This window comes from Electrona antarctica, assembly GCF_951216825.1.
Source record: "Electrona antarctica genome assembly, chromosome: 12".
NCBI classification, from domain to species: Eukaryota; Metazoa; Chordata; class Actinopteri; order Myctophiformes; family Myctophidae; genus Electrona; species Electrona antarctica.
The window spans coordinates 7,525,567-7,597,655 of record NC_136793.1 but is presented as its reverse complement, the minus strand read 5'-3'; the positions used below and the strand labels follow the sequence as shown (position 1 = coordinate 7,597,655).

Genomic DNA, 72,089 nt, shown 5'->3' with positions numbered 1-72,089 from the left:
TTGCATAGTTGTGATGTCACGCATGACGATGGAAAAAAGGAAGATAAGAGCCGAGTGATTAGAAAACGATAAAGGGCACGACAGGATTTAAAGGAATTAATGCAATGTCACAACTAGTTTAACGCAAGGGCTCCTAACTTTGATCAGAGGTGAACAAACTTCTAAGTGGAGATTGTGGACCCCCAAACTGAGGAGGGTCAAGGGTTTCCACGGATTACAATTGTGGAGTGTTATTATAGTTATTGATACATTTTAAGCACTTTAACTCTCAACGGTGAAAACCTTTTTCAGCAAGCTTTACTTGTCCAGTTCTGCCCTCCTTTGCTTTTGTAGCAAATATAGGCCTATCGTTCTCAACAGAATTGTATTTTTATCATTTCCTGCACCATTGTCCACTGTAAATAATAAATACAATGGACCAAAGGTACGGACATGTTGATGACCCCTGGTTACACATCATACATGTCATTATTAATCACAACCTGAAATATTGTATAACTATCGGGTGGCAGCCAGAGCCATCTTGAAGAAATGGTTGCCATCTTGAATGTTTGTGTGGCCAATATCTTTTTCCATAAGAGTGGCCCTTACAGAGAAGTTGTGCCAAATTTCATCCTTGAATCACAACCTGAAAGATTATGTCATTATCTGCTCCGCTATGGTCGGTGCCATGGTCGCCATCTTTGAATTTTTGAGTGGCCAGCGCCTTTATCCATAAGAGTTGCCCTCATGTATTTGTGCCAAATTTCATCCTTGTATCAAACCCGAAAGATTATGTCACCATCTGCTCCGCTAAGGTGGCAGCCAAGTTGAACAAAATTGTCGACATCTTGGAATTTTGAGTGGCCAGCGGCTATTTCCATAACCGTGGCCTATTTGTGCCAAATGTCATGCTTGCATCATAAAGTGAACGATTCTTATGAAATGTGTCATTAATCTGCTCCGCCAAAACACATACTTGTTGCCACAACTGTTGATGCATCCACAGGAAGGGAGAAGTTGCTGTTTGTCGTAGCCGCCACTAACATGCTCTCCACAGCAGTGGTTGATGGTGTTGAGCTGGCGTTGTTAAATATCAGGTTCCCATTTACCACAACTGATCCTGGGCTGTGAAGACACAATATTGTTGTTGTTGTTGTTGCCCACATGTCAGACCAAAACCCAAAATACAATATTGGTGGGGTTGTATTTCAATAGAGGTATTTCCTGAAATTCCAACTTTTTAGACAACCATCAATAAATAGGTTTAGGTCAATTTTTTTAGTGGTGAAATCAAGACGATAGGCTACCTGAAGTTGTTGATCACAGTTCGATTAAAGTTTGAAAATGCCTTGTGACAGAGAGTGTCCAGCTTTAAAAGGAACACAAAAAAATTGCACATGTATTAGAATTATTACCACATTTTAACTATAGTCAAATGTATACTCTGGTCCAAATGAGAGTTTGTACAGTAAGGACTTACGGCTATGGTTACTTGATTTGCTAAGGCTTGGAATTCTGCTGAGTGTGAGTTTGCAAGAGCTGCTGTGAAATTTAGCATGAGTTTGAATTCCAACCCGAATGACACTGATCCTGGAGCACCAAAGAGGACAAAATTAGTTGAAGTCAGATTAATTTGCAATAAACATGTTTGTAGTCGTGGTTACATTTGTTTTTTTACCTGCTGATGCAACTGTGGCGGGAGCGACTGTAACGGTGGTGGTAGAAACAGCTGTGGTGGGAGCCATATTTCCAACCGTAATATTTGCAACCGTGGTGGGAATGGATGTAATATTTACAACTGCAGTGGGGGCAGATGTAATATTTACAACTGCAGTGGGGGCAGATGTAATATTTACAACTGCAGTGGGGGCAGATGTAATATTTATTGCAGCTGCAGTGGGGGTAGATGTAATATTTACAACTGCAGTGGGGGCAGATGTAATATTTATTGCAGCTGCAGTGGGGGTAGATGTAATATTTACAACTGCAGTGGGGGCAGATGTAATATTTATTGCAGCTGCAGTGGGGGTAGATGTAATATTTACAACTGCAGTGGGGGCAGATGTAATATTTATTGCAGCTGCAGTGGGGGTAGATGTAATATTTACAACTGCAGTGGGGGCAGATGTAATATTTATTGCAGCTGCAGTGGGAGCAGATGTAATATTTGCAACTGTGGTCAGAGCAGTTGTAACGATGGTGGTGGGAGCAGTCATAACAATGGCAGTAGTGGTGGGAGCAGCTGTAGTTGTTCCTGTACCTAAAAAAAACAGTGTAAATAATGAGTGCATGAGCTTGAGTAGCAATGACAAGATGGTTGCTGGAAGAGAAAAAAAATACATTTATATAGTGGCTTTAGCCAAGGTGCTTTACATAAATTGTGCATCAATTCACCCATTCACTCATACATTCATACACCGATGGTGGACGAAACCATGCAAGGCACCAACCTGCACATCAGGAGCAATTAGGGGTTCAGAGTCTTGCTCAAGGACACTTCGACACTAACTCTGGGGGAGCCCGGGTTCGAACTGGGAACCTTGTGGTTACCATCCACCGCCACCGCCGCCCCAAGTATCATGTCTGCTTATAATAAGCAGACATGGCAACACTGCTGAGGAGGCACGCAGATACCACATTGCGCCCTTAACAGCCAGCGGAACACTCCCCTGTGTTCTGCTGGCATTATGTGTGTGCACTCAGCACGACTTGCATAATATGAATTACGCATAAGATGGTGGTGTTATGGCTTAATTATGGTATACCACCTGGACTTACAATGCACATAATTGGGGCCTTGAGTCTTTTCAGGACATTATTTGGAAATATATGGGATACCTCATGATAATGCATTATTTATATATGTTTCGCATTGGAATATTGCTTGAGCTCCACATTCAATAGCCTACAATATATTTATTATTAATAAATAATTTATATTTTACGCCATTTCAGCACCACAGAGAGCGCTCATTGACATTGTCTGTTCAGTTAACCTTCGGACTATACTCACAGGGAAGACACTTACTTTTACTTTATCTGCAAAACTAAGTTGTTTGCATTTGGCATAAAAATAGTGGTGCACTGCAAGAGGCATTCGTTACTAGGAGGTGTGGGTTGGGAGTCTAAGGATTAGCGAGGAAAGCCATTGAGGCCGGTGCTAAGATGGGGCATTCGGTCTTTAATATGACCACACCCAACTCCTTTAAAAAGAAGATACCCTGCCAGAAGCTCCGCCCAGTAGGAGAGGGGAAAGGCTGGGGGGAGATCATAAAGATACAGATTTTATTTTTAGCCTTCTCACATCAGATTATCATCACTGATGGAATGTGATATAAAGAGGTGTTGCTTCACGTACCGTTTGAGACACTGACAATGACGCAGCGAAGCTCCGAGTCATACTTGGCTGCACTGAGAAAACAAACGTGTTTGGCTATGACTTTTCTTCTTCCAGTGGCCGTTGATTAAAGTTATTAAGGGGCACTAGCCCCTCCTATATACAGCTTTTAATGTTTGTCTAGACAAATGTTTGTTAATGTTTGTCTAGACAAACATTAAAAACGCCATTGACAATGAACAGAGTTTAATGTTTGTGTCATACTGTGAACTGTGTACTGTATGTACCTTTATTTTGTAGTGATGTCTTTGGGTTTCCTGTTTTAGAATTGTTTAATATACTATACTGTATGGACTTGACCTGCCTGCTTGTCCTGCTTCTGGGTCCTCACCGGACACATGCCGTGACAGTTTGTCAGCTAACACAAACATTAAATGCCATTGACAATGAACAGAGTTTAATGTTTGTTTTGTCTGTCCCCATGTTGCGTCATAATGATGTACGTCAGTTACAGTTAGTAACTGACCATGATGATATAGTAATAGTCAGTGATGGTAATAATAAATACCGGTACTAAGTAATACAATGTAAAAGAGCTAAGACAATAGGTTACAATAGGTAAGAGAGACAGATAATGTAAGTGAATGCCCACCTCAAGGTAGCCTGAGCGACAAAGCAGACAGGGTGATGCTCTCCAACCTCTGACTGCGATGGCGTCCATCTCAGGGTGAACGGTCCCAGTCCCGACCCAGTCAGGTCCATGTTGTGGGGTCCACTGAACCACAGATTAGACACCCTACAAAACCACCAAAGACGGCTTGAAAAGCTTCAGATCTTCAATGTCAACCAAAGTACTTAATTTGACATGTCATGTTCAGAAACCATGTATTCATTTTATTTCATTATGCTCCAGTCCAATCTGACAACACAAATGATTTAATTTGGTGCATGGACTTAATTTGATGACTTAATTTGGTTAATTAATTTAATTTGGTTAACTAATTTGGCTATATGAATGACTTAATTTGATGATGGAGTGTCATGGTTTTGTACTTTTTTGTTTTGTAGGCTATGTGTATTCAAATATGTCTTCTTCCCTGAAGCTGAAAGCTTTGAGTCAAAAGGCCCAATCGAAATATACACCACTTTAGTGACAAAATCATCGTCATTGTCACTGTTGTCACATGACTCAGGATGAGACCATTATGCTCTCATGGCACAGAAGGCACCTTCTTTGGTTTGGCACAATAAAATGGGGGTCCGCTGCCAAATATTTGGGCGTTGTTGACATGAAAAAGATTGAGAACCACTGCTTTAAACCAGAGGCCTCAGTCTTGTTGTGTTTTTACTGACCTGGAGAGCGTTGCTGTTGTGTTAATGGTGATTTGTACTGACCTGGAGAGCGTTGCTGTTGTGTTGATGGTGATTTGTACTGACCTGGAGAGCGTTGCTGTTGTGTTGATGGTGATTTGTACTGACCTGGAGAGCGTTGCTGTTGTGTTGATGGTGATTTGTACTGACCTGGAGAGAGTTGCTGTTGTGTTGATGGTGATTTGTACTGACCTGGAGAGCGTTGCTGTTGTGTTGATGGTGATTTGTACTGACCTGGAGAGTGTTGCTGTTGTGTTAATGGTGATTTGTACTGACCTGGAGAGAGTTGCTGTTGTGTTAATGGTGATTTGTACTGACCTGGAGAGTGTTGCTGTTGTGTTGATGGTGATTTGTACTGACCTGGAGAGTGTTGCTGTTGTGTTAATGGTGATTTGTACTGACCTGGAGAGAGTTGCTGTTGTGTTAATGGTGATTTGTACTGACCTGGAGAGCGTTGCTGTTGTGTTGATGGTGATTTCCAGAGTCTGACCAACAGGGGCGTAGAGCTGTGCTCTGTTAGCCGGGGTCGGAGGCAGGAACCTGGGTAGATACTGTCCCTCTGTACAGCTGGCTACTGCTCCATCCACTGGGGCACAAAGGGTAAAATAACTCTCTCTATGCTATTTCAGTTATAACTGTATGTCATATTATTTGCTTTATTATTCATATATTTAATTTATGAATGGTTCAGGTGCCAGGACCCCTTGTGAAAAGGAAAATGAAAACTATTGGATTTACTTTTGTACCTCTGACAGCAAACTGTAGCGGTATTTTGCTGAGAGCGTTGCTTGTAGTTCTGCTGCTCTGAGATCCATCAGTGTGTGTGAGGGTGATAGACTGGCTGGGAAAGTCCTCCATGTACAACTGGACGGCGTAGGCGCCATTACTGCTGGCGGTGTGGGCAGCATACGACAAGGTGCAAGACTGAAAACATAGAAAAGGAAATAAATAATCCCTGGGAAAACAAATGTGTCGTCACAGTCTCACACTACTAAGAAAAGGGCAAAGAAGACAAAAACGGGGCTGTTACTCTGTTCATGTCCGTTAAAGGAGCATTCAGTGATTTGGGTGATTTGGAAAACCACCCAGTCCGCCCCGTATAACAAAATGTGCACATGCACGGTCTACAGTGGGGGGAAGTGCAACAGGCCAACAGCATGTGCACCAAGGCCCGCCCCCACTCGATCATGATTGGAGGAAGGCCCCTCTCATCCTGATTGGATGAAGGCTTTGCCACCCGCCACCAAAACTGAAACTAGGGTTTTTTGACCCCAGGGGCTCACTGGGGACAGGGAGGAACTCCTTATATAGTCAGCACACTCTATAGTAGGGAGGATTATCCAGAAAAAAAAGAAAAAATAAGTGATATTTGAATTAAGTCAAATCACTGTATATACCTTTAATAGTAGGCCTAATAATAAATGACATGATGGTTAAAAAGGTATTCTCACAGTTGAGGTGCTGAGAACAGAAGCTGGTGTGCAGGGTAAACACTCATTTTCTGTCATGTCACCAACCCTGCATTCAACCCGGTCTCCATCCGGGTCAAATGCTAACAGGTCGAAGTTCCTCGCACAGTTTGAAGGGACTCTGAGAGATGGAGACAGTGGGAAATAAAAGAGGGAAGGAAAGAGAAAGAAAATTAGTTTGACAGTTTTTTGAAAAACCCATGTTTCTATGTCAGTCATTCTGAAACATTTTCATGTCAAGGACCCCCAAAAATATATGTAATTGCCCGTTGAGCCCCATCTGAAAATATGTTGTTCCAGGGACCCCCCAGAAGCAAAAGATTTGAGTTAAAAACGTTCGCTCCTTAAAGGGGAAAACCACCCATTTTCAACATTTTACTATGTCATTAATATACCTTAGAGCTGTTGTGTGGAAATAATAATAAAAAGTCCCCCCATTCTGTGTTTCCTAGAACTGTAATTATGAAAAGAAAATCATTTTTTTCAGACCTCCAATTCTAGGAAACACAGAATGGGGGGACTTTTTTTTTAATTTCCACACAACAGCTCTAAGGTATATTAATGACATAGTAAAATGAGTGGAATGCCCCTTTAAGTCACTAGAGGATACCTAAATATTATCACTGAGTATAGAAACAAGACATTACCGTAGTGATGGTATGATGGTGGTCTGAGGAGACCTGTTGGCTCTCCCAGTGTCAGATCTGGTCCTGAGGTCCACCAGCGTTACAGCTTTCCAAAACAGAATGTTATTTCTAACATTTATCCAGTAAGCACCGGCTAAACTGAGGAAGATGATGGGGGGGGGGGGGTTATTGTGGTGTTATATTGGCGAGTGGCAGCCGCAGTGACTTCATTGGCCTACTGGCTGTGTGCCAAAAAATACTTTGGTACTGATTGGTCCAGCCTTTTGATACTTTGGTACTGATTGGTCCAGCCTTTTAAATACTTTGGTACTGATTGGTCCAGCCTTTTGATACTTTGGTACTGATTGGTCCAGCCTTTTAAATACTTTGGTACTGATTGGTCCAGCCTTTTCCCAAATTAGCTCCACAAGCGCAGAGAGAAAGACGCACACGCACCACACGCACAAATGCACGCAATCTCCATCACCAGCCTTCGACCTAGATGAACCTTTTTGCCGTTTTCAAATTTGATGCTTTTATGGTCCTGTTAATGCGAAACTTATTATACATATATATATATATATATATATATATATATATATATTTCAAAAAGGGGGAAAAAACCTTCTAAGGAAGGGACTACAGTCACTACACACTCCAGGGAACAGAGACGGACAACTTACTGCATCAACTTATTTATTAGCACCACCATCTATGGCAGGGGTGGGCAACTGGCGGCCCGGGGGCTACATGTGGCCCCCACCTTCACTTAATGTGGCCCTCAGGTTCATGTCAGAATACTGATATAATATTGGTTTCAGCTGTTACTATTCCACAACATGAAAACATGACCCGCTGTTATTACTTCAGTCTAAATTAGTAGCTCATTGCTTCAACACAAGTATAATTAAAGGCATTTGAAATTACATAAAACATTTCAATTTGAATATAGCAAAAAATAGCCGATCTACAAGCTCAAAACGTGTCGCGACGCGTTTTGAGCTTGTAGATCGGCTATTTTTGCGACGACAGTAATATATGGCCCTAGGGAGTGAGTGTGGAAATATAGCGGCCCTCTCCATCGTCAAAGTTGCCCACCCCTGATCTATGGTTATAGAATACATTATTTTCTATCTATAGATAGAGCTGTTCTCCCAACATCTCTGAGTACATGTTGACCATCTTATCCCCAAACTAAATTTCCCGGTGCCCCAGCAGAATTCTGTTTGTTGACGCGTCAGTGTGTCCCTATAGTCTTCACTCACACCATCCCGAAGGGAGCGTTGCTGGGAAGCGTTCGACTCATGACTCCTTCTCGTTGACACCAGTCTGTGTTGCTCTGCACCGTGTTCACCTCCAGCGCTGTCTGAACACCACATGGCGACCCGATACTGCATTCCCATAAGTCCGAATGTGAGCATGATGTAAAGCCTGTCTTATACCGTAGGACCACCTGAAAGTAGGATAGTGACGTAGAAGGTACACATTTGCATGTCAAGGACGTACTGAGTGAAATAGTGATGTTGGTTAGTGGTGTTAATAGTCCTGCAGTAATGAATCGTTGGAGGAGGGATTGTGGAATGATTGGTGGTGATCACATATTATTTTGGGACTGTCCAAAAATACTTAAATATATACTTAAAATACTATAAATATAAATGTGGAAATTGATCTACCATTAAACCCGATCCATTTTTCTCACCTGATGCGGTCCCTGATGTAATTGAAATCAGAAGCATATTTTAGTTTACACAACTGTACGCAAAATGATAACAATGAATAGGAGGAAACAGCGTCACAGCAACGTCACAGCTAAAATACTGAATGAGCACGGAGTGTGTTTGTAGCATGCAATGTGGGTCAACTTAACCCTTGACTTTGATCAATGACGATACAGGGTTAAGATATGCATGACCATTTTTTAATAAGTCATATATTTATGGCCCTATGTCATAGATGCTTAGTCATAATTTCAAATGAGAGAAGACATGGCCTTGCTTTCAGGACTACTTAAGCGAAAAAGTGTCTCATCTTACACCCTACTCTACCCTACTGGTTGAGTTTTTCTTATTTTTTTAATGGTCCATTTTTATCACTGGGTATACCTTCTCTGTTAGATTGAATATGTTGATGTTCTCATGGAACCAAGTTATCTTGAAAATGGAGGAGAAAGGGGAAGAAAAGAAAAGAAAAAAGCTGCTGAAAATGTACCTACCGACACAGATCCATCTGCGTTCGTATCCTTCTGGTCAAAGGTCATGATGGTTCCATAAAAGACGTTTCTTGCCTGTAGGGGCAATATAATAATTATGTATACAAATAACAATGAAATAAATACATTTAAAGTAATTGATAGCAGCTGCAGCAGCGCTACACTTGCCTGAGCTCCACAGAGCAACAGCAACAGGAGAGTTGATGAAGAGAGACACATGCTTTACCGAGTGCATGTAAACCCCTGTATATAAGGTTCTGCTTATATAGAGTGCACACACGCACACGCACACACGCACACGCGCACACACAAAAACGTAGAATTTGACAGTGGAACAAGATAATAATGTTATGAGGAAATGATTGTTAACAACCCAGAACAGCATGCAGGCAATGTGAACATGAATGAAAGGAATCCAAATAGGCAAACTTCAAGCACATTCCGGGCGAGCAAGGACACAAATATATTTGATGTCTCAGGGCAAAATACAAACCGTAAAAACACAAACATGCGTAAGCTAAGAACGTAACAGTGGAATATCTATATAATGAAACTATACTATACTATACTATACTATACTATACTATACTATACAGTATATACTAAGTGCTATGACTACATAAGATGTAACGTAACATGCTGTCATAAGTCTGTATAAAATGCTATCTAAGTCTAAATAAAGTGCTATCTAAGGGGCTAGGGCGAGTGCTACGGGCCATGATGGAGTCTGAAAAGGAAAAGTAGGTTCCATCATGGCCCGTAGCACTCGCCCTATAGCCTAGTGGGAAGAGGATGAGGTGGAGTTTGATGATGAGATGGATGATACTGATCAGTGCAATTGTGTTTTGATTACGTATACTTAAGTTATGTCAGCATGCAACTAATTCTAAAATGACTTATAGTGGATCTCTTGTCCAATATATTTAGTCTCAGTTTTAGTCACCATAGCTTTATAGTTTTCATTCAGTTTCCATTTAGTTTTCGTCAGAGAAAACATTCCTTGTCATAGTATTTGTCGACAAAATCAACACTGGCGTCACAGCTCAGATCATTTGCATGTGGGACTTTCCCCTGGAGCTCAACATTCTTCCTAGCCTGATTATCAGATCACTCAGTGGAGTGGGTGGGGTCTGTAGACCTGAGGACGATTCTAAAAAAATAGCTTCTAAATCCTGACACATTTCTGAAAAACCTATGTTTCTGTCAGTGGTTCTCAAAGACCCCCAGAATTGTATGTACTAGTCCTTACCCATTCTGATATATGAACACCAAATGATGTACAGTGTGGGTAATGTGATTAAATAGATCATGTTATTGATGTATGAATTTTGAGGAAAGATTGCTTTAATGTAGTTGTGAATGTACTTGATCACCGGAAATAATCATTAATCAATAATCAATAATCATTATTGAAGAAGACAGTTGCATCTGCCGAAACGTTGGTTTCTCATTCTCTGCGTCCTAATAAATAATCAGCACTTTTTGTTTCTGCCGTGAGCTGCATGGCACCACTATTAAGACTGGTGTGCGTATAATATCCTCCTACTATACACGATAATCATCATTATCATTTATCGTGATAAAAAAAATGCTCACAATAATCATATCGTGGAGATTATAATTTATCATGAAATTGTCCTCCGTCATATTAAGATGAATTAGCTTTTGTTGAGCTGCAAATTCAGTACCACTTGGCTCCCATAGGGTCAGTTTACTTGCCTCAAGTTCTGGGTGCCTGACGCAGTGCCCTGCCAGCCTCATCCTTCTCTCTCTGACTTTGTCCGTGACGCGTGGTAGGTCCCCATAGAGGTCCACATTTCTGATGCGGTCCGTCCATGTGACACCTAGTGCCATTCGTAGCATTCTTGTGTAGACTCCATCCAGGGCTTTTTCCTGTTGTACTGTGAGGGTCCATGTCTCGGCCTCATACAGCAGTACTGACTCCACAGTAGCTATGAACAGCCGCCTCTTAAGGTCTTCTCCCATGTCTGATTTCCACACTCTCCTCATCCCGTGCAAGGCTTTCCAGGCAAGTGCTCTCCGAACCTTCAGATCCTGTTCAGTTGAGGCAGTCCAGGCCCCGAGGTACTTGAAGTCCTCGACTTGCTCGAGCACCGTCCCGTCTGCAGTGGCAATGGTTTTGTCCTCGGTGTTGAATGTCATTACCTTTGTTTTCTTGGCATTGAGCTTGAGGCCGATCTTCCTGCACTCCTTTTCTACTGCCAGTAGTAGCTCCGTTCCTTTCTCGACTGTATCCGAGATTAGGGCGATGTCTAACTAACTAACTAACTAACTAACTAACTAACTAACTAACTAACTAGGACCCTGAGTTAGTTAACTAACTAACTAACTAACTAACTAACTAGGACCCTGAGAACATAGATATGATCCTTCTGTCAGTAGGCCTACAGTATGTTGGTTCACTGACCAAACTCTCTTCATTTCCTTTTCCCATTTCCATTCTTATATAGAAATGTAAATGCAGCCCTAAATATCAACAATTATAACAGTGAAACAATTCATTTTGCTTTACGAATACAAATTTGAAAAAAGTTCGATCCCATTAATATATAGGTGTATAATTAAGTAATGTTGAATGTAGGCTATTAAACATAATTGAATACAGTAGTATGTTTAAATGTTTTAACAGCTGTTTTATTTTGTGTATATGATCATTGATCAATAATAGTCTCATACCATTGACATACCAAAAACTAAATACATTTTAACATTAGCCTATCTACTGTAGAAACAACCAAACTAAAATTGATTTAAATATTTATTAACAGAATTAGCAGAATTACAGTACATTTCAAGTACAACTCAATACAAAGACTGTTAACTCTGAGTGGACGATCGACCCAATAAAGCATTATATTACACTCCTTTACAAGAGGGTCCAGTTACAGAGGCACAAGTGACCAGAAGGGGGTGCTGTAGCTTTACTCGTCACTTCTGTCTTGAACCTTTGTCAGCTTTAGTATGATGTCTGGTGGAATGCCCCGTCTGACCAGTTCCTCTTTAATCTGTAAGTGAAAAAGAAAAAAATATTTCTTTGATATGTAACGGCTATTAAAGGCATACTTTGCTTTATGTGGTTGTGAGATGGTATAGCCTGAAGGAAGGGGCTAGTGGCTCAGAGGTAGAGTGACTGGATATAGGAACCGCAAAGGTTCCCAGTTCAAACAGGTTCAAACATGGGTTCCCCCAGAGTCCTGTAACATTTAATGAACTAGAAAAAGTGCCCTTCTGGGCAGTGCCAGCCCTCCCATCAGGCAGAACAGGCAGTTGCCTAGGGCATCATGAGGGGAGGGGGGGCATCCACCAAGCAAAAAAAAACAAACAGTGCTTTAGAACACAAGGGGGTCATTTTTCAAGGTGGCATCACGAAAAATCCTGAATAGGGCACCAAATTGCTCAGGGCCGGCACTGCTTCTGGGCACAGGTCTCCACCAGGAGGATAGGAGTGTGTGTTTGGCAAAATGTTTAACACCTTAAGTGCTATAGCGCCGGGAATCCACAAGATGGGGCCGTTGCCCGTGCCAGACGTTCTTTAAAATAGTCCCCTAAAAGCCCCCAGATGTTTTGGTTGGTTTGAACTGGTAGTGAAAGTCGGCCATTTCATTATACTGACCTGGGATCAGTTCGGCCCTGCGATCGCTTTTGAGTGGTGCAAACCACTCCAACAACCAGCTTTGTCTGTTTGTGTCTATGTATGTGTGTACCTGTACATGTGTGTACCTGTACGTGGGACCCAAAGAAATGAGCATGGTTACTATGGTCACTGACATTACGTCAGACCACAGCTGATCAGGCTATATAAGACCTTGCACCACTCAGTTCACACGGGTGTGATTTTTTATATCATAACTCAATCTAAGCTCAAATCAAGCGCCGAATATCATTTTTTTTGCAGATTATGATCCATAATGCATATAAAGACGGCTTGTGTGCGTGCATGCTGGAATTTTGTTTTTTACGTGGACTCGGCCCGGAGCGACTTAAAAATGCCACAACATGCTAACGTGATGCTAATCAAACGGCGATTAACACGGATTAAACAAAACTCGCCTTTACGGCTCTGGCACGCTGGACAGAGTAAAGGTAAGCTCGTCTTAACGTCTAGGGCACTTATCCTGTTTAAAGAGTAAGTTTTTAGTTTGTTTGTTTTTTGCATACATTTTCTTCATTTTGTTGAGGAAATGCAGAACCAGATCACTCATAGCATCTCTGAGGATAGAATTCTGGATGAGCAGGACATGTGCAGCATTTTGTACAAAACGGAAAACTTTGGAAAGCAATTTTAGCCAATGAGTGTAGAATCTGAGAAATCCAACAGACTCGTCTTGATCACATGACTACAGAGATCATGTGTACCGATTTGCGTGAGATTTGGATGAAATCTGTGCAACTAACATAAACAATGTGTTTTGCAGAAATCGGCCTCATGGTGGCGCTATAACTGGCAGATGTGGAGGGATGCAGGGAAAATGTTTTTCCATGGCCTCTAGGGAGTGCGCATACAGTTGTATACAGATCGATGCAGTTATAGGTAAAAACAGGAATTGCCCTATTATAGCACCACCGTGAGGCTGATTTGGAAAATAAAAAATAGTGGCATGTCGTCCTCGGCCTAGTGGAAATGTGCGTGTATGATTTGTGGCATTTCGTTCGAAACGGACCAATCATGTGAGCTTTGGAAGCCAATCTTAGCCAATCAGGATGGAATATGGGAAATGTGCAGATCCATGTTGATCACATGACTATGGAGATAGTGTATACCGAATTGTGTGATGTACAAAATGTGTATGAGTAATCTGCAGAAATGTGTTTTGCCTAAATCGGCCTCATGGTGGCGCTATAACAGGCCGTTGAGGAATATTTGGGGCAGAGGTTCGGGGCAAAGTTTGGCATGGATTGGGCCAACAGTGCCGGAGATTAGCTGGTAACGGACGGAAGGACGCGCACACACACACACACACACACACACACACACACACACACACACACACACTGACAGAGTGCAAAACATACTCTCTCCCCATGCCTTCGGCCTGGTGAAGACAATTCATTGATTAAATGGTACAGGACAAGTCACACCCGCATGTGCGGATGGTTAAAATGATCATGTAGTTAGTTTGATTACAGTACCTGCGGCAACACAATATTCTCGATGTCTTCATCGGTTAAAGGCGTCTCTGAGGAGAGCGCCATCCTCAGGCCGAGGATGACGTGACCTACAGGTACAATATCTGTTGGCCGAGGCGTGCTGCTGCCTGACGTCGTCGACGATGCCTCTGAAATGTTGGGAAATGGGAGAAAAAAAGGTGAGAAATGTAAATGTACCTATACTACAGTATACGTGCAGGTAAAAATGGAATTAGTTATCACCATGAAACGTCCCCAGTTGATTACTTACACAAAGACAATGATTTGTTTTATTGTCTCCACCAGGCCGAAGGCATGGGGAGAGAGTATGTTTTGCACTCCATCCGTGTGTCCGTGTGTGTGTGTGTGTGTGTGTGTGTGTGTCCGTCTGTCTGTTACCAGCTAATCTCCGGCACCGTTAACCCGGTGGATGACACATTTTGCACACACACTCCCTGGATGCCAACGATGAACCTCTGCCCCAAATGTTCCAGAACGGCCTGTTATAGCGCCACCAGGAGGCCGACTTTTGTAAAACACATTTTTATTACTGATAAAACACATTGATATTACTCCTCCATATTTTGTCCAAGACAATTGGCTATCATTGGCTTTCAAAATATGCAGGATTTGAACAAAATGCCTCAATTCATGAACGCAGCCTGCAATTTACGTGAAATCTTTCACAGACTACTAGGCTGAGGAATATATCCCACCCTTTTCACATTGGCCTGTTAAAGTGCCACCTGTTATAGTGACACCAACAAAACACATTTTTGGAACAAAATGCCTCAAATCATCCAATTGCCAACCAAGGCATAAGAAGAAATGGCACCCTTTTCACATTGGCTTATTATAGCGCCACCAGGAGGCCACTGGTGGAGACCTGTGCCCCGTGTGTTGCAACACATTCAAATGTTCTGAAATTTGTACATGTAAATATGCAAATTAGGCATTATTACGGAGCCTCTAAGGGGACATGTTTGACACAAAAAATAGAAAATATGAAAAAGCTACTATACTGTGGAAAGGTTATCATATATTAATTTACTTATATTGATCCTATAAACAATTTAACATAGGTATGGTTGTGCCCACTCAATTAACGTTCCAATTTTGAAGCTCTGGCTCATGGACTAAGACCCCAAAATAACTTAACGGGTTCAATCCCGGTGGAAAAAGGGCCTTTCTTGTGTACTTGGTACGTTCCTTTTTTCACTCTACATAAAATGTTTTCAGCGACAATAACCGATCTACAAGCTCACAATGCGTGGCATTTGGGGGCCTGGGCTTTGTGCTCAGCTGGCCTTCTCCTCGGCTGTGGAATGGCCTGCCCGACCACCTGAGAGCACTCCAGTCCCTTCTGATGCTTTTAAATGGCGACCAAAGACCTTTCTTTTTCAAAAAGCTTTTGCCTATAGATGGACTGTGTTTTAGACTTTTTTTTTTGCTGGCGCATTTGACCATTGATCTGAATTTAGAATTTCATAGTTTTAATTATCATTATTAATAATAATAATAATAATAATAATAAGTCCCCTATATAATATGTATGCTCGAGGCTTCCATTTTACATTTTATACCTTCTATTGGAATTCCCTATTTGCTATTAGTATTCCTTACACATCTCAGCTAAACCTCAGCTTTTTGGATGCGGTGCACCACAATTTTGTATCTACTTTTTTATTTTATTGTTTCCTTTTAAGTCATATTTGGTAAGTAATTAATGACAGATATTATATAAACCTTTGTACAAGTCGAGGCAAGTTTCCAGAGGCTTTAAAACCCATCATATTATTATAGACTTATCATTTAACCCTTTCCGTATAATTCTAACAACTGACAGATGTTCACATTCCAGTATTGAGCTCCATACAGTATATCGCTGCTATAGGGCAGAAACCTTTCTCCATATTTCAAACGAGTGTCGCATAAAGGTAGTGAAAATAGGAGATCTTCAAGCTCACAATGCCTCGCAATGTGAGGCGTAGTGAGCTTGTAGAGCTTGTAGATCTAACCCTAACCCAAAAAGAACAGTATACACCCGAGAGCAACGATAAATATGATATGACATTTCAGCGATTAAATTAAATTGTAATTATGTATTCATGTTTATTTAAAGTGTCTATTAGATCTGCTCGTATATATAGTATCAAGTTGGTGTTTAGCAGACAGTGCTAGTGCTCTTTCAGCAGTATATTTCTCAAAAATGGCATTTATGGTGTGAAATACAACATGTAGGCTTCTCACCATCAACAAGGTCAGAATAGAGGGGATAAAATAAATAATGAACTAACGTGCACTGGTGGCAGGAACAGGTTCTGCAGTGGTGAGAGCCTCCGTAGTAGCTGCAGCAGTGGTGAGAGCCTCCGTAGTAGCTGCAGCAGTGGTGGGAGCCTCCGTAGTAGCTGCAGCAGTGGTGGCAGCCTCCGTAGTAGCGGCAGCAGTGGTGAGAGCCTCCGTAGAAGGTGCAGCAGTGGTGAGAGCCTCCGTAGTAGCTGCAGCAGTGGTGAGAGCCTCCGTAGTAGCTGCAGCAGTGGTGAGAGCCTCCGTAGAAGGTGCAGCAGTGGTGAGAGCCTCCGTAGTAGCTGCAGCAGTGGTGAGAGCCTCCGTAGTAGCTGCAGCAGTGGTGAGAGCCTCCGTAGTAGCTGCAGCAGTGGTGAGAGCCTCCGTGGAAGGTGCAGCAGTGGTGGGAGCCTCCGTAGTAGCGGCAGCAGTGTTGGCAGCCTCCGTAGTAGCTGCAGCAGTGGTGAGAGCCTCCGTAGTAGCTGCAGCAGTGGTGAGAGCCTCCGTGGAAGGTGCAGCAGTGGTGGGAGCCTCCGTAGTAGCTACAGCAGTGGTGGCAGCCTCCGTAGTAGCTGCAGCTATGGTGACAGCAGCCGTAGAAGGTGCAGCAGTGGTGGCAGCCGCCGTAGAAGGTGCAGCAGTGGTGGCAGCGGCCGTAGAAGGTGCAGCAGTGGTGGCAGCGGCCGTAGAAGGTGCAGCAGTGGTGGCAGCCTCCGTAGAAGATGCAGCAGTGGTGGCAGCCTCCGTAGAAGGTGCAGCAGTGGTGGCAGCGGCCGTTGTAGCTACAGCAGTGGTGGTAGCGGCCGTAGAAGGTGCAGCAGTGGTGGCAGCCTCCGTAGTAGCTGCAGCTGTGGTGGCAGCAGCCGTAGAAGGTGCAGCAGTGGTGACAGCCGCCGTAGAAGGTGCAGCAGTGGTGGCAGCGGCCGTAGAAGGTGCAGCAGTGGTGGCAGCAGCCGTAGAAGGTGCAGCAGTGGTGGCAGCGGCCGTTGTAGCTACAGCAGTGGTGGCAGCGGCCGTAGAAGGTGCAGCAGTGGTGGCAGCCTCCGTAGAAGATGCAGCAGTGGTGGCAGCCTCCGTAGAAGGTGCAGCAGTGGTGGCAGCGGCCGTTGTAGCTACAGCAGTGGTGGTAGCGGCCGTAGAAGGTGCAGCAGTGGTGGCAGCCTCCGTAGAAGGTGCAGCAGTGGTGGCAGCGGCCGTAGAAGGTGCAGCAGTGGTGGCAGCAGCCGTAGAAGGTGCAGCAGTGGTGGCAGCCTCCGTAGAAGGTGCAGCAGTGGTGGCAGCGGCCGTAGAACGTGCAGCAGTGGTGGCAGCCTCCGTAGAAGGTGCAGCAGTGGTGGCAGCGGCAGTAGAAGGTGCATCAGTGGTGGCAGCGGCAGTAGAAGGTGCAGCAGTGGTGGCAGCCTCCGTAGAAGGTGCAGCAGTGGTGGCAGCCTCCGTAGAAGGTGCAGCAGTGGTGGCAGCCTCCGTAGAAGGTGCAGCAGTGGTGGCAGCGGCCGTAGAAGGTGCAGCAGTGGTGGCAGCGGCAGTAGAAGGTGCAGCAGTGGTGGCAGCGGCCGTAGAAGGTGCAGCAGTGGTGGCAGCGGCCGTAGAAGGTGCAGCAGTGGTGGCAGCCTCCGTAGAAGGTGCAGCAGTGGTGGCAGCGGCCGTAGAAGGTGCAGCAGTGGTGGCAGCGGCCGTAGAAGGTGCAGCAGTGGTGGCAGCCTCCGTAGAAGGTGCAGCAGTGGTGGCAGCGGCCGTAGAAGGTGCAGCAGTGGTGGCAGGAGGTGCAGCAGTGGTGGCAGGAGGTGCAGCAGTGGTGGCAGGAGGTGCAGCAGTGGTGGCAGCAGTGGTGGCAGCAGTGGTGGCAGCAGCGGTTGCGCTGGCTGTGCCCAGGATGACGTTCAGGGAGGTGGACCCACTGCTAATTGCAGTATTCATCACTGTTTCTACTGCGCTTGTGGAAGGAACGGAGCCTTGTGGGAACACCAGTCTCATTGTAGTAACGACTGATCCTTGACTGTAATGTGTGTGAGAAAGAGAAAGTGACATTTTAAGTTCATGCAAATCGTTTGCTAAACTCATAATGGAAAGTAAGCAATCTTACCTGAAACTGTCGACTATAGAGCGCTTGAAAGATGCAGTGCTGCTGTAAATCAAGTTTACCTGAAAGAGAAAAAATGCAAAAAGCTTTAGCTCAATTCCTGATGCATGGAAATATGTGTCCCGACTAGAAAAGGGCAATGCAGTGAAGTTTAATAAAGTTTACCCCCACCCCTTTTGTCTTACATTTTTCGTGTTGAACTGATTTCCTTTTTTTTTTAAACCAATCAATCAATCAAACTATCAATTAATCAATCAATCAATCAATCCACATCTGACATACATTAGAATGAATACATATTAATGAATAGCTACATTCCTGTATGCCATTACATATTGATAATAAGTTAGAATTTAGAATGTTCTGGTTTAAGTACAAAAAGCACATATTTTCTCTTACTTGTGAGACCATTGTGGCAGCCAAAGTCTTATATGCTGTGGTGGACGAGTCGGCGAGATCAGAGCTGAAGGTTTGGTCGAGACTAAACGTAAGAGTTACGGTGTCTTCATCGGCAGTAGGAGCATCTGTCGAGGCAGTGGTGGTGGCTGTGGTGGCAGCCGCAGCAGTGGTGGCAGCCGCAGCAGTGGTGGCAGCCGCAGCAGTGGTGGCAGCTGCAGCGGTGGTGGCAGCTGCAGCTGTGGTGGCAGCCGCAGCTGTGGTGGCAGCAGTGGTGCCAGCTGCAGCTGTGGTGGCAGCTGCAGCGGTGGTGGCAGCTGCAGCTGTGGTGGCAGCAGTGGTGGCAGCAGTGGTGGCAGCTGCAGCAGTGGTGGCAGCTGCAGCAGAGGTGGCAGCAGTGGTGGCAGCAGTGGTGGCAGCTGCAGCAGTGGTGGCAGCAGTGGTGGCAGCTGCAGCAGTGGTGGCAGCTGCAGCAGTGGTGGCAGCAGTGGTGGCAGCTGCAGCGGTGGTGGCAGCTGCAGCGGTGGTGGCAGCAGTGGTGGCAGCTGCAGCGGTGGTGGCAGCTGCAGCAGTGGTGGCAGCTGCAGCGGTGGTGGCAGCTGCAGCGGTGGTGGCAGCTGCAGCAGTGGTGGCAGCTGCAGCAGTGGTGGCAGCTGCAGCAGTGGTGGCAGCTGCAGCGGTGGTGGCAGCTGCAGCGGTGGTGGCAGCTGCAGCAGTGGTGGCAGCTGCAGCGGTGGTGGCAGCTGCAGCGGTGGTGGCAGCTGCAGCGGTGGTGGCAGCTGCAGCGGTGGTGGCAGCTGCAGCAGTGGTGGCAGCTGCAGCAGTGGTGGCAGCTGCAGCAGTGGTGGCAGCAGTGGTGGCAGCTGCAGCGGTGGTGGCAGCAGTGGTGGCAGCTGCAGCAGTGGTGGCAGCTGCAGCAGTGGTGGCAGCTGCAGCAGTGGTGGCAGCAGTGGTGGCAGCTGCAGCGGTGGTGGCAGCTGCAGCGGTGGTGGCAGCAGTGGTGGCAGCTGCAGCAGTGGTGGCAGCTGCAGCAGTGGTGGCAGCTGCAGCAGTGGTGGCAGCTGCAGCAGTGGTGGCAGCTGCAGCAGTGGTGGCAGCTGCAGCGGTGGTGGCAGCTGCAGCAGTGGTGGCAGCTGCAGCGGTGGTGGCAGCTGCAGCAGTGGTGGCAGCTGCAGCGGTGGTGGCAGCTGCAGCGGTGGTGGCAGCTGCAGCGGTGGTGGCAGCAGTGGTGGCAGCTGCAGCGGTGGTGGCAGCAGTGGTGGCAGCTGCAGCGGTGGTGGCAGCAGTGGTGGCAGCTGCAGCGGTGGTGGCAGCTGCAGCGGTGGTGGCAGCTGCAGCAGTGGTGGCAGCTGCAGCAGTGGTGGCAGCTGCAGCAGTGGTGGCAGCTGCAGCAGTGGTGGCAGCTGCAGCGGTGGTGGCAGCAGTGGTGGCAGCTGCAGCGGTGGTGGCAGCAGTGGTGGCAGCTGCAGCGGTGGTGGCAGTAGCCAATTTTTCTGTACCTCGAAACAAAGCGTAAATTATTATAAAAACTTTGGTTGCAGATCCCTTTCAAATAAAGAAAAAAATCACACCTGTGTGAACTGAGTGGTGCAACTCCCCTCTCCCCCTGCCTATCTTTCTTTCTCTCTCTCTCTCTCTCTCTCTCTCTCTCTCTCTCTCTCTCTCTGTAATTAGCAGGCAACAGTGCAACACTATCTCTCTCTCTCTGTTTCTGGCACAACAGCGCCACTTTTGCCCCTACTGGTACTCATAGTCAGGCTGCAGGCATCATCAGCCCATGGCCATACTGTATGGATCTCTAAGCCAGAGTCCAGATGAAATCCTCTCAAACATGGCTATACTGGTTTCACCATTCAGTACCATTTAGTACCACTAAATGTACCATGTATAGTACTACACAACAACATGACAGAGATGAGTTCGACACTGGGTTTATTTAACTCACAACATGACAGCGTTCAAATGATAATTTTATCACACTTACGAGGTCCAGGGATGTCCGTTGTGAGTTCTGTTGTAGGCGGTGGGGTTGTTTTGGGTGGAGATGTCCCATTTGTACTCGGTTCTGTAGTAGGTGTTGTAGTAGGTGTAGTAGTTGGTGTAGTAGTTGGTGTAGTAGTAGTTGGTGTAGTAGTTGGTGTAGTAGTAGGTGTAGTAGTTGGTGTAGTAGTAGGTGTAGTAGTAGGTGTAGTAGTAGGTGTAGTAGTAGGTGTAGTAGTTGGTGTAGTAGTAGATGGTGTAGTAGTTGGTGTAGTAGTTGGTGTAGTAGTAGGTGTAGTAGTTGGTGTAGTAGTAGGTGTAGTAGTTGGTGTAGTAGTTGTAGTAGTTGTTGTAGTAGTTGGTGTAGTAGATGGTGTAGTAGTAGGTGTAGTAGTTGGTGTAGTAGTAGGTGTAGTAGTTGGTGTAGTAGTTGTAGTAGTTGTTGTAGTAGTTGGTGTAGTAGAAGGTGTAGTAGTTGGTGTAGTAGTAGGTGTAGTAGTTGGTGTAGTAGTTGTAGTAGTAGGTGTAGTAGTAGGTGTAGTAGTTGGTGTAGTGGTTGGTGTAGTAGTAGGTATAGTAGTAGGTGTAGTAGTAGGTGTAGTAGTAGGTGGTGTAGTAGTAGGTGTAGTAGTAGGTGTAGTAGTAGGTGTAGTAGTTGGTGTAGTAGTTGGTGTAGTAGTAGGTGTAGTAGTTGTTGTAGTAGTAGGTGTAGTAGTTGGTGTAGTAAGTGGTGTAGTAGAAGGTGTAGTAGTTGGTGTAGTAGTAGGTGTAGTAGTTGGTGTAGTAGTTGGTGTAGTAGAAGGTGGTGTAGTAGTTGGTGTAGTAGTTGGTGTAGTAGTAGGTGTAGTAGTTGGTGTAGTAGTTGGTGTAGTAGTAGGTGTAGTAGTTGGTGTAGTTGGTGTAGTAGTTGTAGTAGTTGTTGTAGTAGTTGGTGTAGTAGTAGGTGTAGTAGTTGGTGTAGTAGTAGGTGTAGTAGTTGGTGTAGTAGGTGTAGTAGTTGGTGTAGTAGGTGTAGTAGTTGGTGTAGTAGTAGGTGTAGTAGTTGGTGTAGTAGTTGGTGTAGTAGTTGTAGTAGTAGGTGTAGTAGTTGGTGTAGTAGTTGGTGTAGTAGTAGGTGTAGTAGTAGGTGTAGTAGTAGTAGGTGGTGTAGTAGTAGTTGGTGTAGTAGTTGGTGTAGTAGTAGGTGTAGTAGTTGGTGTAGTAGTTGGTGTAGTAGTAGGTGTAGTAGTAGGTGGTGTAGTAGTTGGTGTAGTAGTTGGTGTAGTTGTTGGTGTAGTAGCAGGTGTAGTAGTTGGTGTAGTAGTTGGTGTAGTAGTTGGTGTAGTAGTTGGTGTAGTAGTTGGTGTAGTAGTAGGTGTAGTAGTTGGTGTAGTAGTTGGTGTAGTAGTTGGTGTAGTAGTAGGTGTAGTAGTTGGTGTAGTAGTTGGTGTAGTAGTTGGTGTAGTAGTTGGTGTAGTAAGTGGTGTAGTAGAAGGTGTAGTAGTTGGTGTAGTAGTAGGTGTAGTAGTTGGTGTAGTAGTTGGTGTAGTAGTAGGTGGTGTAGTAGTTGGTGTAGTAGTTGGTGTAGTAGTTGGTGTAGTAGTAGGTGTAGTAGTTGGTGTAGTTGGTGTAGTAGTTGTAGTAGTTGTTGTAGTAGTTGGTGTAGTAGTAGTAGGTGTAGTAGTTGGTGTAGTAGTAGGTGTAGTAGATGGTGTAGTAGTTGTAGTAGTAGGTGTAGTAGTTGGTGTAGTAGTAGGTGTAGTAGTAGGTGTAGTAGTTGGTGTAGTAGTTGTAGTAGTAGGTGTAGTAGTAGGTGTAGTAGTTGGTGTAGTAGTAGGTGTAGTAGTAGGTGTAGTAGTTGGTGTAGTAGTAGGTGGTGTAGTAGTTGGTGTAGTAGTTGGTGTAGTAGTTGGTGTAGTAGTAGGTGTAGTAGTTGGTGTAGTAGTTGGTGTAGTAGGTGTAGTAGTAGGTGGTGTAGTAGTTGGTGTAGTAGTTGGTGTAGTTGTTGGTGTAGTAGTAGGTGTAGTAGATGGTGTAGTAGTTGGTGTAGTAGTTGGTGTAGTAGTTGGTGTAGTAGTTGGTGTAGTAGTTGGTGTAGTAGTAGGTGTAGTAGTTGGTGTAGTAGTTGGTGTAGTAGTTGTAGTAGTTGGTGTAGTAGTAGGTGTAGTAGTTGGTGTAGTAGTAGGTGTAGTAGTAGGTGTAGTAGTAGGTGTAGTAGTGGGTGGTGTAGTAGTTGGTGTAGTAGTAGGTGGTGTAGTAGTTGGTGTAGTAGTTGGTGTAGTAGTTGGTGTAGTAGTTGGTGTAGTAGTTGGTGTAGTAGTAGGTGGTGTAGTAGTTGGTGTAGTAGTTGGTGTAGTAGTTGGTGTAGTAGTTGGTGTAGTAGTAGGTGTAGTAGTTGGTGTAGTAGTTGGTGTAGTAGTTGGTGTAGTAGTAGGTGGTGTAGTAGTTGGTGTAGTAGTAGGTGTAGTAGTTGGTGTAGTAGTTGGTGTAGTAGTTGGTGTAGTAGTAGGTGTAGTAGTTGGTGTAGTAGTTGGTGTAGTAGTAGGTGTAGTAGTTGGTGTAGTAGTTGGTGTAGTAGTAGGTGGTGTAGTAGTAGGTGTAGTAGTTGGTGTAGTAGTTGGTGTAGTAGTAGGTGTAGTAGTTGGTGTAGTAGTTGGTGTAGTAGTTGGTGTAGTAGTAGGTGTAGTAGTTGGTGTAGTAGTAGGTGTAGTAGTAGGTGGTGTAGTAGTTGGTGTAGTAGTAGGTGTAGTAGTAGGTGTAGTAGTTGATGTAGTAGTTGGTGTAGTAGTTGGTGTAGTAGTAGGTGTAGTAGTTGGTGTAGTAGTAGGTGTAGTAGTTGGTGTAGTAGTAGGTGTAGTAGTTGATGTAGTAGTTGGTGTAGTAGTTGGTGTAGTAGTAGGTGTAGTAGTTGGTGTAGTAGTAGGTGTAGTAGTTGGTGTAGTAGTTGGTGTAGTAGTAGGTGGTGTAGTAGTTGGTGTAGTAGTTGGTGTAGTAGTTGGTGTAGTAGTTGTAGTAGTTGTTGTAGTAGTTGGTGTAGTAGTAGGTGTAGTAGTTGGTGTAGTAGTAGGTGTAGTAGTTGGTGTAGTAGTTGTAGTAGTAGGTGTAGTAGTTGGTGTTGTAGTTGTCGTTGTTGTTGTAGTGGTTTGTTGGGTGGTTGTCGTGGTTGTAGTTTCTGCCGGTTGAGATCATAAACATACAGATGTATTTTGAGCCTCCTCACAACAGATTATCACTGATGGAATGTGAAATACAGTACAGTGGTAAAGAGGTGTTGCTTCACGTACCATTTGAGACACTGACAATGACACAGCGAAGCTCCGAGTCATACTTGGCTGCACTGAGAAAACAAACGTGTTTGATTAAATATGTTTTACTGTGAGTTTTGTTGTACTCACAGTAAACTTGATTTAGCCCTCAAAATGAGGCAACAAACTGAATTAGAAAAGTGCACTCTTCAGAGCACAGATCCCTGCAGGGCGGGTTGCCTACCCAGGGCTATAGAGACACACGGTCCCCTACAATTTCACACCCACAATTGAGACAGCAACACCACAGATGTGAGTTTGAGTGTACGTGTACGTCCGCTAAAATTCAGTGATAAAATTGATGGATGAATCAGACTCTGAACGTGAAAAGTTGTGGAAATGCAAATAATAGTAGGGTCATTTCTGACATTTCCATGACCGCGAAGAGCAAAGGTCCGTTACTCAGTGGATTTATGAGATTTGTGAGATTAACTTTTCAATTGTTTGGCTGGTATTCATAATTGATCTTAATTTAATGATTTAACACTATTTTAAATGGATACAATTATAATCTCAATCTGGGGGTGGAGGGAGGATGGCAAATTTGAAGAATAGCGAAAATAGCCGATCTACAAGTGCAGTACTCAAAACCCATGTTTGGTCTGTCGTGAAGCAGAACAAACAACTTGGTTGAGACTCGATCGCAGGTGTATTTATACTGTGGTGATTGCACCAGGGATTGGCTGTGGTGAGAGTAGGCAGGTGTAGTGGATACGGGTGATTGTGAATGGGGAGTGGCCATTGAGTGGAGGCAGGAGGTGGTTGAGAACAGAGTGGCAGTGATAAGCAGAGGCTGGTCTCCACTCCTGAAACTACGTTGTATAAATACAACTATACCCTTAATGTTTACATTGTAATGAGAACATAATTGCTTATCTTACTGTCCAATGACATAGGCCAAGGAATTGTGGAACATCTTAAGACATCCGATGTAGGCCCACTACATTTCAGGTGTGAAATGGCACGAGGGATGGACACCACAAAATATCCACCCCCAACAATCGGCACATGTGCCCTTTTCTTGGGTTTGGGCCCCTGCCCCCTCAGTGCCCTCTGCACGGCCCTGCTGCTGGGGCAAGTGGGACACACACTGGTCGGCACTTCCCATCAGTGGCGTGCACAGACATTTAGAGGGGCAGGTGCTCAAGTGAAAAAAAGGGCACCTTGTGCAGCGCGTGAAACCGGCCGGTTGTCTTAATAGTGTGATATTTATAGATTTTGGGGCCTAAATAATATATTAGAAGCTTTTTATCAAGAATGTATCAATGTCACCATGGTCCACATACTGTACAAAAATAAATAAATAATAATAATTAATAATTATATATATATATATTTTTTTTTTCAAAAGGGCACATTTCCAAAAGGGCAGGGGGTGCTCTAGCACCCCCTAGTGTCTATCTGTGCACGCCACTGCTTCCCATTCACAAGTTCCCAGCCATAACCAAGGGGTAAGGGATGCTAACAGGTCGTAATGGAGCTGGCAAAATGTAAGGGAGTTTGGAGTGTACATTTTGTTCTTAAGTTTGTGCCACTTTGAAGCTCTGTCCTTCCCACAGGTAAATATCTGCACTCACAGCAACACCAGTGGAGACTCTGAGGGCAGTATTATGCGTGTCTTAAGTACCAGGTCTTATGACTTAACTTAAGACGTGGAGGCGTGGTCAATGCTGTTTGGCCACTCAGAATAGCCAAATGGCATTGATCACGCATCCAGGTCTTAAGTTAAGTAATACGACCTGGTACTTAAGACACGCATAATACTGCCCTCTATGTTTGAGGTTGCAGCATCAGTTGAGATAAAACGTAAATGGAATGCAAAACAACAACAACAACAACATTGCTTTATCTAAATAAACAAACACATCAATCAATCAATCAATCAATCAATCAATATAGGATAGTAACTGCAATTTATAATACAGTAATAATAATAATAATACAGTAACACAATTATATGACATTGTAAAAGGTCATATAGACACAGACAGATAATGTAAGTGAATGCCTACCTCAAGGTAGCCTGAGCGACAAAGCAGACAGGGTGATGATCTCCAACCTCTGACTGCGATGGCGTCCATCTCAGGGTGAACGGTCCCTGTCCTGACCCAGTCAGGTCCATGTTGTGGGGTCCACTGAACCACAGATTAGACACCCTACAAAACCACCAAAGACGGTCTTAATTTACATCAGATGTTCAGCAACCCTTTAGACATATAATACACCAAAGGATAACCTGAAATAGGCCTACTGAATTTGGTACATTAAGAATTCAGTCCCCAGAGGATAAGACAGAGCTGGAAGTTCAGGAATTCTGAGGTATACCAGTCTAGATGCTGCACGAACGAATGAAGAAGTTGCCACAAGAACCGATCCAGGGTTCAAGGTAGGGTGTATCAGATTTCTGGGCTCAGTAAATGACTAAAGTAATTCCTAAAGTCCTACTTGGGAAGGCAAGGTATACTGCTGACAGGCCAATACAGTTTTTGATCACTGTAATTTGGAAAGACGACAATTAGGACAAGTCAGTATGGAACTAATAAAACGTCTGGGTTTCCGAGGCTAGTATGGAACTGAGAAATTGCAATGTTTTACTCACGTGGAGAGTGATGCTGTTGGGTTGATGGTGATTTCCAGAGTCTGACCAACAGGGGCGTAGAGCTGTGCTCTGTTAGCCGGGGTCGGAGACAGGAACCTGGGAAGATACTGTCCCCCTGTACAGCTGGCTACTGCTCCATCCACTGGGCACAAAAGCTTAAATTAACCGTTTTCATGGCTAATACAGATGCTGTACATGATGTACATCAGATTATTTGATTAATTTTCTTTATTTATCTATTTTATTTATTTATTAACAACCGCTAGGAAAATAGACCTGCAAGGGTCTATTCTGTACATGAACTAAGTACCAATAACAGCAAACTGTAGAGGTATTTTGCTGAGAGCGTTGCTTGTAGTTCTGCTGCTCTGAGATCCATCAGTTTGTGTGAGGGTGATAGACTGGCTGGGAAAGTCCTCCATGTACAACTGGACGGCGTAGGTGCCAGTACCGGAGGAGGCAATATACGCCAATGTGCAAGACTGAAAACAGAGAGAAAGGAGAACAATGAGGCTGCAGGAAAAGAAGGTATTGTACAAACTAAATGTATTCATAGTGATAGATATACAGATACATATTCTCTGCTTTCTGGAAGTACCATCCAGCTCAAGTGGAGTTAGGAGGTTTTCGCCAAAGCACTTTTTAATACTTTCCATTGGTTCAATATTTTTTAACCAACACACGGACGTGAACAGTGTTCAATAGCATTGATTCATGAAACAATCTGAAACCTCAAACATTGAGTTAGGTGGTTTCTTCCGGACAGCAAAGGCAGTGGTAATAAATTCCATTCAAATTAGTATTAGTGGGCACGGTGGCACAGTTGGTAGTGCTGTCGCCTCACAGCTAGAAGGTCCTGGGTTCGATTCCCGCTCGGGGCGCTGGCGGTGCTGGCGGCGTGCAGTGCCCATACCCGAGGCGGGGTTGGCGAAAGGGCCTTTCTGTGTGGAGTTTGCATGTTCTCCCCGTGTCCCCTAGGGTAGGTACCCTCACAAAAACATGCAGTAATCCTGGTCTCTAAACAAACTACCTCCCCCTGGCCAGCCGGGGCGCCTGATGGAGGGGAAAGGAACTGGTTGGAATAACGTGTTCCTTCCACGCGCTACGTCCAACCAGGGAAACTCCCCCCTGTCACATGTAAAGGAGCAACTTGGACACTCAGGCAGGAAGGAAGCATGAGTTCAAGTCCGTTGCTCTCCCCATGTCCCCCATATATGGGGACTAGGTTGGCGGAGGGTGTGTAGAGAGCCCAGGATCACATTAGATAATTGGCACAGGTGTGAAAAAATTGGTTACAAAATCGAGGGATACGTATTTACTGAAACAAATTAGTATTAACAATTAACCCCTAGGTGTTATTTATAAAGAAAATAAATGTATTAGACTCACGGTTGAGATGCTGAGCGCAGAAGGTGGAGTGCAGGGGTTACACTCACTGCCTCTACCAACCCTGCATTCAACGCGGTCTCCATCTGGGTCAAATGCCAACAGGTTGAAGTTCCTCGCACAGTTAGAAGGGACTCTGAGAGATAAAGAGAGTGTGAAAGAAAAGAACGTTGGAATGACAGAGAGAGAGAGTGAGATTCATAATGATAATAATAATAATAGCCATGCTATTATTGAGTATATTAACCATTCTGGGCGGGAAACCCTTTTGGTGATTTAAGCATTGTGTCATACTTTAGCTATTTAAAATAGCAGATCTACAAGCTCATAGCGCGGCACCGAGTGCCGCGCCACGAGCTTGTAGGTCTGCTATTTTTGAAAAATCGTGAAAATGTGGCACACATTTGGAATATATATTCTTTCAGAGTGAACGTTTTGAACTCAAATGTTTGCTTCTGGGAGGTCCCTGGAACAAACATATTTTCAGATGGGGGTCAGCGGCCAAGTACATATAATGTTTTGGGGTCCTTGACATGAAAATGTTTGAGAACCACTGATATAGAAACATAGGTTTTTCAGAAAACTGTCAGGATTTAGAAGACATTTGTAGAATCGCCCTTAGGTCTAAAAGGGAAGTGTTCATTACCTTAGTATTGGTATGATGGTGGTCTGAGGAGACCTGTTGGCTCTCCCAGTGTCAGATCTGGTCCTGAGGTCCACCAGTGTTACAGCTTTCCAGCTCCCAATGTTATTAATGTTACTTATCCAGTTACCACCATCTAATCTGTGGAAAATAGGGCAGGTATACAGTCGTTGTGGTTTGGTTTTAAAAACGAAGCAGTTATATTGTATATTGTTGAAGAAGCAGACAGTATAGTATCAAATAGTGGCCTATGTAATTTATATTTCTAAAAACAGAATAAACCGAACCAAATCATATTTCTTAATCATTTCACCCAAAAGGTTTAAAACATAAAATATATAATGTATATGACTATTGACATACAAATGACACTGGTTGTCAAAATGATGTAACATGAGAGGATTAAATTAGTTTTAAATGACCAATTTATGATTTCACTTGGCCAAATTATTTCTGGAATTGGGCCTTTATTAAGTCACATAATAAATAATAATAATAATAATAATGTTGATTGAACCTATGTAGAGCTTTAATTGGACCAGAGCATTATGTGTAAAAGATGAGAATCCCGTTTAAATTAGCATTGCTTTTGCTGTGTCATGTTTGGCTCTTCACTCACTGCAGCTGGAAGGGAGCGTTGCTGCTAAGCAGTCGACTCATGACTCCTTCTCGTAGACACCAGTCAGTGTTGCTCTGCACCGTGTTCACCTCCAGGGCTGTCTGAGTACCACATGAAGACCCACTGCTGCAATCCCATACGTCTGAATGTGAGCATGAATGAAAGCCTGTCTTATAACGCAGGACCACCTGAAAGTAATCAGAATTACTATATATTTTTAGTGCCAGGAGGGATAGCGAGATACATCATAACTATTATTTGTTTTGTTTTGTTTTTCTTGTCTTTTTGTTTGTAATTGTATGGTTTGTTTTGTTTTTTGTCGTATGTTGCACGTAGTATGTTGGACCAAGGGTGCGGGGTGGGGGGGTGTAAGAGCACAAAGGGAAAAAAGAAAAAAAATGTACTTTTGACATGAATTGGATTATACTGTACCTGTTTGTACCTCATTTTGTCAGAAAACAATAAAAAAAGAAAAAAAAAGAAAAAAAAATACTCTATATTTTGCTATTATGTGACAGGGCGGAAGAGGAATTTTCAAAAAAATTGCAATATTCATTGGCTCATAAAAGCCTAATTTAGATAGATTTGAACTCTTTTTCATATCATTAAAAATGGTGGGTGATCTAAAGGTCAGAGGTCAAAAGTCAGAACACGAAGGTTGTTTGGCATGAGGAGACGCATCTTTTTGTTTATTTTTTATTTTTGCAGAAATACGCAAATGGCAACAAACTGCTCCATTCCCATTGAAATGCACTGGCAGAATCTGCTGTCATAGGTAGAATAAAAGTGTGGTGCGACCGTGCCCTAAAACTAAATAGCATTTAAAAATCACACCTCTTATACATCATCATACATCATGAACAACTGAATTTATGTAATTGGTTAGACGATTTGCACGTCTACATATGACGTAAATCTTCTTTTCATTGTCAATGGCATTTAATGTTTGTGTTGCCACAGTTACCTCATATATATTTGGCGGACATTTGACCTAATTTCTCCTTTCATTGTCATTGTCAAATATGAGACGTGTGGGGACAAGAGCTGTATATAAAAAAAACAAAAAAAACACTATACTAAGTAATACATTTAAAAACGTTTACAGTAAAAACTAAAGTGATTCCCGTTGGGCGGGCCGTTGGGATATTGCAAGTGGGCCCAACAAAAACAAAGTTTAACGTGAAAAGATGTTTTCTTTAAAACCTTGACAAATGTGTCTTCATTCTGATACAGATGAATAGCAACTTAAAGTATACCACATTAGTTCCACTGATCTGAGCCAGAAAACAATTGATTGATCATTAAAATAAGCTGCCCACGGCCCACCCATCTGGCCCACCCATCTGAGAACACAGTGGAGATGTTCAAGTGGTCCCTGATCCAGAAAAGGTTGGGAAGCACTGAGTTACACAATAGAACATTAATTACATTCATTTGTATTTCGTACAATTTAGTCACAACATAAACACATTTACAGTTTAGAGGTTTTAGTTTATTAAGTTTATTAAGGATCCCCATTAGTCTACACCGTAGGGGAGGCTATTCCTCCTGGGGTCCAGGCAAAAAAACATCACAGTACAAATCATGAAATGCAGTAAAATTAAAAGAAAAAAGATTTGTCAGTCCGAAAAAACAAAAAATAATAACCTAATATAGGTATATATAATTTCCTTTCTGACTATTGCTGCCTTGAGTTTCCTTTTGAAACAAAATGTAGGTCTATTTCTTGTTAGAGTCAAATGTGGGTGGAGCGCACGGCAGTATATGCAATGGCTCTGTACATGACTGTTTTGAAGTGAAGTGCATTGGTTTTGGGACAGGAGAGTGAAACAACGATAAAACATATAATGCATGACAGAACATGGATTTGGTTTGGAGAATTGCAAATGTCAATCAATAGACAGATCACCTACCGAGACAGATCCATCTGGGTTGGGGTCCTCCGGGTCAAAGGTCATGACCGTTCCACGAAAGTGGCTCGCCTGAGCTCCACAGAGCAACAGCAACAGGAATGGTGTTGAAAAGAGACACATGATTTGGTGAGAGAGATTACTGAGTGGACGTACAGTAAGCAACCAGGTTATATACTGTAGGACGGTATGAGGATGTCTGTGGACATTTCTGTTGAGTAGGCTGGGCTTGGCTCCAGCTCACAACTTGGCACATGTACGCCTCACACCTGATTCCAGTTCCCTCGTCTCCCAGCTGCCTGCCATCAGCTCATCACCTTTTTTCCTATAATTTTTTATCCCACAATTTTGCAACCCATTTCTTTCACCCAGTGTCAATTATCCAATGTAATCCTGGGCGCTACACTTCCTCTGCCAACCTGGGGGGGCAGCGGACTGACCTCATGCTTCCTTCTGTAGTCCAAGCTGCTTCTTTCCGTGCACCTGACAGGGGAGTTTCCCCGGCCGGACGTAGCGCGTGGAAGGAACACGTTATTCCGACCAGTTCCTTTCCCCTCCATCAGTTTTTTGTGAGGGTACCTGCCCTAGGGGACACGGGGAGAACATGTGAGGGTACCTACGCTTGGGGACACGGGGAGAACATGTGAGGGTACCTACCCTAGGGGACACGGGGAGAACATGCAAACTCCACACAGACAGGCCCTTTCGCCAACCCCGCCTCCGGTATGGGCACTGATGACGTGTTCTGCTCAACCCTGGTCAGCCTTTTTGATCACAAATTAATCAATATCGACATGAAAAAGCCGTATCGGTCTGCTACTGTACTAACGTAACAGTAACACACGCATGCACAATTTTCCGGCCTGTGGTGTCTTTGAGCTGGGTGCCACTGACCAGTGACCACTGTGCTTGTGTAGGACTATGCATGGCCCGGGCGGCTAGTGTAGCGGTCCGGGCACATGGGCTGATACGCCAGCCTGGCGGCGCGGCGCGGGTTCGACTCCCAATCCCGACGACGTTTGCCGCGTGTCTCCCCCCCTGTTCTCTCTCCCCCTTTCCTGTCACCATACTGTACACTATCCAATAGTAGGGGTCAGCCCAAAAATACATCTTGAAAAGGAAAAAAAGGACTACGCATGCTTACATCAGACTAAGCATGATGTTATCATGCTCAGTCTGATTTTAAAAGGTTGTAGTTTTGAATCAAACAAAAACTAATAATACTATTTTGAATCCACTTTCCACTCCATCTGGGATTGTGGCGACACATTATTTATAGGATTGCTTCTCCCTCAATCTGAAAGCGCCTTGACACTCTGTTTTATAAGACGGATTACTGATGAGAATTTATGAGAACTGAGCTGAGAGAGACAGGATAAAGTTGTTTATCTGCTTTTTGTTCCTTGATGACATGGCACAATATCACTTACCACACCTGCTCCAGTTACTATTTTACGGTCCAGGTTCCTCATAATCCTGCAGAGTTGGGCAAGGCAGCATTCTCTGTCATTGGTCCAACTCATGGAATGGGCTTCAGAAGTCTCTCGTCTATTCAGTTCAACCTGATCAGTCATTCGTTGAAACTGTGGTAAAATTATTTATAAGGGACCAAATTATTATTTTTGGTCCCTTTTATTGTATTTGTCTGTTTTTTTTTCTTCTCATTCTTCTTCCGCCAAAAATGGCAGTTCTGGCATACTTTTACTCAAGTACATTTTGAATTCCGGACTTTTACGATGCGATATAGAGTAGTTCTTTATCGCAGTATTGGTACTTATACTTAAGTAAAAAATGTGAGTACTTTTTCCACCACGGATATGATGGGACAGGATCGACATAAAACCAAAAACAAAAACAAACAAAACAAAAACAAAAAAAAATCAAGAGTCTGAAAATGTAAAATGTATTTAATTTAATGTTGTCTTTAACCTCTTTGCAAATGAACAAATCATCATTTCTTAGCAGCATGTCTTGCTCTATTTGCCAGTCAGGACTGTAATGGTATTATAACTAATGATTATCATCAGACTGAAAGGTAACCTGAGTAATGCCTCAGGCCTACAGAACCCACAAAGATATGTGTCAAACTATTTCTCCAGCTTGACTTCCTTCATGCCATCTAAACCACTGTTTCCCAAACAGTCGGTCGGGGCCCGTGTTTGGGTCACGGACAAACTTTTATGAGTAAAAGTAACATGTTGTTTCCTAACATTTTGTTTTTAATTATTATTTCAAAACATAATAAAGGTAACATTTTCATGGATTAGAAACAAATTCAATGGTTTTTTCAAAACAATTTCTTAAATGCCATGAATTAGAATGTTTAAGAAGTAGTGAAAATAGCCAATCTACAAACTCACAATGCATCACATGTGGCACACGTTGTGTGCTTGTATAGAGGTAGGGTAAGTGATGTGTTTTGGTTAAAAAATAAATTATTTTGTTAAAAGGTTAAATCACTACGGTATATTCTGATAGTGATCATTTGGGGTCTCCCTGTCTCCCTCCTAACCTGACTCTCCAGCAGGGGGAGTGGTTTTACCAGGCTATCTCTCTCCAGCTCAAAACAGAAAATACATTTTCAGGTATAGGTTTTCAGCCAATCAGGAGAAAGTAGCTATTCATCAACATCATTTGTTATAGTGTTCCAGTTCCAAATGTGTCTGCACATTTCTTTCTTACATTTCTTGTAATCACTTACAATTCCAACCCATTTAGACCTGAGGCTGATTCTAAAAATAAAAAAAGGCTTCTAAAACAGTTTTCAGAGAAACCTATGTTTCTATGTCAGTGGTGCTCAACCTTTTTCATGTCAAGGACCCCCATAATTATCTGTATTTGGCCATGGACCCCCATCTGAAAACATGTTGGTCCAGGGACCCCCCTGCAGAAGCAAAGATTTGAGTTAAAAAATGTTCGCTCTAAAAGAATATATATTCAAAGATTTGGCCATTTTTAGCCCAATTAGTGTTTTTTGTGCAAAACGAAAGCTTGGAATGGATTCAGAATCATGAAAACGCCCTAGTTTGACACATCACATCATGCTACTTTGCATGATGACATTTTGAATGTTTTGCCTTATATAGGTTAGTAATGGTATATGGTCACACTCACATATATAACCCCCTATTGTGAAAATTGCCCAACATATAGCATCTGGCAGTTTCTAAATGCTGGGGACCCATACTCGACATTTCTTACATAAAACTTTAGGGTACTCAAAATGTCCAGGTTCACAATGGTAAATGGTAAATGGTGCATTTATATAGTGCCTTTATCCAAGGCGCTTTACATAGATTGTGCATTACATTCACCCATTCACACACACATTCATACACCGATTGCAGCGGAAGCCATGCAAGGTACACAGCACATCGGGAGCAATTTGGGGTTCAGTGTCTTTCCCAAGGACACTTTGACATGTAGACAGGAGGAGCCGGGTTTCGAACCGCTGACCCATGGATCATTGGATGACCTGTTCTACCTCCTGAGCCACAGTCGCCCAATGGGGCTCTATGGGCTGGCAAGTACACTACTACACCTGACAAAAGTTGAAGACAAGAAGTAACAACTACAGCTACAGCACCCCCTTCTGGTATGCCTCTGTAACTTCACACATAAATGGAGCTTGGAGATTAATATAAAATATATTATATTATAAAATATATTTTTTAATATAAAAGTTGTGTTTCTACGAGTGGCTGGATTTGAACTGATGGCCTCCTGATGCAGTGCAGCATACAGTGGGCCTAGGCAGACAATGGCCATAACATGAATAAGGCTGTCAAAAATAACATCAAAATCTGAAATGAACACTTGAAAAGCCAAACTAAATAATCACAACAAACTAAGAACTTGAGAAACTGTTTAAACAGGCTAAACCTTACAAATGAAGGCCCTGCTTGGCAGCTCTCCCTTAGTGTTGTACTAGTCAGCTCCAAGTCACAACTCATGAGACTCCTCACCTGAAGCCTCCCTTTTATAACGGGTGAGCCACACCCATAATACAGATTAGCAATTTACTGACAATTAACTCCATATATCTGATATCCTATATAAACAGCCATACCCTTATACCAAAAACTTGAACAACACATATACATTTTAGACTTTAGATACCAATAATATACATAATATACAAAATACACTTTAAAATAATATTGCAAACAGCTACACCCAAACAGACACTTCCGGTCGCCATACTTGTTTACATTGAGCGACTATCAGGTGTGCTTGTATACGTTCTTTTTTTTAAATGACCTCACAATGGTGCAGACTTGCTCAGTAAATAAGTGCCACAGCAGGTCACGTCCAGAAAACTGAATTAGATTTTCAGCTTTCCAGCATGGAGACAGCATCAAGGAACCCAGATTGACGAGTTTACAAAAAGACGTAGAATGGCTTGGATCTCGGCTGTACGGCGCACGGGTGCAGAGACATAACGTTCAACAAAGTATCTAAGCACAGCCGGCCCGTGTTTGTTCACAACATTTTCCTTGTCCTTGTAATGTATTTGGGCCCGACGTTCTTTCTATCCATCCTGGTGTTGGTTCACTATGTTGTTGCCAAGAACGAGCTCAATATTTACAAAAACATACCACCGTCACTCTATTCTGAGTGATGTGGGCTAGAATTTAATGCCCACGAGAGGGCCGTCCCTAGCTTTTCAGACGCCGCCCCCCTCTTGGTGACGTACACGTTTTCACACGCTTATGACATGCCTAAATTGTAGGCTACATACGTAGGCCTACAGACTGACAGGCTGATTGGCTGCTGCCACAAACAGATTGACACGCATTTTACACGCAACAAGTGATTGATTGATTGAAATATGTATTAACAGTTTGCAGAATTACAGTACATTTCAAGCACAACTCAATACAAAGACTGTTAACTGTGAGTGGACGACCCAATAAAGCATTACACTTGTTTACAAGAGGGTCCACCTTGTTCAATTCATCAAAACATTTAAAGACGTACAAATAGACACTTCTATAAAGCCAAAGAACAGAACAGGAATTCATCATAAAGGAGGTAAAAAGGGAAAATAAACATATACAGTGAGGGGAAAAAGGGGTGGGGTGGGGGGGGGGGGGTGTAGGTCCATGTATTGTAAGCGAGTGGTAGTGTGTGTAAGTAGGCTGTAGAAAGTCAGGGTTTGTTGGAATTATGCGCCGTCAGAATAACGCTCCATTGAACTAATGCGCCATCGGACGACAAAGACACCATTTAATTGTGATTAAGCTCATAAGAACAGTGTTTGGCTCACAGCGGTCACGTTTATGTACGTGAAGCAGGTAGGCCTAGACAAGGAGAGTTACTTGAGCATAAAAAGCAAACAAATGCAAAATTTAAACATGCTGTTCGTTTTATTAAGAAAAATGAGAACACCATGAGGGCTGATTCGCTTGCAAGGAAGCTGCAAAAAAGTAACTTTGATGACTTCTGGAAACAGGTCAGGCATAACTCTAAAACCTCTTTACCATCTGATATTGAGGGTGTCTGTGGCCAAGACAAGATTGCTAAAGTGTGGCGAGCAAATTACTGTAATCTTTTTAACTGTGTCAAAAGCAATACAGTGGTAATTGATAATGTGGATCTGTGTGCAAAAAATATGGTAGTCAAGTCGGCTGATGTTTCTGCTGCCATCAGGGTGCTTGACAATAACAAGGCTTGTGGCCTGGACTATATTACCGCAGAACACCTAAAGTATGCCAACTAGGCTCTGCCCACTGCTTGCTATGTGCTTCACAGGTCTCATGTTTCACGGGGTCCTCCCTGAATCCATTAGGCATATGTCTGTAATGTTGGTACCTGACCTGAAAGACAAGGCTGGGAAGCTATATAGCATGGACAATAATAGACCTATTGCTCTTGCCAGTGTCTTGTCTAAAATACTGGAAAGAATCCTACTAACTAGACTGGAGGCTGGAGCTGTGTATCCTCACAATTGATAATCAGTTTGGGTTTAAAAGAAAGCATGGCACGGATCTATGTATTTATGCCTTAAAGGAGATTGTTGACAAATACAAGAACCAGAATACCACTGTATTTTTATGCTTTATTGACGCGTTGAGAGCTTTTGATCATGCATACGGGGTGAGGAGTATGCAGAGGCTCAAAGTGGCCTATAACGATGCTATGAGGTTGTTGCTCCACATTCCTATGGCATAGGGCCAGTCAAATAAGAGTGGTGTCAGTGGGAAGGAAACATTAGTTGACTAGCTAGCAATGCTCCCTTCTGCAGTGAGTGAAGAGGGAGGCGCTATCGCTATGGTATAACATTTTTTTTGTGTATGGGATGAGCCAAAATGGTGGCCCATCCCATTCGTTCCACACAGGGGCTAATAATGAAATGTAAAGTACAGTGAGCAAAAACTGTTGTGTTAAAGGTTTGTTTCCTTTGCGTTTAGCATCAGATCAACTTTGGCACACTAACCCAACTCTCACTCACAGAGGCAGCTCTGTGCCGGTTCTACTTGATTAACAGCTGGCACATTGGCCTATTTAGACAATGGATCTCATGGTGTATTGTACACTACTGAAACAGTAATGGCTGCACCCAGGGCACCCCTCTGTGGATTAGTCCATAGTCCGGTTCTGTCAGCTTCTGTGGAAGTGGATAATTTGACACCTTCACAAGGAAGTTTTTAAAGTGCTATTACAGGGGGTGCCAGTTTCTCTATTCCAGTTTTTTCTGGAATAGAGAAAGGTGTGTGTGTGTGTGTGTGTGTGTGTGTGTGTGTGTGTGTGTGTGTGTGTGTGTGTGTGTGTGTGTGTGTGTGTGTGTGTGTGTGTGTGTGTGGTTATGTTTGGATTGTGTGGCCTGCCCTGAATTGTACCCCCCTAAAATAATAATGATGACACGCATGCACGCACGCACGCACGCAGATATTTGTTTTAAGTACTTCTGTTGTAATTTTACTTATTATTAATATTTGTTGTCTAATCTGCATTGGGTTGACTATTGTCTATTGTAAATGAGGGCCTGCCCTGAATTATACTACTATTAAAAAGTAATAATATAGGTCATGATGATCACACACACACACACACACACACACACACACACACACACACACACACACACACACACACACACACACACACACACACACACACACACACACACACACACACACACACACACACACACACACAAAAACACACACACACACACACACACACACACACACACACACACACACACACACACACACACGCACAGCAGGTGAGGGCGGGACTGAAGCATGATAAACAGATGCATGTTTCCCTCATCAGATCAGTTCAACCAGCAGCTGGCTTATGGAAAGCATTCTTAACCAGATCACTGTCATTAGCTGAAACAGCGGTAATATTATTATTATTATTATTATTATTATTAGTGTGACTATAGTATATAAACTATAGCTATTGCTAGGACTTTCATGATTATGTCATTATACGTCATATGTCATTATACGTAGATCTGCAATGAGACAGAATCAACCTTCTTGGTATCCTATGCTGCTGTGTGACGTGTCAACCACCTGCATGTCGTTGGGTCGTTGATTTGGGGCAGGGGTGGGCAACTTTGACTTTGGAGAGGGCCACTATATTTCCACTCACTCCCTATAGGGCCATATATTGCTGTCGTAGCAAAATAGCCGATCTACAAGCTCAAAACGCGTCGCGCTGCGACGCGTTTTGAGCTTGTAGATCGGCTATTTTTGCTATGTTCGAATTGAAAACTTAAATCTTTGCTATTTTTGAATTGGAATCCTGAAAATTAACATGTTTATGTCATTTCAAATGCCTTTAATTATACTTGTGTTGAGCAATGAGCTATTTAGACTGAAGTAATTACAGCGGGTCATGTTTGCAATGTGTTGTGGAATTGTAACAGCTGAAACCAATATTATATCAGCATTCTGACATTAACCTGAGGGCCGCATTAAGTGAAGGTGGGGGCCGCATGTGGCCCCCGGGCCACCAGCTGCCCACCCATGATTTGGGGACTACCCATGTCAGACCTGCATGGCCGGTTAAAGGACCACTTCACCACTTTTCAACCTATCTTCATATAATAGGTCCTCACTAATAATCGTGAAAAAATGGTGCAATTTTTTTCTACTCGGTCTGTGTCTCATAGGAGGGCTGTGGGCAGTTCAGAAACCGTCTTCCAGTGACATCATCGATGGAGAATACAAGCTAATAAAAACTGCAGGCTTTCTAGTCCAGAAAGGTTGCAATGCGAAAATAGATGCCATCGTTCTCACGATAATGAAAATCTAAATATTTTTGTAAAAATATCGTGTTTAAAAAAATATCTGCCTAATGATGATGTCACTGGAAGACGGTTTCTAAACTGCCCACAGCCGTCCTATGAGACACAGACTGAGTAGAAAAGAATCGTGCCATTTTTTCATGATTATTAGTGAGGACCTATTATATGAAGATAGGTTGAAAAGTGGTGAAGTGGTCCTTTAAGACTCACCCATGCTGCGGGTTAAAACTCACCGGTGGCTTCCTGTGATCGAGGTTAGGGTTTGGGATAGTGTTAGTAATGGTCTGACTAACGGGAGGTTAGGGTTTGGGATAGTGTTAGTAATGGTCTGACTAACGGGAGGTTAGGGTTTGGGATAGTGTTAGTAATGGTCTGACTAACGGGAGGTTAGGGTTTGGGATAGTGTTAGTAATGGTCTTACTAACGGGAGGTTAGGGTTTGGGATAGTGTTAGTAATGGTCTGACTAACGGGAGGTTAGGGTTTGGGATAGTGTTAGTAATGGTCTGACTAACGGGAGGTTAGGGTTTGGGATAGTGTTAGTAATGGTCTGACTAACGGGAGGTTAGGGTTTGGGATAGTGTTAGTAATGGTCTGACTAACGGGAGGTTAGGGTTTGGGATAGTGTTAGTAATGGTCTGACTAACGGGAGGTTAGGGTTTGGGATAGTGTTAGTAATGGTCTGACTAACGGGAGGTTAGGGTTTGGGATAGTGTTAGTAATGGTCTGACTAACGGGAGGTTAGGGTTTGGGATAGTGTTAGTAATGGTCTGACTAACGGGAGGTCGGACCAATGACATATTACTTGTTGAATGAATTAAGCCCATTGTCTGACAAAAAGTGCAAAGTGATGACAGTGATGCATACCGCGTCACTGATTATAAACGTTGCACTTTTTTTGGGCCCCTGAGCTTGATCCTCCATGTCGCGCGGAGGCTCAAGCTCAGGGGCCCCTGGGCCTGGGCCCAACAGGTAATCCTCCCCTGCTCTCCTCTCTTCGGCCATCATGCCACTATTGTCTTGGTCGACATCATCCGGGCCGGTGCCGCATGCCCGGCTTCTCCTGCCGGCGTTACTCGTCCTGCTGTTCACCTCGAGCCTGACCACCGCGCTGACGTGCACGCCCTGCTACGAGTTCACGTGTGAGGAGCTGCTGGCGGGCACCTGCAATGGCTCCACGGTGCTCGAACCATGCGGCTGCTGCCAGGAGTGTGCCCGGCAGAGGAACGAGACGTGTGGGGGCTTGTTCGGTCTGTCTGGAACCTGCGACCACGGGCTGAGGTGCGTCATCAGGCCACTGGATAACATCTACGTCGCCTTCGGGCAAGTGGGAGTCTGCGAAGGTGAGTAGCCTACAATAGTGACGTGTGTGTGTGTGTGTGTGTGTGTGTGTGTGTGTGTGTGTGTGTGTGTGTGTGTGTGTGTGTGTGTAAACAATCCACGCTGACTCACGCTCTCTCTCTCTCTCTCTATAGTCATTCATAGCCTGTCATGGCAAGAACCAAAGTTCTTGACAAAAAATAAGTGTACCATTGCTGAAAATAGTTTAAATATATAATGTACCTGGGGGGGCTTTGGAATAGGGAGGGGGGATAAATTATGACAGACATTTTCAGGCAGTTTCTGCTGTCAAAATATGTCCCCCCCGTATTTAACTTAAATGCCCAATGCATTCTCGATGGCAATAGCACAAACTTTGGCATGCTACTAGTCCTACATACTTACACCTAGAAACCCCATTCAAACCATTCATCTTACGGTGGACATGTTTGCCTGAAAATAAATCTTTGAAATGTTACCTATGCAGTGGTGGAAAGTATATTGACTAATTATTGTAAGTATACAAGTTTAAATACTATTTATTTTGCTCAAGTTAGTTCTGTCATCCTTATGATCTCCACCTGCTGCAGATATAACCAGCTCCAACCAGACAACACCTACAACTTCTGCTACAGCGCCAAATACTACAACATCCACTACTACACCAACTACTGCTGGTACTGGTCTAACAACACCAACTACTGGTCCAACTACAACACCAACTGGCCAAACTACAACACCAACTACTACTGGTCCAATTACTGCTCCAACTACAACAAATACTACAACATTAACTGCAAATTCTACACCAGCTACAAATGGGACATCTCCACCCATAACAACCCCACCGCCCACTGGATCTCGTAAGTGTGATGAAATGATCTTCGTCAGGTTGTACTGTCTAAAAAGTCTCAATACAGCAAAAGTGTTCATATATTCTCGGTATACCTTCCCTCATGTACTGTAGATTACGTTCACACATGGGCTCCATCTTGCGGCAGGGGACCTTTATGCTTAATTTGGGGATTTAGTATTGTGTAAAATGTGTTATCTTGTGCCACAGCCTAAGTCCCTAAAACACCGCCATTACCCCTTACATTATGCATAGGTGTGGTTTGGGCGTTACAATGATTAAACCAATCACCGTGCCACCTGCCATTGCCTTTAAGAGATCCATTTAACATTATGCCCAGTGATTTACACTATGGCCCATGGCCATGGAAGAGCGACACACGTTGCTGCCTTGAAATATAGCCTATTTGATACAGAGGCCGGGTTGTTTTGTGTCCAGTAGCTCCAACACAGCCTCACTCGTGCAAATCGAACAACTTCTTTATAGACAATTAAACACAATAAGGAATTGACACTGCTGATTATAGTAAAATTCCAATCACAGAGATTTGTGGAGAATTAAGACAGAACGAGACCTCTGAGCTGTGAATGTTGTGCAACATGACTCAAGCCGAGGCAGCTCCAACTCAGGTCTCGCCGTCTCAGAGTCAGGAGCGCATTCTTTTATCAAACATAATTCGCATTATGGGTGGTTTGAAGAGGCACTTTCCATTGTCCTAAACCTGTGTGTATAAGATAGCAAATATGGGGAAAGCGCATCAACACGCCTACAGACACACCTCCACCCGCATCAACACGCCTACAGACACACCTCCACCCGCATCAACACGCCTACAGACACACCTCCACCCGCATCAACACGCCTACAGACACACCTCCACCCGCATCAACACGCCTACAGACACACCTCCACCCGCATCAACACGCCTACAGACACACCTCCACCCGCATCAACACGCCTACAGACACACCTCCACCCGCATCAACACGCCTACAGACACACCTCCACCCGCATCAACACGCCTACAGACACACCTCCACCCGCATCAACACGCCTACAGACACACCTCCACCCGCATCAACACGCCTACAGACACACCTCCACCCGCATCAACACGCCTACAGACACACCTCCACCCGCATCAACACGCCTACAGACACACCTCCACCCGCAAATATGGAAGTCGGCAAAATGAATAGTGGGTTGTGTGGCCGCAAGATAACGTTTACGCACAGTGGAAGCTCCTAAATGCGTAATTCACGGAAAATGTTTATTAGTTGGGGATAAAGCATGGCATAAGATGGAGCCCGATCATGGTTTCACCTGAGCTGGATTTAACTAATTTATATAAAGTTTGTACTACTACTACTACTACTACTACCCCCCCCCCCCCCCACCTCATGGCGCAGGTGGCAGGTAATGCACAGCACACACGTGCATACAGTTGGGTGCCACCGATATTGTCCCTTATTATTTGACCCATTTAGGATTTTAAAAAATCCTTCTAAATCCTCCAGTTTTCTGAAATAAATATTTTCACGATTTTTCAAAAAATAGCAGACCTACAAGCTCGTAGCGCGCCACTCGGTGGCGCGCTACGAGCTTGTAGATCTGCTATTTTTCAATAGCTAAATTATAACAATGTTTAAAACACCAAAAGGGGTTCCCGCCCAAAATGGGTTAACTGTCCTTTTGCGCAGATCACGCAAACCTCAGCAAAAAGAAAAGGACAATATCGATGGCCTCCAACTGTATGCTGCTATTTAGGGGTGGGATGCTAATTTAGTTTTTTATCTACAGTACCTTTCTTGCCCTGTAACTGTATCTGAAGCTGCCTTTGGTGACTGAATTTCCCTTATCTCATAATCAACATTTTACCTATTTTACCTGCAGGTCACGTCATTGGTCTGAGGATGGGGGTCTCCTCAAAGACGCCTTTAACCCATGAAGACATCAAGAACATTGTGTTGCCACAGGTAGGCCTATAGCAACTTAATACATATTAGTTCAGTTAGTTTGTTAAATGCTCCCTATAACTGGTAATCATCCATTATGTGATTGTGATTGTACTTTTGGGTTCTTTCATTGTTAAAAAGAAAATACACAATAATAGAGTTTTCACATATCTCCATTGTGACCTAAGAATGTGAAACACATATTTTTCATTTCCTGTTGTCTTTAACCTCTTTACAAATTAACACATCTAATTTTCTCTGCACCTCTTGCAATCAATTATTTCACACGACAGTAATGGTATTATAATGATTACCGGACTGAAATGTAACCTGCATGAATAGCCATAATGCCTTACAGAACACACAGAGATGTGCATCAGTCAAACTATTTATCCAGCTTGACTTCCTTCAAGCTAGGCCCTCTAAACCACATAAAACAAAATATGCCTTTAATAGCCGTTGTCACATATCAAAGACATTTTTGTATTTCTTTTTCCCTTCCAGCTTAAAGAGGAGTTGGTCAGACGGGGCATTCCACCAGACAAGGCGGCAGACATCATACTAAAGCTGACAAAAGTGCAAGACAAGAAGTGACAAGTAAAGCTACAGCACCCCCTTCTGGTCACCTCTAGTGTTGCCTCTGTAACTTAATGGAGATTGGAGACGAATTTTAGTTTGGCCCATGTCGTGTTTCTACAGTAGATTATAGGCTAATGTTAAAATGTATTTTGTTTTTGTCAATGGCATGAGACTATTATTGATCATATACACAAAAGAAAACAGCTGTTAAAACATTTATACATACGACTGTATTCAATTGTGTTCAATAGCCTACATTCACATTACTTAATTATACACCTATATATTAATTAAAGGACCACTTAACCACTACTCAGTCTGTGTCTCATAAGAGGGCTGTGGTCAGTTCAGAAACCCGTCCACCAGTGATCATCGTTAGGCAGATTATTATTGTTTTTTTAAAACAAGATTTTTCTTTACAAAAATGTTTAGATTTGTATTATCGTGAGAACGATGGCTTCCTTTTTCGCATTGGAAACTTCTCAGGACTAGAAAGCCTGCAGTTTCTATTGGCTTGGATTCTGAACTGCCCACAGCAGTTGTAACTTAGGTCTTAGGGCACAAACACTTGCCCAAATGTGCTCAAATGACACGTCACAAAGCAGAATGAATTTTAGGTAATTTTGCCTTATTGTAACAGGTTGTTGATGGTGACCATATGGATTTGGGACTCTCATGAAATTCCCCTGCATTTTTGCGATTTACATGGGGGCTCAATTTGTTTGATAACCCTCCAAGATGACAAATCCATTGAGAAACGGACCTTTGCTCTCCGCGGTCACGGAACTGCCGTAAACGACCCAACTATTTGTCCTTCCTAAAGGACATTTTGATATGTTCAGTCCTGCACTCATTATGGGCCTCTCGCCAGAGAGAATTACAATTTACAATTTAGGCATTTAGCAGACGCTCTTAATCCAGAGCGACTTACATTAGGCAAGAACAAAAGCATGGGAATACATCACGTATATAAAATTCATTTATCATGAAACATGCGTAAGCTAAGAACGTAACTAGAACATATATATATATATAATGACACTATACATATAAACTATACTATACTATGCTATAAATATGTACTATGAGGTGCTATGACTACATACAGTGCAATTATTGTGCTGTCTACATGACATGCTATAAGTCTGTTTCAAATGCTATCTAAGTCTAAAAAGTGCTATCTAAGGGGGTAGAATGTCATCCGTGTGCAGCTCATGGAAAAGTGGAGATACACGTTTTCTGCCAGAACTTTCAAATGAATAACGACTCCAAGTCTTAGGAATCAAATCATTATTGGGTCAGTAGGCTACACATGCAGTGATACAAGTTTAAATGCCGACGAGATCAGTCTGCTAACCATGCTCGGATAGGACCAATCTATGGCTGTGTATTTGGAATACGTGAAATGTATGTATAACGATCACAGACATTCTAGGGCTATTAAAGGAGCATTCAGTGATTTGAGTGATTTGGAAAACCACCCAGTCCGCCCCAGTAACAAAATGTGCACATGCACACACTCTACAGTGGGGGGAAGTGCAACAGGCCAACAGCATGTGCCCCCACTCGATCATGATTGGAGGAAGGCCCCTCTCATCCTGATTGGATGAAGGCTTTGCCACCCGCCACCAAAACTGAAACTAGGGTTTTTTTACCTCAGGGGCTGACTGGGGACAGGGAGGAACTCCTTATATGGTCAGCACACTCTGGTAGGGAGGATTATTCCCAAAAAAAAGAAAAAATAAGTGATATTTGAATTAAGTGAAATCACTGAATATACATTTAATTTATAAACTGAGAATATTCATCTAATATTCAAACCAAATTCGCCAAAACTAACTTACAGTTAGGCTAGTTGATTTAAAATATATTTGTATATGCTCGTGCTCCGGACAAGTAAAGTGACTTTTGTGCCCGGACAAGTGAATAGGAAATGTACTTGTCCGAAAGGACAAGTGCCTCAAAAAGGGAATGTTTCTATATTGTGTGTTTATATTTCCTTTGCTTCTATCTCTATGCTTTCCCCTCTCACGGACACATCAAAATGAGCATGAACGAAAAAAAAAAAATACAAATAAATCAACCTTTAAACCTGTGATGTGACAATAAAGTTTTAGGGTCAATAAAGGAAGAAAAGAACACAGATTCATATAAATATTGTTCTTTGATCCCTATATGTACACAGGATTTACCTGAATGCCCCCATCCTGTTCTACACCAACAGGATGGGGGAAATGAAAAGTACAGTGAGCAAAAACTGTGTGCATGTGCGTGCGTGCGTGCGTGCGTGCGTGCGTGCGTGCGTGCGTGCGTGCGTGCATGCATGCGTGCGTGCGTGCGTGCATGCATGCGTGCGTGGTACACTTGGTAACCCCTGTACAGACGCTTTTTGAGTTTCTGTAGGGCATGGGTTTTCAACAGGTGGTCCGTGGACCACTGGTGGTCCATGAAGGTGTTGCATGTGGTCCCTGACCATGCATTTAGTAATGTAGGAGAAACTTGTGGTCAATGATCTGGTGACAAATGATGACGTGTTGATGTTACTGGGGAGTCGGATGTCAAGAACTTCCACAGAAAAGTGAGTTAGAATCTCAAGGGAAACCGGATTGCCTGGTTGAGTCACCATTAAGGAAATGTGCCCATAATCAATCGCAAGTGTCTGCTTACTCATAGAATAAGTTACAATGAACAGCAACATGAGTTCAATATGGAAGGTTAATTAATTTCCCCAACACCACGACCATATCCCCCCTCCCAACACAACAATGGCCCCCAGGTTAATTCTCAGTCAGGGTGGTGGTCCCCAGGTTGATTCTCAGTCAGGGTGGTGGTCCCCAGGTTGATTCTCAGTCAGGGTGGTGGTCCCTGGTTCATAATCAGTTGAAAACCTCTGCTGTAGGGCATGTGTCAATGTTCAGAATTCACAGCCGTAAACGATAATGTAGCCTACTCAGCAGAAAATAAACTGATCTTGATGAGTCGGGGAGGTTGGATTTTCACAGACATTGGTCATGCCATTAATAGCTCTCCATGCAAGTGCGTTCCTCACGTTAAGGTCCGGCGCTGTCCCCCCGTCCGGCTCTGTGGAGTTGACCCATGTGACCAGGTATATTTAAAGTAATTGGACCAACTTTAGTGCAGTTTCTCCTATTATTGTTAGGAGCGGATGTTCTTGGGGGATGTTAAAGGTTATGACCTTGGTTTTCTTTCAGTGTAAGCAGACCTTAGCGCACAGCCGCGGACAGAATAAGCTGCGTTTTACGTCATTTCCGAGTTTTTAGACAGCTGGTGGATGGAAAAGAAGCTCCACCCCCGCGGCTGACTGACGCGGAGGAGAGCGTTTCCGGGAATCTGTCCGTCGCGTCAGTCAGGGTGGAGCTTCTTTTCCATCCACCAGCTGTCTAAAAACTCGGAAATGACGCTTCTTCTGTCCGCGGCTGTGCGCTAAGGTCTGCTTACACTGTGTGCGTGAGAACAACAGCTCTGTGCCTGTTCTACTTGATTAGATAACAGGCAGATGCCATCGGTGTAGTCCAGGTCTGTCACGGATTCTGCAAAAAGTGGATAGTTTGAATACCTTCACATGGAAGTTTTGCTATCTATTCCAGTTTTTCTGGAAGCAATGCTCAACATAAACCTTCCATCATTTGGTCCGTTCAGAGCAATGTTTATAACATTTCTACTCAAGATTGTGGCAGTTTTAATCAATTTAATTAGGTTTTTGTTTGAAGTACTTCTGTTGTAATTGTACTTCTGATTAATATTTGTTGTCTAATCTGCATTGGGTTGACTATTGTCTATTGTAAATGAGGGCCTGCCCCTGAATTATACTACTTTTAAAAAGTAATAATATAGGTCATGATGATGATGACACACACACACACACACACACACACACACACACACACACACACACACACACACACACACACACACACACACACACACACACACACACACACACACACACACACACACACACACACACACACACACACACACACACACACACACACACACACACACACACACAGCAGGTGAGGGCGGGACTGAAGCATGATAAACAGATGCATGTTTCCCTCATCAGATCAGTTCAACCAGCAGCTGGCTTATGGAAAGCATTCTTAACCGGATCACAGTCATTATCTGAAACTGCAGTGGTATTATTATCCTTATTATCATTATTATTATTATTATTATTACCCTTATTATTATTAATTATGTTTTATGTTTTATGTTTTTCCCCCAGATGTTCCAAGGACTGATTCACATTAGACTCAGCATGTATCACAGGCTGTTGTTTGTAGCCGTGATTGTGTTCATCCAAGGTGTGTTATTTCAAGGCCCACTCACGCATAATCTTATACTGTACTTACCGTAGTTTCCATGACGGTTTGATACTAACGGTATCTATACATCTTATACTGTACTTACTGTAGTTTCCATGACGGTTTGATACTACCGGTATCTATACGCCAAGTGACGGTTTGATACTACCGGTATCTATACGCCAAGGGAATTCATTCTTTATACTGTACTTACTGTAGTTTCCATGACGGTTTGATACTACCGGTATCTATACGCCAAGTGAATTCATTCTTTCACATGCCCTATGCAGTGGTGGAAAGGATATGGACTAACAATTATTGTACAGGTTTAGATTTGCAGCAGCTTTGTGTGCGTGCGTGCGTGCGTGCGTGCGTGTGTGTGTGTGTGTGTGTGTGCGTGTGTGTGTGTGTGTGTGTGTCCTGACACAAACATTAAATGCCATTGACAATGAATGGACAATTTTGAGTGTTTGTGTAAACACAAACATTGCATAACAGAAACATTGAAGACGAAGGTGAGGACGCCAATTCTGATTGGCCGGAATGATATGATGTATGATGATGATTATAAGAGCGCCCCTCACTTCACACGGGTGTGATATTTATAATAATTTAAACTGTTTTTTACAGGTACAGAAACGACTACTTCCACCACTGCTGCTGCAGCCACCACTGCTGCACCTTCTACGGCTGCTGCCACCACTGCTGCACCTTCTACGGCCGCTGCCACCACTGCTGCACCTTCTACGGCGGCTGCCACCACTGCTGCACCTTCTACGGCCGCTGCCACCACTGCTGCACCTTCTACGGCCGCTGCCACCACTGCTGCACCTTCTGCGGCCGCTGCCACCACTGCTGCACCTTCTACGGCGGCTGCCACCACTGCTGCACCTTCTACGGCCGCTGCCACCACTGCTGCACCTTCTACTGCCGCTGCCACCACTGCTGCACCTTCTACGGCCGCTGCCACCACTGCTCCACCTTCTACGGAGGCTGCCACCACTGCTGCACCTTCTACGGCCGCTGCCACCACTGCTGCACCTTCTACGGCCGCTGCCACCACTGCTGTAGCTACTACGGCCGCTGCCACCACTGCTGCACCTTCTACGGAGGCTGCCACCACTGCTGAACCTTCTACTGCCGCTGCTGCCACCACTGCTGCACCTTCTACAGCCGCTGCCACCACTGCTGCACCTTCTACGGAGGCTGCCACCACTGCTGCACCTTCTACGGCCGCTGCCACCACTGCTGCACCTTCTACGGCCGCTGCCACCACTGCTGCACCTTCTACTGCCGCTGCCACCACTGCTGCACCTTCTACGGAGGCTGCCACCACTGCTGCACCTTCTACTGCCGCTGCCACCACTGCTGCACCTTCTACGGAGGCTGCCACCACTGCTGCACCTTCTACTGCCGCTGCCACCACTGCTGCACCTTCTACGGCCGCTGCCACCACTGCTGCACCTTCTACGGAGGCTGCCACCACTGCTGCACCTTCTACGGAGGCTGCCACCACTGCTGCACCTTCTACGGCCGCTGCCACCACTGCTGCACCTTCTACGGCCGCTGCCACCACTGCTGCACCTTCTACGGAGGCTGCCACCACTGCTGCACCTTCTACGGAGGCTGCCACCACTGCTGCACCTTCTACGGAGGCTGCCACCACTGCTGCACCTTCTACGGAGGCTGCCACCACTGCTGCACCTTCTACGGAGGCTGCCACCACTGCTGCACCTTCTACTGCCGCTGCCACCACTGCTGCACCTTCTACGGCCGCTGCCACCACTGCTGCACCTTCTACGGAGGCTGCCACCACTGCTGCACCTTCTACTGCCGCTGCCACCACTGCTGCACCTTCTACTGCCGCTGCCACCACTGCTGCACCTTCTACGGCTGCTGCCACCACTGCTGCACCTTCTACGGCCGCTGCCACCACTGCTGTAGCTACAACGGCCGCTGCCACCACTGCTGCACCTTCTACGGCTGCTGACACCACTGCTGCACCTTCTACGGCCGCTGCCACCACTGCTGCACCGTCTACGGCGGCTGCCACCACTGCTGCACCTTCTACGGCTGCTGCCACCACTGCTGCACCTTCTACGGCTGCTGCCACCACTGCTGCACCTTCTACGGCTGCTGCCACCACTGCTGCACCTTCTACGGCCGCTGCCACCACTGCTGCACCTTCTACGGCTGCTGACACCACTGCTGCACCTTCTACGGCCGCTGCCACCACTGCTGCACCTTCTACGGCTGCTGCCACCACTGCTGTAGCTACAACGGCCGCTGCCACCACTGCTGTAGCTACAACGGCCGCTGCCACCACTGCTGCACCTTCTACGGAGGCTGCCACCACTGCTGCACCTTCTACGGCCGCTGCCACCACTGCTGCACCTTCTACGGCCGCTGCCACCACTGCTGTAGCTACAACGGCCGCTGCCACCACTGCTGCACCTTCTACGGCCGCTGCCACCACTGCTGCACCTTCTACGGAGGCTGCCACCACTGCTGCATCTTCTACGGAGGCTGCCACCACTGCTGCACCTTCTACGGCCGCTGCCACCACTGCTGTAGCTACAACGGCCGCTGCCACCACTGCTGCACCTTCTACGGCCGCTGCCACCACTGCTGCACCTTCTACGGCTGCTGACACCACTGCTGCACCTTCTACGGCTGCTGACACCACTGCTGCACCTTCTACGGCCGCTGCCACCACTGCTGCACCTTCTACGGCTGCTGACACCACTGCTGCACCTTCTACGGCCGCTGCCACCACTGCTGCACCTTCTACGGCGGCTGCCACCACTGCTGCACCTTCTACGGCCGCTGCCACCACTGCTGCACCTTCTACGGCCGCTGCCACCACTGCTGCACCTTCTACGGCCGCTGCCACCACTGCTGGACCTTCTACGGAGGCTCCCACCACTGCTGCACCTTCTACGGAGGCTCTCACCACTGCTGCAGCTACTACGGAGGCTCTCACCACTGCTGCACCTTCTACGGAGGCTCTCACCACTGCTGCAGCTACTACGGAGGCTCTCACCACTGCTGCAGCTACTACGGAGGCTCTCACCACTGCTGCAGCTACTACGGAGGCTCTCACCACTGCTGCAGCTACTACGGAGGCTCTCACCACTGCTGCAGCTACTACGGAGGCTCTCACCACTGCTGCACCTTCTACGGAGGCTCTCACCACTGCTGCAGCTACTACGGAGGCTCTCACCACTGCTGCAGCTACTACGGAGGCTCTCACCACTGCTGCAGCTACTACGGAGGCTCTCACCACTGCTGCAGCTACTACGGAGGCTCTCACCACTGCTGCACCTTCTACGGAGGCTCTCACCACTGCTGCAGCTACTACGGAGGCTCTCACCACTGCTGCAGCTACTACGGAGGCTCTCACCACTGCTGCAGCTACTACGGAGGCTCTCACCACTGCTGCACCTTCTACGGAGGCTCTCACCACTGCTGCCGCTACTACGGAGGCTGCCACCACTGCTGCAGCTACTACGGAGGCTGCCACCACTGCTGCAGCTACTACGGAGGCTCCCACCACTGCTGCAGCTACTACGGAGGCTCTCACCACTGCAGAACCTGTTCCTGCCACCAGTGCACGTTAGTTCATTATTTATTTTATCCCCTCTATTCTGACCTTGTTGATGGTGAGAAGCCTACATGTTGTATTTCACACCATAAATGCCATTTTTGAGAAATGTACTGCTGAAAGAGCACTAGCACTGTCTGCTAAACACCAACTTGATACTATATATACGAGCAGATCTAATAGACACTTTAAATAAACATGAATACATAATTACAATTTAATTTAATCGCTGAAATGTCATATCATATTTATCGTTGCTCTCGGGTGTATACTGTTCTTTTTGGGTTAGGGTTAGATCTACAAGCTCTACAAGCTCACTACGCCTCACATTGCGAGGCATTGTGAGCTTGAAGATCTCCTATTTTCACTACCTTTATGCGACACTCTGGTTTGAAATATGGAGAAAGGTTTCTGCCCTATAGCAGCGATTTACTGTATGGAGCTCAATACTGGAATGTGAACATCTGTCAGTTGTTAGAATTATACGGAAAGGGTTAAATGATAAGTCTATAATAATATGATGGGTTTTAAAGCCTCTGGAAACTTGCCTCGACTTGTACAAAGGTTTATATAATATCTGTCATTAATTACTTACCAAATATGACTTAAAAGGAAACAATAAAATAAAAAAGTAGATACAAAATTGTGGTGCACCGCATCCAAAAAGCTGAGGTTTAGCTGAGATGTGTAAGGAATACTAATAGCAAATAGGGAATTCCAATAGAAAGTATAAAATGTAAAATGGAAGCCTCGAGCATACCTATTATATAGGGGACTTATTATTATTATTATTATTATTATTAATACATTTACCGCCAGCATTAATTAATCCCTCGATTAATCCCTCGATAGTGTATTGCCAAGGTTTTATCACGTGTAACATAACATGCGTAATATCCGTAATCGCATGTTTCTGTGAAAAACTGCTGTGTGTGGTATCATGACCGGTTGTTAATTGTTGTCTCGCTCGGCGGTGGAAAAAGCTGACCGCGAGTATCACAGCGCCTGCTACAGGCCGTTGAAAACGCTTGTTTGGGCCAGAAACTGCCCCCTCAATGTCCTTTCTGAGATACAGGGCTTTGAAGACAGGGCTTACAATGCAAGTGGATGCGCGCGCATCTTCAAAATGGCCGCGGCCAGTGTCTCACTCAATGTTTAAGCGATAGCTTCATTAGCTACGATACAATCCGAATTAAAACTTGGATTAAATAATTCGTGTTCCTCGTTTGTGGCGGGCAGACGGTTAATAATGATAATTAAAACTATGAAATTCTAAATTCAGATCAATGGTCAAATGCGCCAGCAAAAAAAAAAGTCTAAAACACAGTCCATCTATAGGCAAAAGCTTTTTGAAAAAGAAAGGTCTTTGGTCGCCATTTAAAAGAATCAAGGGACTGGAGTGCTCTCAGGTGGTCGGGCAGGCCATTCCACAGCCGAGGAGAAGGCCAGCTGAGCACAAAGCCCAGGCCCCCAAATGCCATGCATTGTGAGCTTGTAGATCGGTTATTGTCGCTGAAAACATTTTATGTAGAGTGAAAAAAGGAACGTACCAAGTACACAAGAAAGGCCCTTTTTCCACCGGGATTGAACCCGTTAAGTTATTTTGGGGTCTTAGTCCATGAGCCAGAGCTTCAAAATTGGAACGTTAATTGAGTGGGCACAACCATACCTATGTTAAATTGTTTATAGGATCAATATAAGTAAATTAATATATGATAACCTTTCCACAGTATAGTAGCTTTTTCACATTTTCTATTTTTTGTGTCAAACATGTCCCCTTAGAGGCTCCGTAATAATGCCTAATTTGCATTTTTAAATGTAAAAATTTCAGAACATTTTAATGTGTTGCAACACATGGGGCACAGGTCTCCACCAGTGGCCTCCTGGTGGCGCTATAATAAGCCAATGTGAAAAGGGTGCCATTTCTTCTTATGCCTTGGTTGGCAATTGGATGATTTGAGGCATTTTGTTCCAAAAATGTGTTTTGTTGGTGTCACTATAACAGGTGGCACTTTAACAGGCCAATGTGAAAAGGGTGGGATATATTTCTCAGCCTAGTAGGAAAGTCTGTGAAAGATTTCACGTAAATTGCAGGCTGCGTTCATGAATTGAGGCATTTTGTTCAAAACTGGCCAATCCTGCATATTTTGAAAGCCAATGATAGCCAATAAGGATGGAATATGAAATATCGGTTTTATCAGTAATACAAATGTGTTTTACAAAAGTCGGCCTCCTGGTGGCACTATAACAGGCCGTTCTGGAACATTTGGGGCAGAGGTTCATCGTTGACATCCAGGGAGTGTGTGTGTGCAAAATTTGTCATCGACCGGGTTAACGTTGCCGGGGATTAGCTGGTAACAGACAGACAGACGGACACACACACACACACACACACACACACACACACGGACACACGGATGGAGTGCAAAACATACTCTCTCCCCATGCCTTCGGCCTGGTGGAGACAATAAAACAAATCATTGTCTTTGTGTAAGTAATCAACTGGGGACGTTTCATGGTGATAACTAATTCCATTTTTACCTGCACGTATACTGTAGTATAGGTACATTTACATTTCTCACCTTTTTTTTTCTCCCATTTCCCAACATTTCAGAGGCATCGTCGACGACGTCAGGCAGCAGCACGCCTCGGCCAACAGATACTTTACCTGTAGGTCACGTCATCCTCGGCCTGAGGATGGCGCTCTCCTCAGAGACACCTTTAACCGATGAAGACATCGAGAATATTGTGTTGCCGCAGGTACTGTAATCAAACTATCTACATGATCATTTTAACCATCCGCACATGCAGGTGTAACTTGTCCTGTACCATTTAATCAATTAATTGTCTTCACCAGGCCGAAGGCATGGGGAGAGAGTATGTTTTGCACTCCGTCCGTGTGTGTGTGTGTGTGTGTGTGTGTGTGTGTGTGTGTCCTTCCGTCCGTTACCAGCTAATCTCCGGCACCGTTGGCCCAATCCATGCCAAACTTTGCCCCGAACCTCTGCCTCCTCTGTTATAGCGCCACCATGAGGCCGATTTAGGCAAAACACATTTCTGCAGATTACTCATACACATTTTATCCATACATCACACAATTCGGTATACACTATCTCCATAGTCATGTGATCAACATGGATCTGCACATTTCCCATATTCCATCCTGATTGGCTAAGATTGGCTTCCAAAGCTCACATGATTGGTCCGTTTCGAACGAAATGCCACAAATCACAAACAGTGTGCAATTTCCGTGAAATTATACACGCACATTTCCACTAGGCCGAGGACGACATGCCACTATTTTTTTTCCAAATCAGCCTCACGGTGGTGCTATAATAGGGCAATTCCTGTTTTTACCTATAACTGCATCGATCTGTATACAACTTATGTATGCGCACTCCCTAGAGGCATGGAAAAACATTTTCCCTGCATCCCTCCACATCTGCCAGTTATAGCGCCACCATGAGGCCGATTTCTGCAAAACACATTGTTTATGTTAGTTGCACAGATTTCATCCAAATCTCACGCAAATCTGTACACATGATCTCTGTAGTCATGTGATCAAGACGAGTCTATTGGATTTCTCAGATTCTGCACTCATTGGCTAAAATTGCTTTCCAACGTTTTCCGTTTTGTACAAAATGCTGCACATGTCCTGCTCATCCAGAATTTTATCCTCAGAGATGCTATGAGTGATCTGGTTCTGCATTTCCTCAACAAAATGTATGCAAAAAACAAACAAACAAAAAACTTACTCTTAAAACAGGATAAGTGCCATAGACGTTAAGACGAGCTTACCTTTACTCTGTCCAGCGTGCCAGAGCCGTAAAGGCGAGTTTTGTTTAATCCGCATTAATCGCCGTTTGATTAGCATCACGTTAGCATGTTGTGGCATTTTTAGGTCGTTCCGGGCCGAGTCCACGTAAAAACGGCCAAAATTCCCGCATGCACGCCCGTGCACGCACACAAGCCGTCTTTATATGCATTATGGATCATAATCTGCAAAAAATGCGATATTCGGCGCTTGATTTGAGCTTAGATTGAGTTATGATATAAAAAGCGATCGCGTGGCCGAACTGATCCCAGGTCAGTATAATGAAATGGCCGACTTTCACTACCAGTTCAAACCAACCAAAACATCTGGGGGCTTTTAGGGGATTATTTTAAAGAACGTCTGGCACGGGCAACGGCCCCATCTTGTGGATTCCCGGCGCTATAGCACTTAAGGTGTTTAAAGGACCACTTCACCACTTTTCAACATCTCTTCATATAATTGGTCCTCACTAATGTTCATGATAAAACACCACCATTTTTTCCTACTCAGTCTGTGTCTCATAGGAGTGCTTTGGGCAGTTCGGACACCCGTCCACCATGAGTGACATCATCATTAGGCAGATTTTTTTTAAAACAAGATTTGTTTTAAAATATATTCAGAATTTTATTATCGTGTGAACGATGGCTTCAACTTTTGCATTGCAACTTTTCAGGAAAAGAAAGCCTGCAGTTTCTATTAGCTTGGATTCACCATCGATGATGTCACTGGTGGACGGGTTTCTGAACTGCCCACAGCCTTCCTATGAGACACAGACTGAGTAGGAAAACATTGTGGTATTTTATTATTAGTTAGGACCAATTATAGGAAGAGAAGTTGAAAAGTGGTGAAGTAGTCCTTTAAACATTTTGCCAAACATCACACACACACTCCTATCCTCCTGATGGAGACCTGTTCCCAGAAGGGCACTTTTTCTAGTTCATTAAATGTTACAGGACTCTGGGGGAGCCCAGGTTTGAACCTGTTTGAACTGGGAACCTTTGCGGTTCCTATCCAGTCACTCTACCTCTGAGCCACTAGCCCCTTCCTTCAGGCTATACCATCTCAAAACCACATGAAGCAAAGTATGCCTTTAATAGCCGTTACATATCAAAGAAATATTTTTTTCTTTTTCACTTACAGATTAAAGAGGAACTGGTCAGACGGGGCATTCCACCAGACATCATACTAAAGCTGACAAAGGTTCAAGACAGAAGTGACGAGTAAAGCTACAGCACCCCCTTCTGGTCACTTGTGCCTCTGTAACTGGACCCTCTTGTAAACGAGTGTAATATAATGCTTTATTGGGTCGATCGTCCACTCACAGTTAACAGTCTTTGTATTGAGTTGTACTTGAAATGTACTGTAATTCTGCTAATTCTGTTAATAAATATTTAAATCAATTTTAGTTTGGTTGTTTCTACAGTAGATAGGCTAATGTTAAAATGTATTTAGTTTTTGGTATGTCAATGGTATGAGACTATTATTGATCAATGATCATATACACAAAAGAAAACAGCTGTTAAAACATTTAAACATACTACTGTATTCAATTATGTTTAATAGCCTACAGTCAACATTACTTAATTATACACCTATATATTAATGGGATTGAACTTTTTTCAAATTTGTATTCTTAAAGCAAAATGAATTGTTTCACTGTTATAATTGTTGATATTTAGGGCTGCATTTACATTTCTATATAAGAATGGAAATGGGAAAAGGAAATGAAGAGAGTTTGGTCAGTGCCAGTGAACCAACATACTGTAGGCCTACTGACAGAAGGATCATATCTATGTTCTCAGGGTCCTAGTTAGTTAGTTAGTTAGTTAACTAACTCGGGGTCCTAACTAACTCCAGATCCATTGAAAGGAGGGCTCGGACGATATGAAAATGACATGTCACGATTATTGTGGCAAAAATAATTGTGATGACCAAAAAAAAATGCTTAAAACTTAAAATGTCACTGTTGTTACCACTTGAATCCCCTGCATTCCCCAGCATCCCTATTCTGGGGGGAACATTTGCCAAAAATAGCCTGATCTACAAGCTCACAACGCGTTGCGAATCGATTTGAGTATAGTGAAATAAGAGCCTATACCAAATACCCTTTACAGGTCTGTTTTAAGTATAGAGGGAGTAAGTGGTACTGAATTTATCAAGAATAGAGGGAGTAAGTGGTACTGAATTTGCAGCTCAACAAAAGCTAATTCTATGACGGAGGACCATTTCATGATAAATTATAATCTCCACAATATGATTATTGTGAGCATTTTTTTTATCACGATAAATGATAATGATGATTATCGTGTATAGTAGGAGGATATTATACGCACACCAGTCTTAATAGTGGTGCAATGCAGCTCACGGCAGAAACATCTAAGAAGAGAAGTCTTAAAAGGACAAAAGAGTGGCCGCACACACTGATAGCCAAAGTGCTGATTATTTATTAGGACGCAGAGAATGAGAAACCAACGTTTCGGCAGATGCAACTGTCTTCTTCAATAATGATTATTGATTATATATATATGATTATTTCCTAACTACATTAAAGCAATCTTTCCTCAAAATTCATACATCAATAACATTATCTATTTAATCACATTACCCACACTGTACATCATTTGGTGTTCATGTATCAGAATGGGTAAGGACTAGTACATACAATTCTGGGGGTCTTTCAGAACCACTGACAGAAACATAGGCTTTTCAGAAATGTGTCAGGATTTAGAAGCTATTTTTTTAGAATCGTCCTCAGGTCTACAGACCCCACCCACTCCACTGAGTGATCTGATAATCAGGCTAGGAAGAATGTTGAGCTCCAGGGGAAAGTCCCACATGCAAATGATCTGAGCTGTGACTCCAGTGTTGATTTTGTCGACAAATACTATGACAAGGAATGTTTTCTCTGACGAAAACTAAATGGAAACTGAATGAAAACTATAAAGCTATGGTGACTAAAACTGAGACTAAATATATTGGACAAGAGATCCACTATAAGTCATTTTAGAATTAGTTGCATGCTGACATAACTTAAGTATACGTAATCAAAACACAATTGCACTGATCAGTATCATCCATCTCATCATCAAACTCCACCTCATCCTCTTCCCACTAGAGCTATAGGGCGAGTGCTACGGGCCATGATGGAACCTACTTTTCCTTTTCAGACATCATGGCCCGTAGCACTTGCCCTAGCCCCTTAGATAGCACTTTATTTAGACTTAGATAGCATTTTATACAGACTTATGACAGCATGTTACGTTACATCTTATGTAGTCATAGCACTTAGTATATACTGTATAGTATAGTATAGTATAGTATAGTATAGTATAGTATAGTATAGTTTCATTATATAGATATTCCACTGTTACGTTCTTAGCTTACGCATGTTTGTGTTTTTACGGTTTGTATTTTGCCCTGAGACATCAAATATATTTGTGTCCTTGCTCGCCCGGAATGTGCTTGAAGTTTGCCTATTTGGATTCCTTTCATTCATGTTCACATTGCCTGCATGCTGTTCTGGGTTGTTAACAATCATTTCCTCATAACATTATTATCTTGTTCCACTGTCAAATTCTACGTTTTTGTGTGTGCGCGTGTGCGTGTGTGCGTGTGCGTGTGTGCACTCTATATAAGCAGAACCTTATATACAGGGGTTTACATGCACTCGGTAAAGCATGTGTCTCTCTTCATCAACTCTCCTGTTGCTGTTGCTCTGTGGAGCTCAGGCAAGTGTAGCGCTGCTGCAGCTGCTATCAATTACTTTAAATGTATTTATTTCATTGTTATTTGTATACATAATTATTATATTGCCCCTACAGGCAAGAAACGTCTTTTATGGAACCATCATGACCTTTGACCAGAAGGATACGAACGCAGATGGATCTGTGTCGGTAGGTACATTTTCAGCAGCTTTTTTCTTTTCTTTTCTTCCCCTTTCTCCTCCATTTTCAAGATAACTTGGTTCCATGAGAACATCAACATATTCAATCTAACAGAGAAGGTATACCCAGTGATAAAAATGGACCATTAAAAAAAATAAGAAAAACTCAACCAGTAGGGTAGAGTAGGGTGTAAGATGAGACACTTTTTCGCTTAAGTAGTCCTGAAAGCAAGGCCAATGTCTTCTCTCATTTGAAATTATGACTAAGCATCTATGACATAGGGCCATAAATATATGACTTATTAAAAATGGTCATGCATATCTTAACCCTGTATCGTCATTGATCAAAGTCAAGGGTTAAGTTGACCCACATTGCATGCTACAAACACACTCCGTGCTCATTCAGTATTTTAGCTGTGACGTTGCTGTGACGCTGTTTCCTCCTATTCATTGTTATCATTTTGCGTGCAGTTGTGTAAACTAAAATATGCTTCTGATTTCAATTACATCAGGGACCGCATCAGGTGAGAAAAATGGATCGGGTTTAATGGTAGATCAATTTCCACATTTATATTTATTCCTTGTCAAAAATAAAGTATTTTTGGACAGTCCCAAAATAATATGTGATCACCACCAATCATTCCACAATCCCTCCTCCAACGATTCATTACTGCAGGACTATTAACACCACTAACCAACATCACTATTTCACTTAGTACGTCCTTGACATGCAAATGTGTACCTTCTACGTCACTATCCTACTTTCAGGTGGTCCTACGGTATAAGACAGGCTTTACATCATGCTCACATTCGGACTTATGGGAATGCAGTATCGGGTCGCCATGTGGCGTTCAGACAGCGCTGGAGGTGAACACGGTGCAGAGCAACACAGACTGGTGTCAACGAGAAGGAGTCATGAGTCGAACGCTTCCCAGCAACGCTCCCTTCGGGATGGTGTGAGTGAAGACTATAGGGACACACTGTGACGTGTCAACAAACAGAATTCTGCTGGGGCACCGGGAAATTTAGTTTGGGGATAAAATGGTCAACATGTACTCAGAGATGTTGGGAGAACAGCTCTATCTATAGATAGAAAATAATGTATTCTATAACCATAGATCAGGGGTGGGCAACTTTGACGATGGAGAGGGCCGCTATATTTCCACACTCACTCCCTAGGGCCATATATTACTGTAGTCACAAAAATAGCCGATCTACAAGCTCAAAACGCGTCGCGCTGCGACACGTTTTGAGCTTGTAGATCGGCTATTTTTTGCTATATTCGAATTTAAATTTGTTGCTATTTTTGAATTGGAATCCTGAAAATTAACATTTTTATGTAAACTAATTTCAAATGCCTTTAATTATACTTGTGTTGAAGCAATGAGCTACTAATTTAGACTGAAGTAATAACAGCAGGTCATGTTTTCATGTTGTGGAATAGTAACAGCTGAAACCAATATTATATCAGTATTCTGACATTAACCTGAGGGCCACATTAAGTGAAGGTGGGGGCCACATGTGGCCCCCGGGCCGCCAGTTGCCCACCCCTGCCATAGATGGTGGTGCTAATAAATAAGTTGATGCAGTAAGTTGTCCGTCTCTGTTCCCTGGAGTGTGTAGTGACTGTAGTCCCTTCCTTAGAAGGTTTTTTCCCCCTTTTTGAAATATATATATATATATATATATATATATATATATATATATATATATATATATATATATATATGTATAATAAGTTTCGCATTAACAGGACCATAAAAGCATCAAATTTGAAAACGGCAAAAAGGTTCATCTAGGTCGAAGGCTGGTGATGGAGATTGCGTGCATTTGTGCGTGTGGTGCGTGTGCGTCTTTCTCTCTGCGCTTGTGGAGCTAATTTGGGAAAAGGCTGGACCAATCAGTACCAAAGTCTTTTTTGCTCACTGCCAGTAGGCCAAGAAAGTCACTGCAAATGTTTTGTGCCGTTTCATTATGTTTATATTATTCTTCTCCCCCCCCCCCCACCCCCTCAATGGCTTTATCTGACACTCTGAAAGATTAGGACGGAAATTAATAGAATATTGTTATATTCTGCTGGCTGCCACTCGCCAATATAACACCACAATAACCCCCCCCCCCCCATCATCTTCCTCAGTTTAGCCGGTGCTTACTGGATAAATGTTAGAAATAACATTCTGTTTTGGAAAGCTGTAACGCTGGTGGACCTCAGGACCAGATCTGACACTGGGAGAGCCAACAGGTCTCCTCAGACCACCATCATACCATCACTATACGGTAATGTCTTGTTTCTATACTCAGTGATAATATTTAGGTATCCTCTAGTGACTTAAAGGGGCATTCCACTCATTTTACTATGTCATTAATATACCTTAGAGCTGTTGTGTGGAAATAATAAAAAAAAGTCCCCCCATTCTGTGTTTCCTAGAATTGGAGGTCTGAAAAAAATGATTTTCTTTTCATAATTACAGTTCTAGGAAACACAGAATGGGGGGACTTTTTATTATTATTTCCACACAACAGCTCTAAGGTATATTAATGACATAGTAAAATGTTGAAAATGGGTGGTTTTCCCCTTTAAGGAGCGAACGTTTTTAACTCAAATCTTTTGCTTCTGGGGGGTCCCTGGAACAACATATTTTCAGATGGGGCTCGACGGGCAATTACATATATTTTTGGGGGTCCTTGACATGAAAATGTTTCAGAACGACTGACATAGAAACATGGGTTTTTCAGAAAACTGTCAAACTCTCATTTTCTTTCCCTTTCCTTCCCTCTTTTATTTCCCACTGTCTCCATCTCTCAGAGTCCCTTCAAACTGTGCGAGGAACTTCGACCTGTTAGCATTTGACCCGGATGGAGACCGGGTTGAATGCAGGGTTGGTGACATGACAGAAAATGAGTGTTTACCCTGCACTCCAGCTTCTGTTCTCAGCATCTCAACTGTGAGAATACCTTTTTAACCATCATGCCATTTATTATTAGGCCAACTATTAAAGGTATATACAGTGATTTGACTTAATTCAAATATCACTTATTTTTTCTTTTTTTCTGGATAATCCTCCCTACTATAGAGTGTGCTGACTATATAAGGAGTTCCTCCCTGTCCCTCAGTTTTGGTGGCGGGTGGCAAAGCCTTCATCCAATCAGGATGAGAGGGGCCTTCCTCCAATCATGATCGAGTGGGGGTGGGCCTTGGTGCACATGCTGTTGGCCTGTTGCACTTCCCCCCACTGTAGAGCGTGCATGTGCACATTTTGTTATACGGGGCGGACTGGGTGGTTTTCCAAATCACCCAAATCACTGAATGCTCCTTTAACGGACATGAACAGAGTAACAGCCCCGTTTTTGTCTTCTTTGCCCTTTTCTTAGTAGTGTGAGACTGTGACGACACATTTGTTTTCCCAGGGATTATTTATTTCCTTTTCTATGTTTTCAGTCTTGCACCTTGTCGTATGCTGCCCACACCGCCAGCAGTAATGGCGCCTACGCCGTCCAGTTGTACATGGAGGACTTTCCCAGCCAGTCTATCACCCTCACACACACTGATGGATCTCAGACCAGCAGAACTACAAGCAACGCTCTCAGCAAAATACCGCTACAGTTTGCTGTCAGAGGTACAAAAGTAAATCCAATAGTTTTCATTTTCATTTTCACAAGGGGTCCTGGCACCTGAACCATTCATAAATTAAATATATGAATAATAAAGCAAATAATATGACATACAGTTATAACTGAAATAGCATAGAGAGAGTTATTTTACCCTTTGTGCCCCAGTGGATGGAGCAGTAGCCAGCTGTACAGAGGGACAGTATCTACCCAGGTTCCTGCCTCCGACCCCGGCTAACAGAGCACAGCTCTACGCCCCTGTTGGTCAGACTCTGGAAATCACCATCAACACAACAGCAACGCTCTCCAGGTCAGTACAAATCACCATCAACACAACAGCAACGCTCTCCAGGTCAGTACAAATCACCATTAACACAACAGCAACGCTCTCCAGGTCAGTACAAATCACCATCAACACAACAGCAACTCTCTCCAGGTCAGTACAAATCACCATCAACAACAGCAACGCTCTCCAGGTCAGTACAAATCACCATCAACACAACAGCAACGCTCTCCAGGTCAGTAAAAACACAACAAGACTGAGGCCTCTGGTTTAAAGCAGTGGTTCTCAATCTTTTTCATGTCAACAACGCCCAAATATTTGGCAGCGGACCCCCATTTTATTGTGCCAAACCAAAGAAGGTGCCTTCTGTGCCATGAGAGCATAATGGTCTCATCCTGAGTCATGTGACAACAGTGACAATGACGATGATTTTGTCACTAAAGTGGTGTATATTTCGATTGGGCCTTTTGACTCAAAGCTTTCAGCTTCAGGGAAGAAGACATATTTGAATACACATAGCCTACAAAACAAAAAAGTACAAAACCATGACACTCCATCATCAAATTAAGTCATTCATATAGCCAAATTAGTTAACCAAATTAAATTAATTAACCAAATTAAGTCATCAAATTAAGTCCATGCACCAAATTAAATCATTTGTGTTGTCAGATTGGACTGGAGCATAATGAAATAAAATGAATACATGGTTTCTGAACATGACATGCCAAATTAAGTACTTTGGTTGACATTGAAGATCTGAAGCTTTTCAAGCAGTCTTCTCGTCTTTGGTGGTTTTGTAGGGTGTCTAATCTGTGGTTCAGTGGACCCCACAAGATGGACCTGACTGGGTCGGGACTGGGACCGTTCACCCTGAGATGGACACCATCGCAGTCAGAGGTTGGAGAGCATCACCCTGTCTGCTTTGTCGCTCAGGCTACCTTGAGGTGGGCATTCACTTACATTATCTGTCTCTCTTACCTATTGTAACCTATTGTAACCTATTGTCTTAGCTCTTTTACATTGTATTACTTAGTACCGGTATTTATTATTACCATCACTGACTATTACTATATCATCATGGTCAGTTACTAACTGTAACTGACGTACATCATTATGACGCAACATGGGGACAGACAAAACAAACATTAAACTGTTCATTGTCAATGGCATTTAATGTTTGTGTTAGCTGTTAGGACAAGACAAACTGTCACGGCATGCGTCAGGTGAGGACCCAGAAGCAGGACAAGCAGGCAGGTCAAGTCCAGACAGTATTTATTAAAGGAGCATTCAGTGATTTGGGTGATTTGGAAAACCACCCAGTCCGCCCCGGTAACAAAATGTGCACATGCACGCTCTACAGTGGGGGGAAGTGCAACAGGCCAACAGCATGTGCACCAAGGCCCGCCCCCACTCGACCATGATTGGAGGAAGGCCCCACTCATCCTGATTGGATGAAGGTTTTGCCACCCGCCACCAAAACTGAAACTAGGGTTTTTTGACCCCAGGGGCTCACTGGGGACAGGGAGGAACTCCTTATATGGTCAGCACACTCTATAGTGGCGAGGATTATCCAGAAAAAAAGAAAAAATAAGTGATATTTGAATTAAGTCAAATCACTGAATATACCTTTAAACAATTAAAGAACACTCAATAGCTTACATCACGTGAGGAGGCAACAGCAGGACGCAACAGCAGGACAAAACAGGCAGGAACACACAGTAACATCAAACTTGGATCTGGCTGGCAGTGTCAGAGCAGAATGAGTCCAGTATTTATAGACTACAGGCTGATAGTGAAGTAAACACAGGTGATTGTCATCAGGCAACTGCAGGGCTAATGAGAGAATGGAGACAGGTGTGTAACTGGGAATGAGGTGAGACAAGACAGGCAAACAACTAGGCAAAACAGGAAACCCAAAGACATCACTACAAAATAAAGGTATACAGTACACAGTTCACAGTATGACAAACATTAAACTCTGTTCATTGTCAATGGCATTTTTAATGTTTGTCTAGACCAGGGGTTCTCAACGTTTTTGTCCGGGGACCCCCGGAAATGCTTTGGCAACGTCTCGGGACCCCCGCCCCGCCCCCTCCCGACCCCCAATATAAATTGACTGCTACAATAACCTTAATAATATAGACAATACACCATAAATATACCAGATATAATCATTAAGGAAGGTGTATGCATGTACTATGTGTACTATATGTAAACTCTTCATTTCCATTTTCCAGCCATTCAGTTGCAAAAAAACAAAAAGAACAAAAAAAAAAACATTTCTTTTTTTAAATTTATTTTGGGACCCCCCCAAAATAATTTGGCGACCCCCCGAGGGGTCGCGACCCACGGGTTGAGAACCCCTGGTCTAGACAAACATTAAAAGCTGTAGTATATAGGAGAGGCTGGCACCCCTCAATAACTTTAATCAACGTCCACTGGAAAAAAATAATCATAACCAAACACGTTTGTTTTCTCAGTGCAGCCAAGTATGACTCGGAGCTTCGCTGCGTCATTGTCAGTGTCTCAAACGGTACGTGAAGCCACACCTCTTTATATCACATTCCATCAGTGATAATCTGATGTGAGGAGGCTAAAAATAAAATCTGTATCTTTATGATCTCCACCTGCAGCACCTACAACCACAACTACACCAACGACTACTAGTACAACTAAAACGTCCACAAATGCAGCCACATCAACTACTACAGGTAATAACCCTAAGGGCTCCATTTTCGTCACCGCTAAACCCCTTCCATAAACTTCTTTGCCTTTTTTTTTTACTATTTTGAAAAACATTTTTGAATAGTTCAACTAGCCAATTTACATTGACATGATGTGAACTTGTAGACTGGCCTTTTTAACTATTCAAAAATGTTTTGCAAAATTGTAAAAAAAGGCAAAGTAGTTTAGGCATAGCGGTGACAAAAATGGAGCCCTAACCCTATAACTATACTGAGCCTGCTCAGGGGCTACAGATGGAAATTAGCTTATGGCCCATTTACATGGATTTGAAAAATGACATGTTGATTAATGTGCATTGTCCCTGTCAAATAAATAAATAAATAAGGCTTCCGCGAGGTTTCCCCCCTACCCCTTCCTCTCCCCTACTGGGCGGAGCTTCTGGCAGGGTATCTTCTTTTTAAAACTCAATGGTCGCCAAGGACTTATTTAACTTCTTTTTCATGATGTCCTGGAGCGCCAAGGACGTGTTTTTCGTGTTTTATAAAATGGTAAAAAAATAAAAAAAATAAAATGTTTTTTTTTTAGACTTTTTTTTTTTGAAAAAAATAAAAATATATAAAATAAAATAAAAGATATATGGTGGCGGTCTGGGACTTTTGGCGCCCCCTGGTGGTGGTGGATGAGTTAAAGGAGTTGGGCGTTAAAGGAGTTGGGCAACCCACACCTCCTAGCATCCAATCCCTCTTGCGCCACTATTTTTATGCCAACCGCAAACAACTTAGTTTTGCCGATAAAGTAATGTAGGGATAAGACCCACCAATGGCTTCCCTGTGAGGTTAGGGTTATGGGTAGGGTTAGTAATGTAGGTATAAGACCCACCAATGGCTTCCCTGTGAGGTTAGGGTTATGGGTAGGGTTAGTAATGGCTTCCCTGTGAGGTTAGGGTTATGGGTAGGGTTAGTAATGTCCGACATAAATAAAGTAATGTAGGTATAAGACCCACCAGCAATGGCTTCCCTGTGAGGTTAGGGTTATGGGTAGGGTTAGTAATGGCTTCCCTGTGAGGTTAGGGTTATGGGTAGGGTTAGTAATGTCCGACATAAATACAGGGCCGGTTAAGACTCACTCGTGGCTGCCCATTAGACCGAGGCACCGCTCGTCCGATGGCCTGTAATTCCAAAGTATCCGATAGTCCGAAATCTCGTTCTTCCGAAGGTTAATTGATCCGACAATGTCAATGAGCGCTCTCCGTGGTGCTGAAATGGCATAAAATAATTTCCCCTATATATTGTAGGCTATTGAATGTGGAGCTCAAGCAATATTCCAATGTGAAACTGATATAAAGAATGCATTTAGAGTTTTTTTTAGAGTTGTATTAGGATCCCCATTAGCTGGTGCATAGCAGCAGCTAATCTTCCTGGGGTCCACACAGAACATAAAAACATGACATTCGACATGAATGACATTACAGGACAAAGATATATAAATAAAATAAAATAAAAAATATTTGATCAACAATTTCCTCATCCACCTTCTGATTCCCCATTTTCTTGGAAGAGAAAAAAACCAAAAAGCATATCATCATATCTGCCTCAGTTACATATTAGCCTTCCATTCTCCTGGGGTAGAAAACAAAAGTAGAGATAAAAATTGAAAATATTATCCTAATCATGATCATGACTGCTGTGTGTGTGTGTGTGTGTGTGTGTGTGTGTGTGTGTGTGTGTGTGTGTGTGTGTGTGTGTGTGTGTGTGTGTGTGTGTGTGCGCGTGCGTATGCGTGTCTGTGCACGTTTGAGCGCCCTACAGTCTTTGGATTTCAAGATGCCTCTTCAATTGTCTCTTGAAACTTGATTTAGTTTTTTCTTTTGTGGCAGTTTATTCCACTCAGCCATGGCTCTACAGTACTGTGTGCTGCATAGACCCTGTTCTGGCTTTAGGGACTTGATAGCACCCTCTTGTGGCATGTCTAGTCTCATATTGATGTAATTTAGAACTATGTGTAAGTTGATTGTATAAACAGGTAGGATGTTTCATTTCATTAATATGTCTCAAGAAAACAAGGAGTGATATTGTCAGCCTCTCTTGGACTGTCGTCCAGGAGAGCTTGACATGCATTTTTCTAACATTACATCTCATTGTACATCTCAGGGCAAGCCGAGCTGCTCTGTTTTGAACCCGCTGCAGCTTTCCCAGATCTCCCTTGTTTGCTCCTGACCAGATCATTGAGCAATAGTCCAGATGTGAGAGGACTAGAGTTTCAATAACTTGTTTGGTCAGTTGAGGTGTTAGAAATTCTGAACACCTTTTTACAACCGACAAATTCCTCCCCATCTTTACCAACTGTTTGGTTAATTATGGGTGTGCGAGATGTATTCTCAGATATTGGGGAAGAAAATATATATAGATTATGGTGTCTAGGTGTGTTCCCAAAGAAGAGAGAATTACAGCAATTGGTGAGTTAAGGAGAGCCTAGGAGGTCGTAAATGCCAGGCCACTTCCTTGCTGGGGGGTTGGCTGTTGGCCAGCATTCCAGCTGTGAAGGGTCTAATAGTTTATGGCACCTCTCAGGGCAGTGTCAACTCACACAAATAGAACATGGAAAATGGGGGATGAAGTAACCAATCTTTAATTCCTCTTCAATTGTTTAAATGTGTTCTAAATAACCTATTATATATTGGGTTGGTAAAAAGCCTAAATGATAAATACCTGTAATAGTCTGACAGTTTAATCTAACCTAAAGTCAGATCTCCACACTGTCCTCTCACAGAGAGGGCAGAAGGGATGCATGGGTCAGTGGCATATGATTGGCTGAAAGTGTAGCATGAAGGTGGGACTTCAGTCAGGGCCCACTGTGACTATATGCTGTGGAGCACAAAGTGTAATTTAGATTCACCAATACCATCGAACGTGAACATGTCTAGGCAGAGACCAGCGGTATGTATTTGCTATAAATGATATGCTATAATGTATTATGCGATATATAATTGTACATTATTAATAATTGATGTAATATGATGTTTAGATGGTAACCAAATGTCATCTGTGTTCTTGTCTCCCGATCATTGATCAATTACCATCTGATTAACGATAAGGTAGATTTAAAACCACTTAATCAATGTGCCACTTAATGTGCCACATGATAATAACTAAGTCTGAGAGTCAACCATGACAAGCTAAACTGTACCATGATCTGGGAGATTAGAGTGTTCAAATGATAGCTAGAATTCCTACCGACAGAGTCAGGATAGAACCACAGACCAATAGGACCTGTAATCCAGGCCGGGATACTGTATTCATCTTGTGTTGGGGGGAAGTGTGAACAGAACGTGTGAATGTATGATTGTAAGTGTTTATAATTAATATGAATTAATAAAAACCCTATAAAATGCACGTTTGAGTTCATCAAATATAAGCTATCATTGGGAGCATTTAGTTCAACTGTGCGTGTTAGTCACTTTAACTCTGCCTACTGCATGGGCTGGTCGGAGCCGGGCACAACATCGCCAAATAACCGAACACCAACACTGAATCAATGTGTCTCGACCATGATAGATTGTTCACTAGCTTAACACCCAAAAGCTTTGTTTTTATGAGGTATATCCAAATAATGTCCTGAGAAGACACAAGGCCCCAATTATGTGCGTCGTAAGTCCAGGTGGTATACCATAATTAAGTCATAACACCACCATCCTATGCGTAATTCATATTATGCAAGTCGTGCTGAGTGCACACACATAATGCTTAAGACTCGCCAGCAGAACAAAGGGGAGTGTTCCGCTGGCTGTTAAGGGCGCAATGCATAGAGTAATAAATGGATAGAGACTGAACCGGAGCGATAGCCCCGCCCCCCCCCCCCCCCCCCGGTATTCATTTCAGTGGAAGTTGCTCAATGGCGTTTTGAAGCAACCGGAAGAACCGTCTACTTCCGCATCTGCCAACCAAATTTTGGTGGTCAAATGCGGAAGTGCAACCGAGCGCTCAGTGTTAAAGCCCAGCTGCACGGGGTTTCCTCGTCATGAATCCACGGGTCCGCCTGCAGTTTACGCTCCAACCACTAGTGCCGAGTGCTTCAACGCTGGAGATCCTCACTTGGGGATTGGCGCAATGCGGTATCTGCGTGCCTCCTCAGCAGTGTTGCCATGTCTGCTTATTATAAGCAGACATGACACTTTAGTAGAGGCTGCGACAAACAGCAGTTCCCGCTTCTCCCTTCAGTTGTGGCAACAAGTATGACAAGTATTTTTTCTTCCAGCAACCATCTTTTCATTGCTACTCAAGCTCATGCACTCATTATTTACACTGTTTTATAGGTAAAGAGACAACAACAGCTGCTCCCACCACTACTGCCATTGTTACGACTGCTCCCACCACCATCGTTACAACTGCTCTGACCACAGTTGCAAATATTGCATCTGCTCCTACTACGGTTGCAACTATTACATCTGCCCCCACTGCAGTTGTAAATATTACATCTGCCCCCACTGCAGTTGTAAATATTACATCTGCACCCACTGCAGTTACAAATATTACATCTGCCCCCACTGCAGTTACAAATATTACATCTGCACCCACTGCAGTTGTAAATATTACATCTGCACCCACTGCAGTTACAAATATTACATCTGCCCCCACTGCAGTTACAAATATTACATCTGCCCCCACTGCAGTTACAAATATTACATCTGCACCCACTGCAGTTACAAATATTACATCTGCCCCCACTGCAGTTACAAATATTACATCTGCCCCCACTGCAGTTACAAATATTACATCTGCACCCACTGCAGTTACAAATATTACATCTGCCCCCACTGCAGTTACAAATATTACATCTGCCCCCACTGCAGTTACAAATATTACATCTGCACCCACTGCAGTTACAAATATTACATCTTCCCCCACTGCAGTTACAAATATTACATCTGCCCCCACTGCAGTTACAAATATTACATCTGCCCCCACTGCAGTTACAAATATTACATCTGCCCCCACTACAGTTACAAATATTACATCTGCCCCCACTGCAGTTACAACTAGAAAAAGTGCCCTTCTGGGCACAGGTCTCCACCAGGAGGATAGGACTGTGTGAGATGTTTGGCAAAATGTTTAGTAGTAATATAAACATGTTTGCCTTGTATGGCAATTGGATGATTTGAGGCATTTTGTTCCAATCAACCTGTTTTGCAAAAATCAACCTGTTGGTGGCGCTATAACAGGCCAATGTGAAAAGGGTGGGATATATTCCTCAGCCTAGTAAGAAAATGTGTGAAAGATTTCACGTAAATTGCATGCTGTGTTCATGATTTGAGGCTTTTGTTCAAAACGGGGCAATCTTGCAAACTGTGAAAGGCAATTGTAGCCAATTAGGGTGGAATATGAAATATCGGACAGATGCGACTTGAGCACATGACCATAGAGATACTGTGTAACGATTTGTGAGATTTTTGGACAGAATCTAGGGGAGTAATATCCAAAAATGTGTTTTACAAAAGTCGGCCTCCTGGTGGCGCTATAAAAGGCAGATGCGGAAAATGCAGGTCAAAGGTTTGTCCTTGGCCTCTAGGGAGTGTGCATGCAACGTT

The 72,089-nt window shown here is 43.7% G+C and overlaps 1 protein-coding gene and 1 long non-coding RNA gene across 2 annotated transcripts; one reads left to right on the top strand and one right to left on the bottom strand.

The window, feature by feature from the left end:
• Positions 1 to 27,072: 27,072 nt before the first annotated feature.
• On the bottom strand, positions 27,073 to 31,446 carry LOC306933716 (uncharacterized protein; the record flags this gene model as incomplete). Its single annotated transcript, XM_079516026.1, has 5 exons — positions 31,332 to 31,446; positions 29,419 to 29,606; positions 28,803 to 28,940; positions 28,160 to 28,292; positions 27,073 to 27,252 (listed from the first exon to the last, which is right to left on the bottom strand). Exons 1-5 carry the CDS (start codon positions 31,374 to 31,376, stop codon positions 27,073 to 27,075), a joined length of 684 nt encoding a protein of 227 aa, XP_079372152.1. The 5' UTR covers positions 31,377 to 31,446.
• A 10,060-nt stretch (positions 31,447 to 41,506) lies between these two features.
• LOC306933853 lies at positions 41,507 to 44,617 on the top strand. The gene is made up of 3 exons (XR_013791257.1): positions 41,507 to 41,775; positions 43,659 to 43,741; positions 44,225 to 44,617. It is a non-coding gene; the product is annotated as an uncharacterized lncRNA (long non-coding RNA).
• The last annotated feature ends 27,472 nt before the right edge of the window (positions 44,618 to 72,089 follow it).